Here is a 68191-nt window from a genome sequence, read left to right as displayed (position 1 = left end):
TTGTCTTTGCCAATGACTTGGCTGCTCCTCCCACTGGGAGGTCACATCTATTCCTCCTCCTCACTTCCCCACTCCCAATCTGGGCTTGGCCATGTGTCTTGCTTTGGTCAATACAGCATCAGCAAAAGCGATGCTGGCAGGGGCTTGAAAAGCACTTGCACATGCGGCTTGTTCCATCTCTCGCTCCTTGGTATTTACCCAAGAGAGTTGAAAATGTATGTCCACACAGACACCTGTACACAGATGCCGATACCAGCTTTGTTCATAATTGCCCAAACTTGGAAGCAACCGAGATGTCATTCAGTAGGTGAATGGATGAATATACTGTGGTCCATCCAGATAATGGAATACTATTTGGTGCTAAAAAATAATGATCTCTCAAGCCCGGAAAGTCATGCAGGAACCTTAAATCATATTACTAAGTGAAAGAAGCCCATCGGAAAAGGCTACATAGTCCATGATTTCAATTCTATGATGACATCCTGGAAGGGGCAAAACTATGGAAACAGTAAAAGGATCAACTTTTGCAGGGATGGGGGAAAGGAAGGATTAACAGGCTGAGCACAGAGGATTTTTAAGGCAGTGAAACTACTCTGTATGGTACTGTAATGGTGGATACATGTCTTTACATACAGTTGTCAAAACCCATAGAATGTACCCCAAGAGTGAACCAAATGAAAACTGTGGACTTTTTGAGTGATAATAATGTACCAGTATAGATTCACTGATTGCAACAAACGTACCCATCTAGGGGTGGATGTTGATAGTGGGGGAAGTTGAGGGACAGGGGGAAAGTGGGAACCCTCTGTACTTTCTGTTCAATTTCGCTGTGAACCTGAGACTGCTCTAACAAAGTCTCTTTTTTTTAAAAGTGCTCATACACTGGAGCTTGTTTCCTCTCTTGCTGCTCTGGGGAACCCTGTGACCTGGAGCATGTCAAAAAGCTCAGGTGGCCTCTGGATCCTGGTGGCCATGCCTACTGCCCCAGCTGATATGGAGCCAACTGCCAGATAAACGAGTGAGGGCCTCCCAGACAGACCGTCAGCCCAGCCAAGGTGCCAACTGAGTGCAGAGAGTAGCCAAACCAGCCCTGCCCAGCAGCCCTGCCCAGCCAACTCACAGGATCATGAAATAAAAATAAATGCTTCTCGTTTTCAGTCTCTAATGTTGGGGTAAGTGGCTACCACACAAAAAATAACTGAAACAGATTATTCAATTAAAGTGGCAGAGCAAACACACATTTGAGCTCTATCTGTTCTGAAACCCCACTAAAATGACAGTAAACATTATTTAACACCATAAACCCACAAGGACAAACTGGAAAGGAGATGACAGCACCACGATTTTGAAAGCCGGGGGTCAGCCTGATTAGTGGTCCCTAACTTAGCTGCCCGCAGTGGTGGATGCGGATAAGCAACACGATTTGCTTTAGGAGACTGCGCAGGCTGCTTCTGGAGAAGGCAGATCAAGTGGGCTGATTGTGGGCGCACAACAGGAGGACTACTGAACACTGTGTGGGACAAGGCCAGGTGCTCACACCCTGCTCATCAACCCAGTGCAGCTGGCACTCCTCGCCCACACACACAGGACCAAGGTGGGTTCTCAGAGAGGGCGAAACAGAGGGCGGCTGGACCATGAACTACGAGTGGATGGGAGGAGCACCATGCTGAAAATAAAAGGATTATGAAGACTTACAGGCTGAATATCAAGGCCATCCCCTGCCCCGGGGCTTCTTCCCTCTTACTCAGCTTCCAGAATGCCTGCTGCTAAGTGATTTTTCCTCTAGCAGGAGGCCGGGTGGAGGGGGTGTTCTCTGGAGAATCTGACCAAGGCAAGAGAAATTGACTTAAGGTGTCCTATTGACCTAAGAAATCGACATGGGTTGTCCCCCAACAAATAGCTCAGCCAGATCCCCCCTGCTATGAGTACAGAGCTTCTAACCTCTGCAGCGCCCCTCTCCAAGTATGAGCAGACAGCTAAGGATTGCCACACATGTGAGGAGAACCTAATCACTAGAGAACAAAACAACAGGAAAAAAAGCAACATGGAAGAAACAGATTGTGTAGGAAGAAGAAATTTACATCATAATTACTGGCATCTACAAGGAACAGGTTCTGTCCTGCTGGGGCCAAATCAGGGCTTAAAATAGCAGGAAATCCAGAAATCCAGGAAAAGCAAATGTAAGCTTCAGCAGAGGAGGCTGGAATTCTGGAAGGGAAGGGTCCTCCACCCCAGCCCCTCACACCCCACATGGGAAGATAACAAAAATTCCTCCAAACTTCCTTAGGGGTCACCTGACGTGACCTAACACTCCAGCCACATTGACCTTACTGTTCCCAAACCTCGGCCCTCCCTGCCTCAGGATCTTTGCATGTGCTGTTTACTCTGCTTTGCATGCCTTTGGCCTTGGCTGTGGCCATACTTGGTAGATCCTCCCCTTAGCTCTAAACCCAGGTAGTTTATCTGCTCCACCTAGAGCATCTTTCCTTCCCCCTTCACCACCAGCACGGTGCCACGTGGTTTTGCAAGGCTCTGTGGACCCGTCATCTTGTTTGCCACAAGTCTGTGAGCTCCATCAGGTTGGGGACAGGTCTTAACTACTTCTGTACACCCAGGGCTGGAACATGGCATGTTAACATGGGAATCAGCACAAATGAGCACATTTCTCAGTTAGCTATTGTCCGCTGAGCTAATCATCACTGGACACAGCCCTCAATTGTCCTCCCCATCGAGAGTGGAGGTCAAAGGCATCACTACGTGGGTTTCAATCCTGATCCCGACACTCAGATATACGAACCTGGGCAAGTTAGTTAAGCTCCCTCCCACGCTGTTTCATCATATACAAAATGCGGTGACAGTGGAGATGAAATGAGTTCATATATAATAGTAAGCACTCAGCATCTCGTCTGGTGCAAGGTAAACGCTATGAAGTGTTGGCTGTTGTCAGGACTCCTTCCCTTTTAATTCCACTCATGTCCAGTGAGCACAGAGGAGGAACCTCCCACCCTGCTGGGCATCCAGGGATCAATCAGTGGCTCAGTCAGAGGTTGTTGGAGGGTGGGTTCCAGCACTCAAAGCCAGGGGGCTCCCAAGGAGGTCCGTAGGGATTTAGGGAACCCCAAGGAAGTCAGTGGGCCCTGAGGGAGCTCCCCTGAAGGCAAGGGGAGGGCACAGAGCTTGACCCTGAAGAAGGAAGATGAGGAGGACATCACCTTTCCAGGATGACACAATCACAGGAAGGAGGGGGAGATACCTGGCGTGTGCAGGTGAGGTAGCGTCATGAGGAGACTATGATAGGAGAGGAAGCTGAGGCGTGAGTGGGGACAGAGCCCAGCTGGGTTGGATGGATGGGATGGGCGACTGGCTGGATTGGGATGTCGCTGTGGTGGTCGGCACCGTGCAGGCAGCCCTGGGCTCCTGCTTCAGCGCCTGCCCTGGTCACGGACAGCCTTGCAAAGGCCATCGAGCTCTCTGAGGACCGGAACAGGAAGTGGAGCCCAGCACCCTGACAAACACCAAAGAACAAGCGTGCATACCTTGGGAATTCTTGAACTTGGAATCCAGACTGGGAGTGGCAAATATTCATGGAATACTTGAGTCTTAGAATCCAACTTACAGGTACACAGAAACTGAGCGTTCTGGAAGCCTCTAGAAGACAGGCATGTTCAAGGCTGGCCCAATTCTCTCCCAGATTTGGCCTGTGTGGTAGGACCCTGGTCTGGTTTTCAGATTCTTCTGAAGAAAGTGGGAACCTGGGTAAGGCTGGGCTCTGAGGCCCTGCCCTCCCCACACACCTGGATGACAGTGGGTGGGCTCCTCCTGACATGCTGAGTGAATCTTCATCTGCTGGTGGGTCCTGAGCTCCATGTCGGGGGCACAGCACAAGGGCACTTCGGGACAGCCTGGATCATAGTGCACTATCGGAGTTCCGAGCAAAGGACAGGGGGGTGAAGGTTTGTTCAGACCCCCCCCCTGCCCCTGGCATGGCCATGAAGGCAACGATGTCTTGCCCATCTTGCTCCCCATGGGTGTTGGGATGTCTGGGGAAGCAGGAGGGGCTCAGGTGGCAGGAGTCATCCCTGGGGGGAGGGTGATGGGGGCTTAACACAAGGAAGGACACACATTCATCCACTGAGGAGGCTGGTGGGTGAATGTGTGTATGGGTATGGGAGGAAGGGAGTGAGCTCCCCGTCACTGTGGGCTATGCAAGCAGAGGCTGATAGCTCCTGCAGGATGGAGAAGAGGGGCTCCTGCAGCCCAGCACCCAGTGGGAAGCTGGTCTAGAGGAGGTACCTTGTGGCCTTCCCTTTAGTCCTCAGGCTGAGGGCGGGTGTGTGACATGGGTGTGGCTGGCTGCCCCTGAGAGGGGGCACAGCCAGGGTGAGCACCAGGAGAGAGGGAAAGGAGCATGGGAGAGTCATCAAGGGCTCCTGCAGGGGCTGGCGTGGGCTTGGAGGGGTTTCCACAGGCAGAGGGGCCGGTCTAGGGCTGATCATCCTGGCAAAGAGACTGGTATGATCAAAGGCAGTGGGAAGGTGGGCAGGGGTGAGGCACCCAGATCAGGAAGGCTGGGTGGCTGGTGGGTGCCGGACCAGTGGATAAGAGGCTGAAGGGTCTGAATAAATAGGGTCTGGCATGTCAGGACTCCTGACGCCTCTTCCTCGGGAAGGGGAGGGCCAGGAGCGAAGGAGGGTGACGTGCTTCTCTGTGGCCATGGTGGAGGGAGGGTCAGAGGCTTTCCCAGAGGGAACATGGCCGGGAAATCCTTACTTTGCAGATGCAGCTGCTCCTGCTGGAGAGGCTGGCCCAGCTGAGACCCGACGGGGGCCGAATGGCTACAGACAGTGGGAGTGCACATCAGTAATTCAGGGAGAAATCCACTTCGTGCCGTTGTTGGTAGCCTACCCACTAGGCTGAAAAGAAAACAATGAACTTCTCTTTGTAATGATAACTTCTGGATCTGAGAAAGATGGCCACTGTCCATTCTGCCGGCCAGTAATTTACCCGCCCCGCCTCTCACCCGGGGTTATAGTGCTCATTTTAGACCTCAAAAGGCATAACTGCTTGTATTTCCTTCAATACCACAAAGAAGAAAATCTTTTCTACTGTGGCAGCAAAGGCAGAAAGCTTCTGAAATCCATTAAGAGAGCCCACCATTTGGCTTTCAGACAGTCAAATGACCCCCTTGCTCCTGCATTGTGGTGCTGGGGGCCGGTGGGCTGGGGAGTAGAAAGGTGGGACGGAATCCCAAAGTGGTTGGGAGAAGGACACCGTGGATGGAACCCGCCCAGAGTCTATCCTTCCCAAGAGCTGGCAGGAAAGGGGAGTCCCAGTGAAGGCAGGCCCCTCAAAGGCCATGGAGACAACCACCCAATTCACAGATGGCAAAACTGAGACTCCAGGAGAGGGGAGCAGTCTGAGGGTACGAAGCTGGGTGGTAACCCTGTGCCTCGGAGTTTTAGCCAGGAGTTGGAAAGCCTGGATTCCAGGCGCAGCTGAACCTCTCATCAGCTGTGTGGCCTTGAGTGTCATGTGTCACCCCTCCCTGACATGAGGTAGTGGAAGGAAGGTGTTGCCCCGGGTCTCCTCCAAGGATCCGAGGCCTCTCCTCTCCAACTCATCTCCACAGTGCACCAGCCTAAAGGCAAGTGACCTGGTGGGGCACAGCGGTGTCCACTGCAGGGCAGCCAGGGAGGGCCTCAGTGACATTTGAAGCAGGAGGTGAGGGAGGGAGCCACACAGGTATCAGGACAAGTGCTTCCCAGGCAGAGGGAACAGCAGGTGTAAGGACCCTGAGAAGGGAGAGCGGCTGACAAGTTCCAGGTGCAGGCTATGCAGGTGTGTGCATGTGTATGTGTGTGTGTATGCAGGCCTCTGTGTGCATGTGTGCATGCGTGCGTGTGTATGCAGGCCTCTGTGTGTGTGTGTGCGTGCATGTGCGTGCGTATGCGTGTGTGTATGCAGGCCTGTGTGTGTGTGTGTGTGCGCGCGTGTGTGCATGCGTGTGTGTAGGCAGGCCTCTGTGTGCATGTGTGCATGCATGTGTGTGTATGCAGGCCTCTGTGTGTGTGCGTGCGTGTGCGTGTGTATGTGTGTGTGTATGCAGGCCTGTGTGTGTGTGTGTGTGTGTGTGTATGCAGGCCTCTGTGTGCGTGTTCTTCGTGCAAGGGTCTGTGTTTGTGCACACCGGGGACATGTGTCTGCAGATGTGTGCGTGAATGGTGTGCTGTTCATGCGGGCCTCTGTGCGTGTGTGTGTTCACGTACCTGTGTGTGTGGAGAGCCTTGAGGGCCACTGTAAAGCCCAGGCCCTTCCTCTGAGTGAGTTGAGAGCCATTCCAGACCCTTGAGCAGAGGAGTGACATGATCAGACTTAGGCTTCAAGGCCCGCTGAGGGGGCCGCGTCTCTGCCTGGGCGACTGGCTGTCGCCCTGGGGCCACTCCTTCCCAGGCCTAGGGCTGGGCTCAGTGGTGCCACCAAAGCTCTGTTCATCAAGGCAGGAAGCAGCGGGGTGCAAGGAGAGGGGAGAGGGGAGCAGCAGAAGTGGGGAGGCGACAGTGGGCTCAGTCTGGGCGAGTAATTGTGGAAGAAAAGTCCAGAAGGGAGATCAGACTCACCCTCTGCCAGGGCCTCAGCTCAGAGGGCTTTGTAAATAATGCCTCGAATAATTAAAAAGGGACTGTGCTCCCCTCCTCCTGCCTTGGGAGAGAGATTCACCTGCAAATAAATTAAAACCGAATCCAGCATGTGCATGACTCCAGCGCTCAGGCTGTGTGTGAACCGGCGGGTCCCCTGAAGACGCCTGAGCACCAGGCCGTTCTGCTTGTGCTGCTCCGGCTGCAGCCCTGGTGGGCGTCCTGGCTTCCGGCTGCAGAATCCCTCTGAAGCGGAGCAGGGCCCTATGGCCCTTGCCCCCGCCCCATGTCCTCCGCCTGCCTTTTGCCTGTGGAAAAACTTTAGCCAAAGAATAAGTTTAATCAGAGAAGTGAGAAAATGCAAAAACAAAGGAAAACCGTCCAACAAGACTAAATAATAATAATTCAGTCATTAAGCATAGTCAAGGACCTTCAGTTCCTTCTCGAGGGCTGTAGATAATATTCTGAGCCATCTCCTGTGAGCTGTCTTATAGATACTGAAACCTCCACCAGGTGGAAGAAGTTAACTACATGGTGACCAGGCTGTAGCCACGACATAAGCTGCCACAATTCCAAGAATTGGCCTCAGAGAAATGGGAACAAACCGACCCTGGAACCGAAGACTAACTGTACCTAAAACAGTCAAGATGACGCCGGTCAGACCACCGATGGCCAATTTCAAGATGCCTGTCAGAGCTGACTGCGCAGTTTCTGCATGTAGCCCCCTCCCTCCGTCTATAAAAGCTCTTGTCCCCTGATGGTCACGGGGGGAGTCAGCCTTTGGACAGGCGTCCGCCCTCCACCCACGCTCCCGACCCCGGTTGCCTGCATCCAAAATAAAGCAAATTTTCCTTTCTACCAACCTGGCCTCTTTATTGACTTTTGAGTGGCGAGCTGCGTTACCCCTCTGCCCTGCGCTCACGCTCTCTGGGCCCAGAGCACTGTCCACACCATGGGGTGAGGGCGGTATGGGGATAAGTAGGCCTCACCCACACTGAGTTGTTTTTCTATCGGGGTGGGGCTGTCTGTACGGACGGCTCAGTGTGGCCCAGGCTCCTCTGACCTGCTGAGAGGCCTCCGCTGACCATCTGGAGAGCGGGAAGAAGGCTTTGGCTGATACACTGCGTGAAGAGGTGCCGGCGTTGAATGGGTTGATGGGACAGAGCTTCAAAAAGAAGAGAAAAAGGGCTATGCAAATTCAAGGTAGAATTACGTTACGTAACCGAAAAATATCAACAGACGCCAGGCTGAGCCCTGCTTCTGCGTGGTTGAGAAACCATCTGGAGTCCTAAATTTATCCCCCCTCGGCAGCAATTTTCCTCAGGGAGAAGGGGCTCTTTCGGTGAGCATTAACTCGAGTCCTGGCACCAGGTGGGCCTGAGAGAGGCCATGGGGTCCGGGTCCCCACCGCAGAGCAGGACCCAATGGTCTGTGCCCCAGGCCTGCCAATGGCAGTGGCTCTGGCCCAGTTGCTGGCTACCCCATGGTCAAGAGACCTTGTAGGTGGAAGAAGCCAGGGGGACTCTTGGAACCTAGAAGGCCAAGTTCTGCCTACCAGGAGGATGTGTCCCACCTCACCTGCAGGCTCTCCACGTGATGGCCCACCTTGCTGAAACACCCCATGTTGTCCTGGCAGAGGCCCAGGGAGGAGAAGTGGGAACTCTCTCTCTGTCTCACTCTCTCTCTCTCTCTCTCTCACACACACACACACACACACACACACACACACAGGAAAGAGGACCCACGCCTCCCTCCCAGCTGAGGGCTCCAGCCACCTTGCTACGTGCATCCCGCCCGCAGAGCACTCCACCCGCCAGAATCTGTGACCTCCCCCATCCAGCAGCCAAAACCAATTACCGACACCCAATTAATCAACTCTTCCTAGAAACTGAACTCCCAGGCAGAGCGGCAGGGGCACGCTGAGGACTGCCTGAAATCATGAAAGGGAGTCAGTTAAAGTGTTCTGAGCTGGGGGGCTGCAGGGGCAGATTTATCCCCCTTTTCATCCTCTTAAAGCGACAGAACCCTCTAGAACTCTGTGCCCCTTTGTGGGAGCTGGAATCTGATCAGATGGAGTTGTTCCCCACTACCCGCCCAGGGAGGATTATTCGGGCAAACTTCGCTTTCAAGTCCTTGTTGTTTCCAGGCGATGATGGTGGTAGTAGTAACAGCTCAGTTAGGAAGCACCTACTATGCGCCAGGCACTGACTTTCCATTATCTGTGACTTTCTACTTGAGCTAGGTGCCATTGTTCTGGTTTTACAGTCAAGGCAACTAAAAGTTGGTGGATTGAAGTCAAGAAATTGGCGGAAACTCACACAGCTGGTGAGTGACGTGCCCACCTTAGAAGGCGACTCCCACCCCATCCTGTCCCATCCCTGGCACTCTACGCTCCCTCCCCTGCTTCATCTCACCCCATAGCACCTGCTCCATGTGACTCACTGCGCACGTGACTCAGTCATCTTGTTTATTGCCGGCCTCCCTCAAAAGAATCTCAGCTCCGCAGAGGCAGTGACTTTCATCTCGTCTGTTCCCCAGTGCTACAACTGTGCCTGGCACAGAATGGGCACTCGATAAATAGTTGAATGAATAAATGATATGTTATGAGGATGTTCCAGGCCTTGCTGCCTGTGTCCAGAATCCCAGTGATCCAAGCTGAAAGGAGAGAGATGTCCAAAGGACGGTAGGAACAGTTCCCGTGAGAACCTGAGCAAGGCATTGTGGAGGAGGTGACCTTTGCTGCAAGCCGTGGAGGGTGGAGAGGATACACTTAGGTAGAAACGGGGGAAGGGGATATTCCAGGCTGTGGGTTGACATCAGCTAAGGACCTGCACAGAAGAAGAAGGGTCTGGAAACCTAGAGCCAACCAGCCCCTGGGTAGGGCCGAGAAAGTGGTACAGGTGACGTGGGACCACAGACCAGGTTTTTGATAGACTGTAGGGGAAGGTGTGAGGTCAGAAGCAGCCCTGGGGTGTCTCATCCCAGCCAAGCAGCTGCACCCCAGGGAGATATAACAAGCCTTCTCATCAGAGCTGCCAGAAAGATGGATTGCCTTCACCGAGGGGCCTCCTAAGTGAGCATTACTGCCTGCCCCCTTCTGCACCTCGCCTCAGAAACTCTGCACTCCCAGCCCACGCTGCAGCTAGAGTGAGAAGGCAGAAAGCCCGCTGGGGTGACTGAAGCCCTTCACTCTAGATGAATCACACCTCTAAGTGGCCCCCTACCCACCCTGCATGGCAGGATGTCGCCCCTTCTGAGCGGGGACCAGAGGAGGCTGTCAGCTCCCGAGGTCTGAGCTTGACAGGGGCTTGGGGGGAGGCGGGGAGGGGGGCCGCGCTCAGGGACAGCCTGGAGTGAGCCTTGGCTCTGGATCAGATGGAGGCTCCAGGGCTAGGAACCCGACCCCGCCGCTCTCCGGCGTCAGGCAACACCTTTGGCGTCTCTGAGCCTCATTTTCCACATTTGGAAGAAAAGCTGCCCTGAGCTGGACCAGTCGGACTCTCTGGGGTTTGGAACTGGGATTCACAAAAACCTAGGGAAGTTGAGGACTTGGGGGCTGAGGGCACTATCCTGAGGCAGCGTCATAGAGCCCATGAACACAGAAAGCAGAGAAAACTGGTGTGCACAGGAGGCCTTGGTGCCCCCAGGGAGGTGAGGGGGATGCAGTCTGAGTTATTGATGGGTTTTCCCAAGCCAAAACTTCCCTCCGCTGCATTTCCTGGCCTGGGCTTCACTGAGACACTCCATATCCTTATAAATTCTCCTCTTTTTTCTCAATCTGTTTGAGAGGATTTTAATTGTATAGTAGATGGTGTTTCCAAAAGCTACAACAATCTCTCTCAACCCACATGCTCGTTTGCAATAGGCCCGTGCCACTCTTCCAGATTAGTGAAATCTATTTCCCCTCCCCTGGCCCTGAGACTGTGATTTAGCCAGTGGATGAGGCATCAATGACATTCCAGGGCTTCCAGATCCGAGCATTAAGAAGACCCGGCAGCTTTCACTCGTGCATCCTGAGGGGAGCCAATGACCAGGTTAAAATGTCACTTCCCTGAAATCACCATGCTGTCAGGAAGGCTCAGCAAGGCCACTTGGAAAGGCCATGCAGCACGATGCCCACCCAGGCCCCAACTGGTCCAGCCATCTTGGCCCAGGCTCCAGCTATGTGAATGAAGAAGCCTTCTTGAATGATCTAGACCCAGCAGACAACTCATGGAGCTGGCCATTGACAACTGGGCTGTCCCCATTGAGCCCTCCCCAAATTGCAGAAGCATGAGCAAACCAAGATTGCTGTTGTCTTAACCATTATGTTTGGGGTAGTTTGCAACACTGGATAACAAACGAATTGTAGCCAAAAGACTACAATCCTCCCTACCCACATCTGTTAGGTTCCTGAGTACAGACAGTGGCAGATCCTATAATGAGGGACACCAATTAGGGTGAGATCCCATGAGCTGAGGAGGCCTCGGGTTCAGGTCCCAGTCTGGTCTTTGACTGTGTGACTCTATTGTTCTAAGTGTCAGAAATGCCATCCTCACCCTGCACCCCAGCCAGGTCCTGTGAGCATCCCTCCTGGACCAGCCTGGTGACCTGGACTTCATGGAGCAATCTGCCCCAAGCTGCATTACTCTTCTCCTCCTTTCACAGTATCTTTATTCAGCACCTAATTCATTCAGTGAGTGTTTCCTCTACAAATGGCTAATAACCATAAGAAAATATGCTTAGCCTTGTGAGTAATCAGGGAAATGCAAATTAAAGCAAGAATGAGATTCACCTTCCTGTTTATCAGACTGGCAAAATGAAGATTGATAATAACTGCTCTAGACACGAATAGGACATATTGGGGGTCTCAGGTGCTGGGAATCCAGCAATTTGGAGGACAATTTAACAGCATCTATTAAAATACAAAATGTCTGTATCTTCCAATTCAGCAATCCCACGTCGGAGTTTGTATCCCAGGGAAATACTCGCACATGTTACACAAAGAGGCACATGCAAAAGTGTTCTCTGCAGTGTAGTCAATAACAGTGAAACTCTGGAAACGTAGCACACTTCCGTTAACAAGGGCACTGTACCCCCCTCTGGTACACAAGGCCCATTACCATGGATGGTATTTTATGCCATATTCATGCCGTAGCATAGATGATATACATAGACGACATACATAAATGACACATAGCACATAAGTGCTGACACTGAAAGATCTCTAAGACATATTGTTCAGTGCAAGTGCATCTGCACAGTATGACATTTGTGTAAACACCCACAGAAGAAATAGAAGTACAAAATTTCAAGCATAAATGAAAAATTTAAGGTGTGAAAAGGAACTCAGGAAACTGATAAAACGTGTTCTCTGGGGAGGCTGATGGAACTGAGAGGGCCAAGGGGGCTGTCTATCTCTCGTATTTTTATTTTTAATAATGATAATATATTTGGGTGTTTCTTATGTTATGAAACATAATTTTTAAAATTAGTGTTTATGAATACCCATGTGTGCAAGTGAGAAGAAACCAAGCTGAGGAGAGAGCCAGGGCAGGAGTTTGAGGCTCAGACTTAGGGGGAGCACAGGAGTGGGGAGATCACTGGGCCCAGGATGGTCAAGGAAAGCAGCCTGGAGGAGGGTGCCCCCAAAGGCTGTACAATAAAAATAGACTTCTAGAAAAAATGAAATAAACCATAAAGATACACAAAATATATGTTTTATTATTAGATTCAACAAGCATAAAACTACTCTGCTAATTGCCATAAAAGTTTCCACACGCTTACTCTCAATTTCTATATTCACTGCAGGCCAATAGCCAAAAGTTTACAAACTGACAGCATCCACGGATACCCCCCCACCACTTTGAGCAGCCCTAGGATGGACCCTCTAACTAACTCTCAGGGCCAGTCACAGCCAAAGATGACTAAGAGCCTAACTCTACCTTCCTCTGGAGAATCATCTCCCTCCCTCACTGTGCGTCTACAATTCTCAAATCTGGATGAGCATTAAATCCTCTTTCCTATGTCTACAGACTCCATCCTTAATAAGGGCCAGAGTTGGGGGATTTTCTGAAATACTTTTTAAAGCATTGCTACCGGGAAAACCAGTAAGGGGAGGCTTGCTGAGAAGCACTGTTTTCTTGCAGTCGGATTCCTGGCTGGGAGGTCAGCGATTCTGGGTTCTGCTTTTCAATCTATCACCAACTAGCTAAGAGACAAATAAGATTTCTCTGGGTGTCATTTTCCCTCCCTATGAACTGGACAGAAAGGCGTCTCTGGACCCTGCAATGTCATCACTGTGTTTCCAATGATCTAGAAAATGCATATTGCCCCATAGGTTCAGACATCAATGGCCAGGACAGAAATCATGGTGAGATCCTCTGGGAAAGAATTCCCTGGTTAACTAGTCACATGAGTTAATAGGTCTTATTAAACCGATGGCTGCTGCCCCTCCCTAGGTGAATCCTGGCACTACCACAGTGCCGAACTTGCTAACTTGCGTTTGCCTTTTCCCAAAGGCAATCTGTTGATTCTTTGACATTCAAACCTCTGATCAGTTCACAGTCATGGACAGACAAGTGAATCTGGAGAAGCAGTAGAGCCTCCCATCCAGAGGGACGTGAGTCCCATCTCTGCGAGTGCCCGAGCACACCCCTCCCCTCACTGGGCCTCAGTTTCCACATCTACAAGGAGGGAAATCAAACTACATGTTCAACTAGATGTTCTCTAAAGTCCCCTGCAAAGCTCTCTATTTCGTATATTAATTTGCCAATTATCACTAGACTTTCATCATAACGCAAACCTTTGTAAAAGATCAATGTCACTTCTGGTCTGGATCACCAGGGTGACCTCCTCCATCCTGACCACATTTTCCACTCACTGTCCCGTGAAAAGCCTGTCGCAGCAGCTAGACCCACTGAGAGTGTACCACAGTCCAGGCACTGAAGTCCCCTCTCTACCTAAATTAACCAATGTCATCTTCAAAGCCACCGGAGGAGGTAGGAACTATAACAGGTACTGTTCTGAGCTCCACTTTACAAAGGGAATTGTGACCCAGAGAATTGAAGTAACTCATCCACGGTCACACAAGTGGAATGCAGTAGGCAATCTGGCTTTAATCAATGTCCATTGAGCCCCTACTATGAGCATATAAGACCCTGCACAGAATCAATATTTGGGGCCACCTGTGATGGTATTTACGTTACGTTCAAAAACCAATTTCTCCTTCTTCCCAAGCAGCCAAGGGAAATGCAGGACAAGTTGAATTTCCTTTGTCAATATTCTATATACCAAAGAGAACATTAGCAGGTCGTGCCAGGAGATGCAGCTCTCAGCACAAATACCTCCTATTATCACCGAATCAATGGCTCCAGTGCTCAGTTTGAGAGTACTATCCTTAAGGAAGGAAAAAGCTTTCGAGTGAAATTCCAATTTCCCTTTACAAACAGCCTCCTGGTAAGACCAGCCAGGGGGCCAGATGGTTGATGCCCAGGTGGGCTCTGAAATGCAGTGGGAGGGCTGTGTACAGGGAGAGCTGAGGTTCTCACTTCACAGGAAACCCCGGGAAAACAGGAGAGGTATTTCTAAAAACCTGTAGACCTTAGGTGGCCCTTCCTGAAGAAAGACACCTTAGCATGGTGGCGAAGAGCATGGCCTCCTGACCCACATTGCCTGGGTTCGACTCCCGGGGCCACCACTTATTGGCTCTGTGACCACGGGCCCGTTAATGAATCTCTCTGTGCTTCAGTTTCTTCATCCCTAAAACACAGACAACAGTAAGGTTCTGTGAGGATTCTATAAGTCCATACTGTATATGCAAACGGATTAGAATCAATTTTTGGGACCACCTGTGATGGTATTTACGTTATGTTCAAAATACGTATGCATCAGCTGTTATTATTATAATTCTTGGTAACTCACAAAGCCCACTATTTGGAAATGCAGAAGTCAAGGGTTCAAGTGTGGGATTTCACTTCCTCATGAAATATGCTTCCTTATAAGAATAGTGTGATGACCTTCCCTGAACACAAAGCAACAGGAATGACTTTCTTTTCCTTCTTCCCTCCACCGTCTAAGTGTATCCATCCTCGGGTTCCCATCTCCTCTCCTTCCCAGACTGTTCCAGTGCCCATGGCCTCCACCCCTCCTCAACATGCTCGCAGCCTCCTCTACCCCAGCCTGGGCTGTTCCTTGAATGTGGAGGAGTCAGCCTACCGAGAATGGTGGCTGGATTTTTCCTCTGCTTCTCCTCCCACCCGCGACTCATCCCCCTGGATCAGCCTGGGTCACCTCTTCCCATCCTCCCTGAGGAAGGCTGACACAGGGCTGGGCCCACAGAAGGGATCGGGGAAGGACTAAGTCGTACCAAGTGACCACAGGGGTCAAGGTTGCTGAGAAGACAATCTGGGGTGAAATGCTGGTCACAGCTCACCTGCAAGCTGTCTACAGAGCATGGCCTCCAGCGGTCCTAGAGGGGCTGACCTCTTCTCTGACTCCTGCCAAGACTACAAATCCTGGCTGGGGTTTGATTTCTGCATTTTGTCCCCATCTGACCCAAAATCAGCTCTCTCAGTATCCCCTCGCTCACCACTCCCTAGGAGCTTCTATGTGGGGGGCAAGCAGGTACCCCAGACTCCAGGCCCTGAATTAACCCAGGGCCCTCACTCCCCCTGCAGCCTTCGGCCCCCAAGTCTTCAACTAGATCCGCAAACCATGAGCCTGTTCAGTGCAATGCGGGTAGGCTCTTGCCCAGGGGTCAGGATCCCTGTGGTCTCCTCCACAGCAGCCTTCCTTAAATGCCCAGACTCACCCACCCAACCTGCGGGGCTGAGGGAAACCCCTTCTCAACCCCCAGAACAAGCCATAAGTAATTCCTACATTTTAAAATGCATTTTTTCTTAATATTAAAAAGGAATATATACCCTTGTAAAGTTTTGGAAAATACCGAAAAGCACAAAGGAAAAAGTAAGAAATCGTTGACCCATGATTAACTGTGAGTTATCTGTGACCCAGAGTTATCTGTGTCTAACAAATGGTTCTGTCCTCTCATACAGACGTATTAGATGCCCAAGCTTCTGTGATACCCGCTAGAGGGAGTTGGGCACCCCTCCTTTTAGCCCAACTAGTAGCATTGGGTGTTTACGTGTGAACCAGGAGACTCCCAGAAAAATCTCAAAATCAAGCCCACACTTGGGGTTCAGACACCCAGGCCCACAAAATGGACAGGTGTAGGGCTGTGCCACGGTTAATGTTATGTGTCAGCTTGGCTAAGCTATGGTGCCCGGTTGCTTGCTCAAACACCCACTGAGATGTTGCTATGAAGGTGTCTTTTAGATTTTAAATCATTTAAACCAGTAGGCTTTGAGTAAAGCAGATTACCTTCCTAGTATGCGTGGTCCTCGTCCAATCAGGGGAAGCTGACGTTTCCCCAAAGATGAAGGAATTCGGCCTCAAGACTCCCACATGGAGACCCTGCCTGAATTTCCAGCCTGCCTGCCCTGCCCTGCAGATTTCAGACTCAAGACTGCAATACAAACTCTCACCTGAATTTCCAACCTGCCAGCTCACCTATGGACTTCAGCCTTGCTGCCCTCCCACAGCTGCGCGAGCCAATTCCTTAAAATGAATCTCTTTTTATGTATACATATCCTACTGGTTCCGTTTGTCTAGAAAACCGTGACGAACACAGGCAAAGCCAAATGGCAGAGCAGCTCTGAGACCCGTGAGGGCGGGTCACAGCAGGCCAGAGGCTGGAGGGAAAGAGTGGTCTGAATGCGCCACGCTGGCGATCATTTGAACGGTCTCGAACCCGCCTCTCTGGTGGCCTGTGGGCATACTCATCCACAACAGACGCTGTCCCACTACACACACCCAGAAGCACCCTGCTGTGGGGCCTCTAACGAGGACGGTTCTCCCTCCCGACTACCCAGCAGGCAATTCGCTGGGCCCTGCATAGCCTCTGTCCCCAGGCAGGGGCTAGTGGGGCCGGCGCCTGGCAGGCGTGAGGTTCAAGGTGGCAGACCCACGCGCAGCCAGCAGTAGCAGAAGGGTCTTGGCGCAGCAGGAGGAAGAAGGGTCTCACTGCCGAGCTTCCACGTAGCAGGGGTAGCCGCACCCTGCTCTGTGGTCAGGGGCTCAGGGGAAATGCATGTGTGGGTCTGTGCAAGCCAGACAGAAGAGACAAGGGCAGGACAAGAGGCCAGCAAAAGCTGGGACTCTGACCAGAGATGACCATGAGAACATGAGCTCCCTGGAATACATGACCGCCCGGAGAGGTCACTGAACCTCCCCCGGGATGCGGGATAATGTGCTTACAGCAACTTGAGCTAAATCTCAAAGGACAGCTGTTGTCACATGGAAAACGCTATGGGGGGGAGAGGCCGAGGGGAGAGCAGCCCTCCCACAGTTGGGACACAGGCATATTGGCAGGAAAGCAGGGCCCAGAGTGGCCGGTGTCCTGTTTCAGGACTTTCTTAGAGCTTGGATTAAATGTCTCCTTGTTTCTGGCTTACGTCTAGCCTTTGGCACTGCTGATGATTTTCTGTGTATCTTGGGAAGGTGAAAGGGGGTGAATTAGCAGGTGCAAGTCTTTAGCGGTCATAACCTCCAAGTCCCCTAATTTGTTGTTTTCAGGGACTTGTCTTGGTCCAGGCACAGCTGAGGACGGTGGCGAAAAGGAGATCAGGGTGGAAGGAAGTGGATTTTAGCCCACATCACTGATCGGCTGGCTCTGGCCGAGGGAGCAAAGCAGAACTGCCACCCCCCACTGGGCCAGGAAGTTATCAGAGTGTCTGCCCGGAAGGCCATCAACCCCCAGTGTGGAGAGTGGCCAAACAGAGACCAGGGACCCCGACAGGGAGACCAGCCCCCTGGGAATCTGAACTTCTCCAGACTCTTCCGTGACCTGGGGGTCATGTAAGGCACCCCAACCACAGAGACAGCCTTATCCTCACTTGGCAGATGAGAAGCCTGAGGCTCACAGGGTGAAGCTTTTGGCCAAGGGCAGACAGCCGGTAAGTCCCGCAGAAGGACTGGACCCTTCCTCCCAATGCAGGCTTGGGGCAAGTTCAGTCAGATACTCCCAAGCTGCCCAGCCACTGGGCCTGACTTTTGGCAGCAAAGGGCTGAATCCAGGCCCCATCAACCTCACAGACCACCCACCTTTTATTAAGCTATGCCTCGGGCTCCTGCCCTCTGGGGGACCGACCCACAAGCTACCCCGCAGCAGCAGAAGCAGCCTGGCCCAGGAGAAGAGGAAGGGACTTGTGATGTGGGCTCATCTCACTCTGCAGGCAGAGGTGGGGAGGGGACGGGCCGGTGGTACAGTCAAGGGGCAGCCTTCCTGCAGGGCCCTCACTGGGCCTGCTGTCACCTGTAAAGTGGGGATGGGAACGGAGTGACTGTTAAGGTTCCTTCCAGCTCCGATGTTCTCTGAGGAGCCGCGTCAGGACCAGAACTCAGGCCACCACCCCCTCCTATCCTTAGTGCCACCCGACTTGTCTCCCGCCTTCGGGGCATGTCCCAGCCAAGCCACCGTCCGCTCTGTTCTTTCTACGGTGCCGATGTGACCATGTCACCAGTTCCGCCAGTGCCTGCCTTACCCAGCCCACATGCCCCCTGGCCGGGGCTCTGGCCACTGCTCAGCCTCACCTCAGTGGCCCCACCGCCCATCCATGACTGACTCCACGCCGACAGCCTCCCGGCGGTCCCCGAGCCTGTCTCTTTCTCACTCACTCTGGGAGACCCTCCCTGCACCTTGACCGCCCCTCCACTGGCCTCCACACCTCCACCATCACACAGGTGAGCTCTGCTCATCCTCTGCCACCCCGGGGGCTGGGTGGTATTGGTGTGTCCACACTCATTGGCCCTCACAGCCCTTGTCTGATTACTGGTCTGTCCCTGCCACCATGCTGGGACAGCCACTGTGTCTTCTCTCCCTGCACCCTGCACTTGATAGGTGCTCAATAACGATTGAATTTGTACCGACTGTCCTCTGCCTTCCTGCCTAGTGCTCTTACAGGAGGCCAGGAAAGGCAGACTTGGGTGGAAACATTCAGAGTCTGCCTGTTGTGTCAGGGCGTTCTCAAATCCCTCTGTCCAGGCCTCTTACCCCAAGCCTCCCGTGGTCATCCCCATTCCTTTGTCCATTAGACAAACATTTGTTAGCAACCTACTCCGTGCTAGGCACCCACAGTCACGCCTTGCACAGGATCGTGCACATAATGAGTCCTCAATATTTGTTGACTTTGAATGGGAAGAAACAGAGTGACAATGATTAATATTCCCTCACATTTCCAGGAAGTGGTGTTCTCCTCCAGTCCTCACAATGACCCTCCATGGTAGGTGTTATTATTTCACTTGACAGGTACAGCAACTGAGGAGAGAAGGTAGAGAGAGATGTGTCATCCAGGAGGCACTGGAGCAGGACGGACACCATAGACCAGACCCCTTCCCAGGGGACAGCAGCGGCCCAGCCGGCACCACTCTCGGGATCCCCTCCGTGGGTTTCTGCCCAGCTCAGCCCGTGGCATCTGCCCCCGGGAGGAGCCTACACAGGAGACAGGGGGCAGCTGTGAAACCACAGACGCAACAACCAGGAGCCAGGCCCCAAGTGCCACTCAGCCCCGGAGCCCGAGCGGTTCCGGAAAATACAAGCCCCACAGCTGTTCTCCAGGCACAAAGTTCAAGGCTCCTTGATGAGCAGGTAAAAACTGCCAGAGCTGACTTAATCCCTATTAATCAAACATGATGACTTGTTTTTCTTTGGAGCCAAGTGACAACAGAGCTGATCATAACTCATACTTGGATCTGACCACCCTGAACTAGAATTTGGGAGGGAAAAAAAAAAAAAAGAGAGAGAGAGGAGAGAGAGAGAGAGAGATCAGAGTAATATCCCACAGAACCAACAGAAAAAATAAAAATTAAAAATGAGCAAAATCAATGCCTATTCTTTCAGCAATGCTATAAAATTGTGTTCTGAAATTGCATCGCAAAAACATACCTTGCAGTCTGGGGCTAAATGGGTGTGACCACAGCTAAAATAAGGAGATAGCATCATAAACCTGGGGGACAAGATGTCATCTGGCCGTAAAGGGGGCATTCCCCCTCATCTGCTGTGGCAATGGGTCTGAGCAGTCTCAGTCCCAAATGAGAGATGGGGTCCATGTGATGGCCCTGCCAGGCGGGACAGGGAGTCTGGCCAATGCCCCCTGCGTGGTGCAGCCCCTGCCTTTCCTTCAGACTCTGGACTGAGATGCCATCTTATCTCTTGCCCGGGCTGCTGCACCAGCCACTTTGCTTTCTCCTTAACTTCAGACTTGTGGCTCTAACGCAAGAACACCCTGCCGCCCAAGCAAGCATTCTAGATTGCAGATCCAACCCTGTCCCTCTTCCACTCAGAGACACATGCAACCTGTGTCCCTAAGAACCCCAGTCCTCCAAAGTCACCCTTTCCTTTCATAACCACACACAATGACCTGACTGTTCCAGCCCATTAGACTTACAGAAAGTCGGGCTCTCCCCAACAGTTCTGGTTCCCAGACATGGGGTGTCTTCCACTTTCCTGGTCACCTTTTACTCTAAATTCTACTCCTGTTCAATTCTTGATCCTTCTGTGTTGATCAGAATTCCTTGGGTGGTAAGCAACAGGAATACACGTCAAACTAGCTCAGGCATGGACCCTCTCCCCTCCTCTTTTCTCTGCTCCCCTTTCCTTCAGCTTGCCTTTCCCCAGACAACAGTCAACAGCCAAGTCAACGGCTGTGCTTTGCACCTGTCAGTTTCTCCAAAAGAGGAATAGTCTTTCCCTTTGATGCAAAGTTTAAAAATCCCAGGGAAGGGCTCTGATTGAGTCAGTTCAGATCAGCCATCCACTCCTGTACCAACCAACTGTGCTCAGTAGGGTGAGGCCCTCTCCTTTGTCCAGCCTGGTTGATTGCATAGGCCAATCCAATCACGTGGCTGAATTAGAACGTGCACTGGGGAGGGTGGGGGCAGGGAGGGAGGAGAATCTTGCCCCCAAGGAGGCAAAAAGTGGTACTTGGAAGGCAAAGCAATCTTAGATATTATAAGGGTTTATGGCCCTCCAAAGAACCACAGTACATAAATAGATATACAATACGTCTGTGGTATTAAAATTTCATAGGGGGGAGGGCAATTAGGAAAATAATATAAAAAGGGCTCCTTTTGGGTGGAGGGATGATTATAAAGAAAAAATGTTGAGAAACACTGGAGCAGAGGATGGAGCATTGCTCAGAAGGACAGGGCCATTCTGGACAAAACAATGTCCAGCACCCTTCCCTCCTGCAGCTGCTGACCCCTCTCCAGCTCTATCCACGCACAGGCACCTGTCCTCATTCCCCAAGCGCCACTGGCACAGGCTGTCATGTAGGATGGCCTATTTCTGAAGATGGGGGTTAGCAGAGAATAATTACAGCCCCATCACTAATGTTCACTGACTATTAACACCTCTGGGAAGCCCCTCCAGCCTATCCCTCCTCAGACCCAGCAGTCTTTGTCCCCCCTTTTCTCTCCAAGTCCCTGGGACAACCCTCAGCCCAGATCCCAGCCCTTCTACCCCTTCACTGACTTAGATGCCAAACTAGGCTAAATTCAGCATTTCCACTGCTTTATTTTACAAAGCAAACCACCCATCTCCCTTTCTAGACCATCCTCAGTTTGCCTTTCATAACCAAAAAGGGCCATAAAGGCATTTTCATAAATAAAAAGGCTCCTCTGCTCCAGTCTGCCCTTAGGAAGAGAGAGCTTATAAATGACAATTTCTATTAGCCTTGTCCAGATCATAGCTGCTGGCAGGGTTTCTTCTGCCACCAGCAGTCTCTGAAAGCAGAGAAAAGCTGTCCAGAGGACAGTTTAGGGGCTCAAAAGTTTTTGTATGTTTCTTATTGTTGTTACTGTTTGTTTTTAACCCATTACATTTAGGAGGGCCAAGTCCAGACTCTCCTAAACTTCTAGGCTCCCTTAGACTCCCAGAGGTGAGATGAGAATTCCCACACGGCACTCATAAGGGAGGTGCTCCCAGGAGGGACTGGTAAGAGAGGGGGCAAAGCAGGACAGAAACGGGAAAGAAAACCCGCAGCAGTGAGACGCCTGGGAGCCCCAAGGTAATTTACATCTGGAGTTGGTTCACCTCCAGGAAAAGGAACACTAGCCAGTCAATGGCAAAGCATACCCTTGGGGGTTGGAAGATGTAAACACCTGGGTTCCTGGGGATCAATCCCTACCTTGGTGCAAAATGCAGCTCTAGTTGTCCAAGAGATGCCCTCCTATGAACTTTCCAGGTTGGAGGAGGGCACTGTTTGGAAACACAAGGAAAGCCAGGGAAGCACACACAGAATGTCCTACCAGGGAGGCATCAGGACCGAGCACCCACGTGCCTGCTCTGTAGACCCTCCTAGAACTAGAGCAGATCTAGCTTCCTTACAGCCTGTCCTTCACTGCCTGACCCTACACTGTCCCCACCCCAGCTAGACACCCAGCCCAGCCAGCTGTGCTTGCCCAGCTCCTTGCTCCTGTTCTCCCCAACTCCTCCATCTGGAGGAAAGATCTCTCCCTTCTCCATCTGTTTAAATCATTCAAGGAGCTCCTGTAGTGCCTTTCCCCCAGAGAACCCCCCACCCCCACCCCATTCCCTGAGCTGTCCCGCACCTTGTACTATCGGACAGCTCCCATCACAGTTATTCAGGCCCAGATCTCACACGGTCCACACACCTTCCCTCTGCTGGCACTCTCTTCACAGGCAATGAGGCTGGCCTCAAGGTCAGAGCCTCTGCTCTCTGCTTAACAGCACCCATTGTGATGGAGATGTTCCAGTATCACGTGCTGAAAAGAACTGTTGAACCTCATGATGACCCATCAGCTCTGAGGCTACCCACCCTTCAATCAAAGTCTGACTGAGTGGTTATCTCCTACCAGGAGCCCTCTCTGATCAAGCCCATCTGACTGGGTCCAGTAAAGCCATATCCTGTCTCAGCGGTTTCTACCCTGTCACCTTCAGATGAATGGGGAGATCTGGTCAACTCTTCCTTTGATCTCCCTATAAAAATGCCCCTGCACCATTGGAGCTAGGCTCTGTGCAACAGAGGAGGAAGGGAGGAACAAATAAAAAGAAGTGCCTCCCCTGCCTCCCAACCAAGCTGCATGGAGGCCAGCCTCATCCAAGGGGCCATAAGAGAACAGTCCACATCAAGGAGAATCAGGGGCTCAGATTTAGGCCCTGAGATTTCAGGGCAGGCCAATGTGGGAGCTGGTACAGTCAGGAAGGGCTGCCTGGAGGAAGCAGGTGGAGGAGAAGAACTGAGGGACAGAAAAGTATCCCAGGCAGAGACCAGAGTAAACAGAGTGTCTAAGTTTCTTGAACTTGGGCTGTACCCACCTCGTCTGCACCCTCCAGGAAAAGCTCAGTGCCTCACTGATCACATTCCTCAAATGCTTTCCCCTCAGGTCCTAATAACATTGGAATTGCTGCTTAAGCTTTTAAACGCTGTGCACCAGGCCCACCTGTTAGAACAGTTCCACAGCCTTCTTCAGTGGTTCCCAGAATCCTCACCTCCTGAGCCCTGACCCAGCCCTAGGCTGGACCTGTCCCCATCTGAGACCAGCACTGCTCAGCCCTGCCTGATATCAGGATCCCTGTGAAATTTACTAAAACATATCAATGCCTGGGCCCTGCCCCAGCCTGTATCATCAGAAGCTCTGGGTGGGGTCTGGCATTGCTGCATTTGTTGTCGTTGTTCCTTTGTTGTTGTTGTTGTTGAATATATTTTTTTAGCATTTTATTTAAAATTTATAGAAAAGTTGGAAGAATGATCCAAAGTATACCCACATACTCTTTGCCCACATTTACCAATTATTTACATTTTACCTCATTTGTTTTATTGTTCTCTTTCTCTCTGTATGTGTATTTGTGTATGTGTGTGTGTATTTCTGAACCCTTTGAAAATAAGTTAGAGATATGGTATCCCTTTAGCCCTAAATATTACTCCCTAAGAACAAGAATTTTCTCTTACCTGTGGATAGGGCACTTATCAAAATCGAGAAGTTGAACACTGACACAGAACTATTATTTAATCTGGCCTCCACGTTCAAATTTCGATTGTCCCAGTGGGCAGTGGTGTGTGGTAAAAGCTCCCCAGACAATCAGAAGATGCCAGCAGGGCTGGGAAGCCTGGTGGGGATGAGATCCGCCCAGCCCACTCTGTGCTCTGCCAAAACCACAAAGACCCCCGCCTCCCTTTCTCAATTCCTCTCTCCCCAGCGTGGGCAGCTACAGCCCTGGCAAAGGTGGCAGGCTGGTGAAAGGCATTAACCCCTTCTCTGCAGACTGGAAGAAGAGTCTGGTCTCTCCGGCTGCCTGGGCAGAAGTTGCTGCCCAGCACCGCTATAAATAACCTGGAGGGGGCGGGCCGTGGGGCGGTGTCACTGCGGAGCGTGGAGGGGGGAGAATACCCCCTCTTCCCGTGCCCGGGGCCATACCTTGGCCGCCTGGTGCGTTGGGGAGGGAGGGGCCCACACAGCTCTAGCCTGGGGCGGGGGAGGGCGGGGGAGGGCGGGACCGCTGTGCTCTGAGGTGCGCTCGGGTCCGCAGCCGCTGAGGGCATGGGGGGTCCCGCGGGGCCCCGGCGCCTTCTCCACGCCCCGCACCCGCTCCTCTGCCTGCTCTGCCTCCTGCCGCCGCTGCTCAGAGTAAGTGCGGGGAGTGGTGGCGGGCGGGGAGGCGCGGGGTGGGGGGGATCTGTTCGCAGGGTCGAGGCGCCGGGAGCTGGAGCTCCGTGCTCTCCTGACTGCGAGGCGGTAGGGGGTCTCACTGCTCAGTTACTGGGCTCGGTTTCACTTAGCCCTGTTAGGAGTTGGATGGACTCCATCCAGGGGGTCTTAGGGCTTGGTGGCCGGGATGGGGTTGGGGATCCCTGTGTCCGGTGATGGGATGGAGATGTCCTGCCTGGATGAGGGGGCAAGTGGAGGGGAGATGAAACTCTTCACACCAGCTAGGATGGGACCTGGAAGCCCTTGTGGATGAGCAGAGCATTCTGGGGGACGCCCTAGTGTCTAGGACATGCCCTTCCTCGGGTCCAGAAATTTCCTGTCCCCTGTCCACTCTGTCACCTCCCCCATAGATCCTGCTCTGTCTCCCCTGCAGGAGCCTCAAGTCCCTTCCTCACCCCATGCCAGTTCTGGCCCTTCCCCACAAGGGACCCCCAGAAAACTGTCCCCCATCTCCTGCAGCCCGGTCCTCACACTTGTCTCAGTGACTGAAACCAGGCAGCCCTCAGTATCAAATGAGCAATGGGGCAGAGGGGGCACTTGGGGGAACCAGCCTTGCCAGGGGTTTCTCAAAGCTGTGGCTGTGCCCACTGGCCAGAGTCAGGGTCTGCAGGTAGGAGCCAAGGGTGACAGGATGGAGAGGAGCTGTACAGAAAGAGCTGAAGAAGTGGGGGTGAGGCTAAGAGGGGGTGATTTCCAGAAACAGATGTGGGAGGAATCTACCTCTTACCCTCTCCCCATTTTACAGATGGGGAAACTGAGGCTCGGGGAGGGAGGGTGACCTGTCCTAGGCCACACTTTTCATGAAGAACCACGACACTAAAAGGCTTCAGAGGCCATGCAGTGCAAGGGACAGAGCCAGGCTGGAGGTCAGGAGGCCTGGCCCCATCCCCATATGTACACAGAGGACTCCTTCGTTCAACACTCATTCAACAGATAGGTAGTGAGCGTCCACTATCTGTGGCAAAGTGGCTTTGCAGACAGACCTGATCAAATCCCTGCTTTGCTGCTTAGTGTGTGACCTTGGACAGGCTATTCAAATTTCCTCAGCCTCAGTTTCCTTCTGGGTAAAATGAGGATGATTTTGGTGCTTACTGAATAGGGTTGTCATGAGGAATAGTTGAGATAGTACAGGTAAAGCTCTGAGCACCGTGCCTGGCACAGAGTAAGCAGAGATGAAGGCACTAGGGGCCCTGCCCTCCCAGGGGGTCTGGTCAGGTGGAGGAGAGGAGTGGGCACCATGCTGAGGTGTGGTCAGTGCCCCGATGGGCAGATGGCCCCTAGACCTGCCAGGTCCTTTTAACGACATTGCAGGGACGGGTGGAGGCTGTGGAGTGGGTTCACTACCACCCCCCCTCCCCACCTCCCACTCCCAAGGTCTTGGGCTCTGAGCTCTTTTTGCCCCCTGGCACTTGTTCCGGGGTTAGGTGCCTTCAAGACAGTTGGTGTTAGGGCCAGGGTGGCCCCTCAGCCGTCCCCCTCTGGGGGCCATGATGCCAGCCGCCCAAGCTGGTTAGACGGAGAGGGTTTCTGGTTGCTGCCGCAGAGCCCGGCCAGGTTGAGGGGTCTGTGGGAGGGTACCCTGGGTCCCGGGGACGTCAGAACTGGCAACCTCCGAGGCAACAGTCTGCTCTCCCCTTAGAGTCAGCCCAGGCCCTGCCCCTAGCTCCCCGGATGGCCCAAGACTAGACTAGTTACTCACCCAAAGTTACTCAGCACGTAACCAGCTACAGAGGACCATGGTCTCTCAAGCCCCAAAGCACAGGCTTCCTTGCTTTGGGTCTTCGTGGTAATGGGATTTATTTCTGGGTCCTCGTCCAACTATTCTGAGATTTCTGCTCTCTATGAAAAGAGAGTAAGTGACCTGGAGCGGGTGGTGGGAAAGGAGGGCGATCCAGGAGGGTCTGGCCTCCAGCCCTCTCATTTGTTCAATAATACTTGATTCAACCAGTATTTAAGGAGGATCATGCATGGTAAAGACATAAGGGTGAAAACACCAGCCCATGGCCCCTGCCCTATGAAGTTGATAGCCTAAAGAAGCCGCTGGCCGAAGAAAACAACGGCTAAGAATTAAGTGTGTATGTACAAACTCTGGTCATGGGAACTGAGAACAGGTGTGTGCAGGTATAAGAGCCTCTGCCAGGATTGGGAGGAAGTCTGGCGGGAGGTGGGCAGGATGGCAGGGATGGAGATGGGGTGGTCCTAGAGGGGGGCTGAGGGAAGAGCAAGCTGGGAGGAAGGCTCCAGAGTCCCAACCCTGAGAAGAGATGGTGTGAGGCTCCAGGGGGCATGGTGGGTCCTGGTGGGATCGGATTTCTATCCCAAGGGCACAGGGAGCTCAGCGCTCACTAAGCTGGGGAGGGGCCTGATCTAAAGTGCAATTGTGAAAATTCCAGCTGGTGGTTGAGTGGGGAGGACAGCCTGGGTCAGCCCACACTGCAAGAGCCTGGAGGAGCCAAGCCTTGACCCTGCTGCTACCAGTTGCCCCCCGAGGCCTTTGAGAAGCTACTTTGGGAAGCAGTGCTGAAATCATGCAGGCTTCTTGGGCACCGGGTGCCATGCTAAGCCCTTTACTAAAACACTGGGAAGGTTGGGACAGTTATTTACAGACGGAAATGCAGGTTGAGTAAGGCTAAGAAATATGGCTGCTGGATTCCAAACCCCTTGATTCTAACCTCGCCTCCCCCTCTGTGAAGACCCCAAGAAGTCTTGTCTGGGTCCAACCTGTCGGACCTTTGAGCAACAAGGTGCTTCCCGCCAGGGCCTTAGGACAGCACTTCTGTGGTCTCTTGCCCCAGGTTCATGCTTCTGGTGGGGCTGTCTGTCCTGAGAAGGCTCAACAAAGAGGGAAGGACCAAATTCCAGAAGCCTGGACCCTCCCTAACCTGTACAGCTCTCCCCAAGACCAAGGCCAGGGCCCTGCACACACACCCGGGGTCTGTGGAGGGTTGGGGGCAGGGGACTCAAGGGCCATTTACCAGAAGCTAATTCATCTAATAACTCTTCCCCCAAGTTCAACTACTCTCTGAGTGTTTTCTAACCTAATCAGCTAATTTAGTCTCTCTGTTTTTGCCATTTTGTTGATGTTTTAGTATTTTTTTAAAAAACCGGTTTGTCTGCCTATTTAATTTCGTATTCCTAGTAAGTCTCAGATTTGCAGCACTTTATGAATTACGGGACTATTCTGTATTCTCTTAGCTGTCATTTTCTACTTTATTTAATTTTAAGCATTTTTAGGCCTCCTCAGTCAGTCGTAAGTCACTTTACTCAAAATTCTAATTTTTTAAGATATCATTTCAAATCTGCCAGAGGGAGGGATATATTATCCAATAAGCTTATTTTGTTTATTCTGTTTAGTATCTACACAGGACTTACCACATGCTTGGTACTGTTCTAAGCTCTGACACACATTACCTGTTTTAAGCTTCACAACCACCCTAGGGCATAAGACCATCAATATCCCCATTTGACAGATGAAGAAGCTAAGGCAAGGTCATGTGCCCAAGGTCACTCATCTGGTAGTAGCAGGGCCAGGATTCAAACCAGGCAGCCTGACTCCATATTCCCTTACCTTCACGAAAGTGTAAGACACTCAGATGCCAAAACGAATCAGAAAGAGGTGACTTTTAGGCAAACTGGATATTAGATGAGTTGATCATTAAGGAGATAATTTTAGGCCTAGTGACCTGTTACAGGACTTCTTGCAGGCCAGCTCCTGCCTTCCCTCCCCCCTTGCTCCCTCAGACAACTGTATGCAGGACCCAGGGCTTGGCACAGGTCAGAGAAGAGGGACAGAGGCTAGAGGGAGCCACAGGCTTTCAGAGATGAGAGAGAACACATGCCGAGGAAACACCTGGAGGTTTCTCCAGGCAAGTTGGTGGCTGGATTCAGACTAGATGGGAGAGTGGGACATCTTAGAAAGAGGGACCTGCTGGAACACTCAGGGTACGGAGAGCCCTATGGAAAGCTGCTGGGGGCTCTTGGGGCCCTCAGTCAAGGTCCCGGCAGCTAATAAGTTAGAACTGAGCATCTAAAAAGTCTCCCCTTCCAGGAAGCCTGCTCGGATACTCCAGAAAACAATTACCTACTTCCTTCATCTGACTGCCAGTCCCTCACCCTCTGCCTCAGCCAGCCGCAGCTCCAGTACTGTCTCCCCTGTGTCTGCTCAGGGACCAGACTCTGCCTCCTCATGCCCCGTCCCCCCACCTTTCCTCCCTCTCTTCTGCCCCTCCTCCCCCCTCTACTCCTCCTCCTCCTCTCCTTTCTCCATCCTGCCGTCTCTTCCCTTTCTCCTCCCCCTCCTTCCCTCCTCCCCATACCCTGTCTTCAGTGTCCCCATCTCTTCCTCCTTCCCCGGGGTAGGGCATGAGTTTCTCTTTCCTCTGTTCCTGGCTCAGGCTCAGTGAGACCAGTGAATGAAAGAAAACACTGGGGAGGAACCCTCCCCCTCCAGAGGAGTCCTCTCTGACCTTGGGCGGAGAGGGAGAAGGCAGGGAGGGAGCTCACCCCGTTCCTGTCCAGTTACTGGCAGCCTGGCCGCAGGACCTGTGGTCCCAACTCTCCCAGGCTTAGACCAGCAGCTAAATTTAGAGGAAGCTTTGTCGCCAAGCCAGGAGGGAGCACGAGGCTGGGCCAGACCCCCGGCTCCAGGGAGCTGGCACCTTTGAGGCCCGCCTGGCGCCTGGGCCCCAGGTTCTGCCTGGACCGGGCCCGAGGTGGAGGAAGAGCAGCTGGCTCTCTTGTCTTGGCTCCCCTGCCAGGGCCTCTCCCTTGTCCTGTATAAGGGAGGGCTTCCAACTCCAGGCACACAGCGGCTGGACCCGGGCCATCCTCAAAGGGAAAATTCAGAAAGAAGGCTACCTGACAAGCAGGAAGAGCCCAGAACTGAGTTCCCAGAATTGGGGGTAGGGGTGCAGCTCTCCCTGGCTGAGGGGGCCATGGTCTCATCCAAACAAACATTTACTGAGCACCTGCTACATGCCAGGCTCTGGACTGGGAACTGGGGACCCAGATGTGAAGCAGACAGATGTGGGCCCTGAGCTCCAGCAGCCTGTAGCCTCATGGGGCGGGGCTGAGTGGGGGGGGGGGCAGCTCTCTGCCCCTATGACAGCCAAGAGCTGATCAGTACAGAAGTCCAAGGTGTCCCCCACAAAAGAGAGATAATGGGGTCTTCAGGTGGCTCAGAGTCAATTCTAGAAGCCAGACTTCTTGTCTCCCTTGAGCAAGGCCCTGCCGGGCTGGCTGGGTCTCCCTCCCCTCCTCCCATGACCTAGCTCTCTGCCCACAGGCCCCCACTCCACTGGTGAGAGCTGCTTCTGACTCACCCTTTTCTGGAGCTGGGGTCCTCCCAGCATTTGCGGACCACAGGCTTTCACCCCCTCACACGGGACCAGCTCTTCAGTGTGCATCTGACCAACTTGTGACCTACCAGACTGTCTGAACGGTTCTGCCTTAGCCCCTTACCCGCTGTGTGGCCTTGGGAGGTGACTTCGCTTCTCTGGGCCTCAGTTTCCTGACCTGTAAAATGGGGTCATTCACAGCCACCTCAGAGGCTGTTGTGAGGATTAAATGGGCTGCCCTGAAGCATTTAGAGCTGTGTCTAGCACACAGTAAATGCTGACTTCACATCCAGGAAGCCTCTTTCCCACCCTCTGTCCTCTTAATAGCATCCCCAAACCAGAGGCTTGCTGCTTCCTGAGCAGGCCCTGTGCTTCCCTGCCTCCGAGCCTTTGCTCGTTCAGCTTCTGCCCCTGGAATTTCTTTCTGCTCTTATTACCCTTCATCCTACCTTGGACCAAGTCCTTCTGTCCTCTTGGACTCAGCTTCCACGTGCAGTTTTCTCACCCAGCATCCACTGAGCACTGCTGAGCAGTGAGCCCGGTGAGGGAGGTGCAGGTGCGTCTTCAGGGGCCACTGTACACGGGAGGGGTGCTGAGGGCTGAGAGGGGGAGCCACGCTGGCTGCAGAGCTTGGAAGGCAGAACATGGGGTTTCTAAGAGGCTTTTCTAGAGGAGAAGGGCTTGAACTGGGCTGCGGGACTCCCCCAAATGCGGTTTGAAGCCCCCATTGCTGAGCTCCCTAACTGTACCCCTCCTAAAGTCCTTGTCAAGAGCCACCATGTAACACGTGTCTTCTGTGTACCAGCTCTTGACAGTCAGTAATTTGTTTAACGCACACCAAAGCCCCATGGGGTTTGTATTATCCGCATTTTAAAGACGGAGGCCAAGGCTCAAAAAAGTGAAGTAACTTGGCCAAGGCCACAGAGCTGAGAAGCAACATCCCCAGAGCTCTGAACGTGGATGGGCATGTCTGCAGTCTGCTGCCTCTGAGAGCTCATCACCCAGGCCTTGGGGATAATTATTCATGGCTGTGTCTCTGCTTTCCCTGGCCCGCCGTGGGCTTGCTGGGGGCACCGGCCTCTCCTTCCTCCTCCCTGCCCGCCCCTCCCCCACCCACCCACCACCATTAGCAGCAGCGGCTCTGTCCAAAATGGGCACCTCCAGGGTATGTTGCAGGTTTGAACTGAGTCAGATCCACCCAACCAGCCCCCTTGAAGAGAATGAACATCTTTGGCTTTGCCAGCTTATTCGACCAGTGGAGAAGGAGTTGGAGACGGAGCCCAGACTTGGGAATTATTCCAAAACCACTTCCGATCTGCTCGCCCATTTTGCCCAGGCTTGAACAGCACACATCAATACTGAGCACGGCAGCCAGTGCCCCCTGCTTTGCTCAGCAAGGAGACTCAGCCACGGCCTCAGATGGCAGCGACTGATACAAGGACAGCCCCACAGTGCCTGAGTCCTGGCGGAGGATGCCCGCCCGCCCCTGTCCATGAGCTCAGAGCCAGGTGTTCAGACCCTCCCAAAGTTGAACATGAGATGCCTGAGTGATGGGGCCACAGTGTGGCCACTGGGGGCTTTGAGAAGAGGAGCTTGCATCTAAGATGCAGAATCTGGTTGGTCAGAGCCCACCATCAACACCACATGCCTCTGCACTGAGCATTGCCTCTCCCGTGACTTCCAGAGGCTGGTGGCTCACTGGGAACTCAGCCCTCTCCCCTGCCCCCAGAGAGAGCGTACTAGCTGCTTCTCAAACGAAGAGAAGGGGGATGGGAACGGGAGATGGCTTAGGCTTAGGGCCCACACTCTCCCCTGACCCAGCTGAGGGTGGGGCATCAGAACACTCCCAGGACCCAGAGTGTCCCCTCCCCAGCCCACCTCACCCCTGGCAGGTGGCTCCCTGGACAGCCAGGCCTTCATGATGCCCGAGAAGCTGATGCTGGGGAGCTCCTGGCAGCCCTGGGGTATGTGAGCAGCAAGACCATGGCCCCCAGTGTCTGTCCTGCAGGCCAAGCGGCCAGAGCTCCCGGCTGAGGGCTCAGGAAGCCCCTCACAGCAGCCAGACGCACACACACTACACGCACTATACACATACTACTCACACACACAACCACACACCCCACACAGACATATACACACCCCGCACACATACCCCTTGCACACACACTAATCTCACACACAGCACCTCTGCTTCCCAGCGCTTCCTCCTGCCTCCAGCCCTGTGGCGACAGTTGGCAGAACCCAGGTGCAGTGAGTGCCTGTAAGTGGTGGCTGTGCCGTCCTCGGCTCTCCCACCTGACCGAGCGGGGTCTTAATTAGGAGCTCCAGGCTGGCGTGGTGAGGCAGAGCATGCAGGCTCCAGCCCCAGCACAGGAAATGGACTGAGCCCGACGTGGGGAACGTGATGTTTGAGGGCTGTTGGGCTCTGGTCCTGGGGACATCCTGGGGCAAACATTGACCCAGCTGCCAGGATGGAAATATCTGACAGGCAGGAGAAAGGGGAGGGGCTGCCCACTAGTGGGGCAGTGCCTTCCAGAATCCCAGGATCAGGAATATCAGTGTTGGGGGGACATGCAAAAGTCATCTTGCATACACATGCACAAGTGCACGTGCGCGCACACACTGGCCACAAGGTAAGAGAAGTGGTGGTCCTGGAAAGAATGGGAGACGAGGGTTAGAATTTTAGAGGGCATTGCTTTTGTTCAGTTTCACACCATGCACTTTCCAGCCTCTCTGCCTTTGCACGTGTTTTGCTCTCTATCTAGGATGCCTTTCCTGGCCCCACCCTTATCAGCTGGGCAAACTCCTACTCAACCTTCAAAGCCCACATCAGCATGACCTCCTCTGTGATGCTACCTTATTCCTTCTCAGCAAGTTGTAGACACTGTAACAAGTTGATTACCCATCCATCTTTCCCTCCAGAAGATGGTCCCCTGAAGGGCAGAGATAACCACATCTACTTTGTCCCTCTACATCCAGCACTCCCTCATGATTTTTTCAGGAGATGGGATCCTAGATGGTTTCTGTCTTTTGGATGGAATTGCCATTGTTGCAACAATCACGTTCGTTCCCTGGCAAGTGCTCACATTGGCACAGTGGTTCCTTCCTTTTCCCCTACTCATCCATCTGGTTGCCCCCAAAGTGCCACCTCTTCCAGGAAGCCTCCCCTGTCTTCCCAGGCCCAAGTTAGGCGTCCCATGTGTTAACATTTGTAACTGCCTGTTTACATGTGTGACAGGGAAACAAAGTCAAATCATCCACTCTTCTCCCCTCTTTTCTGCACCTTCCAAGCCTAGGGGCTCCCTACCTGGCCTGGGACTACCCTGAGGACACCGTGTCCCCCAGCCAGGGCCTGACACACAGTAGGCACAGTACAAATGTTTGCTGGGTAAACGAAGGGCTGGCGGACACCCCCACCCCAGCTTTGGTGACAGAAGGACACAGGGCACATCCCATCCGGAAGAAGAGACCTTTGGGGGCCAAGGGATGGACAGAGCATTACTCTTCCCTTGGGAGCCAAGATGCACTAGACCACTTCTAAGGCCTTTTCAGGGTTCCAGGTCTGGCCAGGCTGCTGTTTTGCTGTGTGGCCTTGGGCATCTCCCTCCTCTGTTTTCTCCTCTGTACAATAGAGGGTATGGGATGAGTGACAGGACGAGGCGGGGTGGGGTGGGGGACAGGCAGACATGTGCTGTCACTGTATGGCCAGGGCCTGACCCTCATTTCTCCTGTCCTCTAGGCGGCCGGGCCCAGCCAGGCACCCAGAGACCAGCCCGTCCGGATGCTACTGGAACAGTACTGCCACGCAATCACGACCCTCACCAACCTCTCAGGTATGCCAGCCCCCTGCCACCACCGGTGGTAGAGCCCGGAAGCTGAGGGCGGGCCCAGGGCCTGGGGGAGAAGCGGGCTCTCCCAGGCCAGCCCCAGCTCAGCAGGTGGTGATGGGTGACTGGCTTCCAGGCCCGGGCCTTGTGTCTGTCCTTGGGCAGCCCCTTCCCCAATGGGGCTCAGGTCCTTCACCGATGATGAAGAACTTGGCCGGGAGTCCTTCTCCAGCTCCCGGCTCCCTGCGTCTACGCCCAAGGAAGCTGGCTGGCCTGGCATTCAGGTGCCCGAGGAGGGGGCACCTTGCTGCTCTCAAACTCCAGCAAGAAGGTGTAAAACACATTCTCCCTTTGCCGTGGCTACAGGTGTTAACTCCTGGTAAGAACCTGTGAAGTAGCAGCTGGGACCCTGAGTTCTGACCCCTTAGAGTTTCCTGGCGGCTGATTCAGAGTCAGGGTTAGCCACTGCAGAGCTAACTCAGAAGAGCCCCGGGCCTTAACGGGCTCTGGAAAGATGTCCCCAAGGCCCCGCCCAGTGTCCTGGCCTTCTCAGGGCTGCATCCACAGAAGCAGCAAGGAAGGAGGAGGGCTATGGGTGCCCTTGGGATCTGGAGCTACTGCCGGAACACAAGGAGACTAGGGTGCTGGCCAGAACTGGGACCCAGCACCAAACGCAGCCCAAGTCATGCATAAAGAGGAAAACCTTGTTTTCTGCCCTCCTTAACAGTGGAGTGGTCGAGAGTTCAGGTGTTAGGGTTAGACAGACCCAAGTCTGGATCCTAGCTCTTCCACCTAACAACTTTGTGACCCTGGACGAGTCAGCCAACCCATCTGTATTAATTTGCTTGGGCTGCTGTAAAATACCACAGACTGGGTAGCTTAAACAACAGAAACTTATTTTCTCATGATTCTGGACCTTAAAAGTCCAAGACCAAGGTGTCAACAGAGTTGGTTCCTTCTGAGGCTTCTCTCCTTGGCTGGTAGATGGCCGTCTTCTCCCTTTGTCTTCACATGGTCTTCCCCCTGCGTGCGTCTGTGTCCTAATCTCCTTTTTTTACAAGGACCCTCGTCACATTGGATTAGGGCCCACCCTAATGACCTCATTTTAAAGCAATGACCTCTTTAAAGAACCTATCTCCAAATACAGTCAAATTCTGATGTATTAAGGATTGGGGCTTCAACATATGGATTTGGGGGACACTATTCAGCCTATAACATCTGAGCCTCAGTTTCCTCATCTGTTAACAATTGGTCAAAGTCGACCTCACAGGCTTACTGTGAAGGTTGAAAGAGAGCCCATGGCTACACCAGCGTGTCAAGCAGCCATCGGGCAAAAAATGGAGGCCCCCCCCCATTTCAGGAGAGCTCCCACCCTCCCCTCGCCAGAACTCTTTGCTCTCAGAGGCAACACTTGTTCATCAGCAAATCCACCACCTTCTCCCTGCCCTCCCTCTTTGCCCAGTGCGTGGCATGGACCCTCGCCTTCCCCGTGACCCCTGGCAGGTGATACGCATCCTCCCCACCTCTGAGCCTAGTGGAGAGTCCCAGCCTCTCCAAACACGAGCTCTGCCCTGCTTGACTTGTAATATCATCCATCTGTTTATAAATGGAATACATATTACATATATTTAATTTGGAAAAAAATATTTTTAAAAACCGAAGAAGACGATAAGTACTCATTATCCCACAACCCAGGAATTTTTTATAATGTTTACATCCGCCAGAAGTTTATCAAACCATAGAGCCTCATGTGTTTTCTTTTTTTCTTTTCTCCACAAAACTGGAATGATCCTGTGTCCACAGTTTTGTAACCTGCTTTTTCCTCTCGTAATTCGGAGTGAACATTTCCCTGTGTCATTAATTATTCATCCACCACGTTGCTGTGGTGCTGCCTAGCAGCCACGGTGGGGACGCATCAGCCTTCATTAACCATGCCCCTGCGGTGGGACATGCAGGCTGTTAGGATGCCCTCTGACTTCAGGGATAGTTTCTCAGGTCCCCACATGGTAGGGATCTCCTTTTAGGTGTCCACTGATTGAGATAATGCATATTGACTAACAAAGTTCAGAAACAAGTAGAAACAAACAACCTATTGTTTAGACGTACATTCATGCGATAAAACTGAAAAAACTAAGAGCAAAGGAATGATAAACACAACATTCAAAAGAATGTTCCCTCTGAGGGAGGAGTATATAGATAAATTCGTAAGTGATTGGTAATGATCTAGTTTTGGATTGGGCAATAGATTCCTTATATGTGCTACTACATACAAACTTCCATAAAAGAAAAGACTAAAATAAAGTTGGGCCATATATGGGCTAATGATGACAAGAGGTCATGAATCAAAGACTCTGATCAATTAAAATGCATGCCCCTGAGGTCCAAATAAAGGAAAAACACGCATAATCACAAGAGACTTAAGGCAGGCTTTAAGTGGATTATTTCTGTTTTATTCATCACAGAGGAATCTAATAGAGCATATACTGTAAGTTGTAAGGCATATTATTTTTTCAGTCCATAGGCAATATAAGGATCCAGATGGAATCAAGGATTCCTTGAAATAACTCCCTAATCCAATACACACACACACACACACACACACACACACACACACACACACACACACACACACACACACACACACACACACACCCCAGGGCTGGTCAAATGGGAAGAGAACCTTGGTCTGGGAGACAGGGCTGCTGCCAGGGCATTTGTTCTTTCAGTGGTGACTCACTGAGCACAGGCCTGGAGCATTCTGATGGGTGCTGGGGACTGCTTAGTGAATATGACCAGCCCTGCCCTCTGAGAGTCACAGTAGAAAAACCATCAACCTTGATGTGACGTCGACCAGCACCCAGCAGACGGAGGCACGGAGAAGGGCCACCCACCCCAGACAAGACAAAGGAGGTGAGAGCTAAGCTGAACATTAGAAGGGTGAATGGGAGTCGGCTAGGCTAACTGGAGCACAGCGGTAAGGGCATTCCCGGCAGAGGGAACGGCACATGCGAAGGTACAGAGGTAGAGAATGTTGCCAGGGAATGGCGAGTTGTTCCAAAGTGCATCTCAAGTTGAGCAGGAGCGAGAGGATGGGGAATAGACAATCATGAAGAATGTTGTTTGCAGTGCTAAAGAGCTGGGCTCTGTCCCGAGGGCAATGGGGAGCCGCTCTTGTGAGAAGAAGTCACACGGTCTTAGAGAAATCACTTCCTCCCCCAGTGAAGGAGACAAGGAGCCCAGTCTGCTGTGGAGATGAGGAAGGCCTGGGAGCTGTTGGAGAGGAAGTTCCTTTTCCTCCTCTGGGCCTCCCTTTGGCCATCTGTAAATGACAGTGTGGGGTTGGACGGTTGCCAGGGGCCTGAAGCCTGATCCCAAGGCTCAACCTGAAGACACCAGGCCATCTCCCCCGTGCCAACGTGGAGTGGGGTAGGATGGGGAAGGAGTATCTGGCCTGGCCGGGGGCACTGTCCCCAGTGCTGCAGGGCAAGAGAGGGGCACCTTCTAGCCTCTCCCAGGCCTCCATGTCCTCAGCAGTCCCACTGTAACTCCAGTGAACCCCACAACCTGTCCCAGCCCTGCATACTCCCTGTCTCTTCAGCCTGACAGAGCACAGCCCCATCAGACATGCAAAGGCAGACTCTGTCCCCTCAAATCCTGTTTTCTAGCTGACGTTTGATGGGTGGTGGGATGAGTGAGAGAACGTGTGTGTGCTGTGCAGACACACGACTGTGCGAGACACCGTGTGTCTTTCCATTGTGCTGTGCACGCCTGTCCGGTGTTAGCTGTGCACTGGAGGACCATCCACTGCCACTGCAGCTGACATCAGAGGTGGGCCAGAGGCACCTGGCCCACCCCCGCTCTGCTCATGACACCCAGGTATCTTCCCCAGCACCTGTCACACTTCCCAGAACTTATTTGCAACCTGTCCCACCAGCCTGGGGGCACACAGACTGTCCCAAATACCGCTGCCCCAATGCCTGGCCTGGGAGCTCACCTCCATCCCAGGGACCTCCCACCCACCTCTGCTTCCTTAGCTAGCCAAAAGTCCCAGACTTTATTAATTGTAGTTGAATTTAATCTAAGTGAGGAAAGTTTTTGCTCTTTACAATATCTTCCTCGTTTACCTATTTGCGGACACTAGACTGAGCTGTAAAATCAATTTGTTCCAAAGCCGCTCCTTTTTTCATTTTCCTCTCTGTCACATCTAGAATAACAGACAGTCATACCTATGATAATAAACTCCATGACGAAATGGCCCTGCATCCTGGAAACCAGGGAACCCCAGGTCTGTGGGCCTGTGCTCAGGCCCTGACTGTCCCGTCAAGACGCAGAATGAACTTTGCCTCTGCCCCTGAAATGGTCACTTCCCAGAGGAACCTATATCCCATGTGCTGTCCCAGTTAAGAGCAGTCCAGGTCACCCAGGCCAACCTTCCATTCTTCATGTGAGATGATAAGTCCTTGGCCTATGGTCACGGGGTACTCATCACCCCATGAGATAGCTGCTTTTCCTGTGCTGTGGCTCTGGTGATGAACAGGTTAACAACTTAGCTTGATCTCTCCTTTTCCCCCTGTGCTGGGATCAGTGTGTGGAGAGCCCTCCTTTGTGCATGAATGAGACTAATTCCCAGTGAAGAAATGGGCTGATCCTGCCGGCCACACTCTAGCCTATGCGGGACCCTGTGGGGCAGGGCTCAGTCTGGGACCAGGGCCGAATCTCAGCCTGGGACTGGCAACAGGACTCTGCCTAGGGTTGGAGTTGGGACTCAACTGATCCTCACCTGCTCCTGGCACTGGTTATTAGGGACACTAAGGGACCTCTGCCTCTGCAGCTGCCCGAGCTGAGCCAAGGACTCTGTCCATTCAAAAGGCAGAAGACAGACCTGGCTGGCTGGTCTGTACCTTGTACCTGCCAATCAGCTGGCCCTGGAGAGATTCCTGTGCTCAGCCCTGGTCTCAGTGCTCTCTGACTCTGCCTGGGCAGTGACAGCAGCATTAATATGGAGGCTGGTGAGACTGGAGCACACAAAGGCAGCCCAGCCTGCCTCTTCTCCTCTCCCTGCTCAGGGTATAATGCTGGCTCAGGGTGGTCTCAGCCTTCTCTGGCAGCTTTGTTCCCAGTGGAGGATGGCAAGAAGGGATAGGTCTAGCTCCCCTGGGGCTTCCAGCCCAGCTGGGACTGGGTCCCAGCTCTCCCTGCCCTCTGAAGACAGAAACACATACACTCACACACACGTTCACACACATGTACATCTTCCTTTGTACGTCTGCCTTTGCATCTCATAACTCAGAACCAGAGATTGTCAGGGCTGGGAGGGGCCTCTAAGAACATGTCATTGATGGAGAAACTGCCCCAGAAGAGAGGGTGAGAATTGGGGTAAAATGCATAGAGAGTAGAGACGGAGACAGGGGGAGTAGAGATTGAGTTGGGGTGAACAACACCCCAGGCCCTGTCTCTTGAGCCCAGATCCCCCCACTCAGCAGGCATGAGCAGTGGGCCTGCCCTAGGCACTCGGAGTGGAACCACAGGGAATTATGGAGCAGGCAGTCCTGAGGGGCCCAGGCAAATTCCAAATAAAGGTTTTTAGCTCCTCCACACTTGCTATGGGGTCTGATCTCTCCTACACACACACACACACACACACACACACCCAGGTGTGGAACCAGCTTCAGGCAGCCCTGCCCAAGCCAAGAGGAAAAGAGGGTCTCACTTCTCACTTTATTCCCTCTGAAACCCAGGGCAGTAAGACCCGGGTGTTTGAAATCCTCCAGATAATTTCAGCCAGATTCTCCCCTGGACTTCTCCATGTCATTAAATGGCAACACCACCCCCGCCCCCAGTCACCCAAGCGGCAGACCTAGCATTACCCCTGCCTCCTGGCTCGTGTTGGAAGCCACCCACCCACTCCTCTCTCCAGTTCCTCCTCACCAGGGCTGGCACTCCCCGAAGTCCCTCTCCATCCCGGCCCCCACGGCTTGGTCCGGGTCTGCACCCATTCAGGCCATTTGATCTCACTAGACTCTTCAGTGGCTCCCTTGCTTCCCTCGAAGCCCCTCCAATCCACTTCCTTCCCAGAGGCCAATGGGACTTTTCTAGAGCGCACATCTGCACGTGGACTCGCCACTCCCTCTGTCGCCCCCTCCAGTGTCCTCCCTCAAGGAGGAGAAAGTCAGGCGGCGAGCCACCTAATTCTGGCTCCTCGGGCGGGCGGGCACGCTTTGCTGCGCCACGCAACCCCTGGGCCTCGATCCTCGGACGGGTCATTCCGCCCACCAGGCCCACACTCTCCACTCCCGCCACCCTCCCCCGGACCTTGCCCGGGCCTGAGAAGGCGGACCCAGGGCAGGGCTGGTGGGCCGGGGGCGGGAGCCTGGGCCAGGGCGAGAGGAGCCGCCTGGCCCCGCCCCCTGGTGCCGCCATTGGCCGCGACCTAGCGGGTGGACCGGCAGCTCCGTGCGCTCTGCAGCTCCTCTCCGCCAAGGTCCCGACTTGGCAGCTCCGGGCGATCCGGCGCAGCGTCCGGAGGCTGTCCGAAAGGTCGGGCTGGGCGAGCAGGGCCAGGACCGTGCGCTCTCTCGGCCGCTCACTCTCGAACCCAGCCCCTGGCAGCCACGCCGGACGCGCACTCACACTCCCTCTCGGCGCGCGGCTCCGGGGCGCGATGGACGCGGCACTGCTCCGCAGCCTGCTGGAGGCCAACTGCAGCCTGGAGCTGGCAGAAGAGCTGCTCTTGGACGGCTGGGGGCTGCCCCTGGACCCCGAGGGTAGGCGGGAGGCGAGCGGACCGGGTCGGCGCGAGCTCCTTCCCTGGCGCGCTGGGTGCCCCCGGGGCCCCGTGCTCCGAGCGCCTCGCGCCCTACGTCCTGCGGTGCTCCGCGCCCCCAGCAACCCCTCTGAGCCCCGCTCTGCTCTCTCCCGTCGCCAGGTCCCTACTCCTACTGCAACACGACCTTGGACCAGATCGGGACGTGCTGGCCCCGGAGCGCGGCCGGAGCTCTGGTGGAGAGGCAGTGCCCCGAGTACTTCAACGGCGTCAAGTACAACACGACCCGTGAGTGTCCCCCGGACCCTCCGCCGCGGGTTCAGCACCTGCCTCCCAGGAGGGCGGTTTAAGGGTTAGCGAGGGCTCCGGACCCAGCGTCGAAGACCTAAGGGCGGTGGCACCGTCCTACGGACGGCGTTAAAGACATAATACTGTGGGCGCTCCCTCTGCCCCTACCTCACTGTTAGCTTCAGACCTCAGTAAGGCAGTGATTTGCCCACGATTCCCGTGCTCCAATGCGCTGAGAGCCCAGAAAGGAGAGAAGGAAGTACTTCCTTCCTTTTGAGGACAAACCTCTCTCCCACATTATATACTCTTGGTGCCTGAAGTTTCTCCATTAGGGCGTCTCTTTGTTTAGCCAATTTCCGCCCCCCATCTCCCCGGGGAGGTGGGAAGGGGTGGGGCGCATAGGCTAAGTTCCCAACCCCCAGGGTGAGTGCCACGATCAGACTCTACTGTGGGAGAGGAGGAGAGCAGGAGGCAGGAAAAATGGGGTGAGGCTTGTGTTGGGGGACATGCAAAGCGTAGCCGTTTCTGGGCCGGAGTGTGGGGTGTAGCCTCTTCCCTACCCAAATGTCCCCGGACCGGCCCTCTGGGCTGTGAGTCCGGGGCGGTGGTCAGCACTACTGCTGCTACCCAGGTAACGCATGGTGTCTGAATCAGGACCGCCCACCCCCACTCCCTGGGAGAACAGCCTGTGCTCTCCTTCCTCCTGGCCAATCACCGGCTGGCTTGACACTCTGGGGAGGACGGCAGCAGAGGCTACAGGAGTCACACGGCATCCAGGTGGGGTTGTTCCGGATGGGCTCTGGGAGGGGAGGGGGTGCCTGAGTCTATGCCCTGTGGAAGGTCTGATGGGAGCCAAGTGGGAGTGTCTTGTGAGGCTGTGGAATGCAGCATCACTAGCCCACCCTGAACAGCCACTCGCACCTCCAGCCCCGCCCCACCAGCAAAGAGCCTTCTGAGACGCTGGGCAAGAGTGGAGGGCATCTGTTTGTCTGAAGCCCCTCATCCTGGAAACATCATAGCAACCTGTCTCTGAATGTGTGTCTGAATAGTGGCACAGCTCCCCTGTCACCTCACTCGTGCGCACACACACACACACACATGCCTGTCCAAACTCAGGCCTTCACCCCGAGAGATGGTTAGAGGGCTAGATGGTAGCATCTGCATCTGAGGCTGAGCGGCATTCCCCTGTCTGCACCAGCGGAGGGCTCTCGTGTCCCAGAGAACAGCTGTGCTTGGAGTCCAATGGCAGTGGTGCTCCTAATGGAAGGGAGTGAGAGAGGTAGTGGGGCTGCTGAGGAAGATTTCTGCGTCATCTGACCACACTTCCTATCCATGATTAAAACACACCTCCCTGGGAGGAGGTGAGGTCCCTGACCCAGGAGATGTGCAAGCAGAAGGAATGGCTTCCACGCTCCTTCCCAGTCCTGAGATTATAAAACTGTATTTTTAGGATCTTGTGAGCCGTGTGGGGTGGGGCAGTGGAGATCAGGGGCCCTGACTCAGTCTGAGCCCGGAGACCAAGCGCTAAGTGAGGTGATACGGCCCCTCCACCCCACGGCCTGTGGACCTGAGGCAGCTCTGCTCTGGTTCCTACAGCCTGAGCTGTCCCCTCTCTCCCCAACCAGCCTGGAGCCCCCAAGGACAGGGCCTGGATCTCTTCTCCATGGCCAAGCTGAGCACAGTATTCAAACAGTTTATTAAACAGCTACTATGTGCTAGCCACTGCACTGGCATTGAGGCCCCCACTCACAATTGCAACAGACAAAAGGGATGCAGAGTGATAAATGCCCTGACTGGGGAGTGCAAGGGGGCTATGGGATGAGGAGGAAGAGGGGAGGGGAGGCAAGAAGACTTCCCAAAGGAGGTGCCGCAGCACGTACCAGACCACTCACATCACGTCAAATGAGAAGCTGAAAAAAGGTCAGGGTGCCACGGAGGTTGGCAAACGTAGTGCCAATTAGCCCGTGGTACTAATGAACAGTTTTCTTCATTTGGACCAAAGTGCTGCCCGCACTCTGACTGCTGGCGAATGGGAGAAGCATGTGGGACAGAAGCAGCATTGCCGTTAACCAGTGTGGCGGCTGAGGTGGGAAGAGCCGAGGTAGCTAATGGCAATGGCAATGGGGTGATTGATTTCTCTCCTCCCCTGCCTCCTAGCCACCGCATCCTCCGACTCTCTTTGCCTTTTCAGTGGGAACTTTCCTGGAGAAAGAAGGACACGGGGAGGGAAAAAGCTCCTATGAGAAGCCTGGGGGAAGAGGAGGAAGGGTCCCGGCTCCTCTTCCTGCCCAATTTTGTTATGCTACAGCCAGACCCCCGCTGAAGCCTCATGTTTTAGAGGGCGGCCATTGCCCGCATGGGACAGAAGCTTAGGCAACAGTCCTCGTGTACTTTCGTCCACTCAGCTGAGCACAGAGAATCGGCCACAAAGCTACCAAGTGTGGATCATGGTCCAGGTGCCAGCTACCGCTGAGAGCTTTGCATACATAATCCCATCATCCCCACCTCCCTAAGGCCCCCTGAGATATGTACTGCTCTTATGCCCATATTGCAGATGAGAAAACTGAGGCTCAGAGACATGAAGTCACTTTTTCAAGGTTATAATCAGCTCCTTCAGCCATCACTCTTAACCACCGGGCAGCACCACATCCATGAGAGACAGTTTGCGAGAAGAGCTTAGAGGTACAGGAAAAGACTCATGCCTTTACCCTGGAGGATCAGGGAGGGTTTAGCCTCTGAGCTGGACTTCTAGGGACAGATGGGATTTTAGTAGGTGAAAGTATAGTAAGTCTAGGGGAAGAGATGAGGACTGTGCTTTGTGCCTCGGGACTGGCCAGTGTCATATGGAGCACAGGTAGTAGGAGAAAGAAGCAGATGAAACCAGATGGATGGATGCTGGTCAGATGACGCACGGTATTGCAGAGGACTTCACCTTTGGTGCAGGAGGGAGCCTAGGGGAGCTTGTGAGCAGAGGAGCTCAGCTTTGGGGCACAGAGTCTCTGGTGGCAAAAGGAGGGGTTAGGAGGCTACTGTGACTGACCCAGGTCAAGTGGAGGCTGCGAGAGCAGAAGAGGGCATGGATGCATTTGTAACTGACAAGACTGGGATGAGACAGGGAAGCGGGAGGATTCAGGGACCACACTAGGAAAATGCTGAGCACAGTAGAGGATATGTGGACTCTGAGGAGCTGGAGGGACATCTGAGTGAAGATGTGGAGAACGCAATTGGCTGGATGAGGAAGCCCAGGCTAGTGCCTTGGTCTGGAGACAAGGTATTCAGGAGTTCTTGTGTGGTTAGCTAACAGCTACAGGTAGCAAGTGTGGGAGACTTGGTCAGAGCCTTGTTATTCTTATCCAGAGACTGTTTCCAGATGCAGCAATGGCCAAGGGAAGGGAAGAGACTTGTTCAAGGCCACACATGCTCGTCCATGGCAGAACCCAGTTAAGTGTACACGTGTCCGAGTCCCCTCCAGTGTTTTCCCCCACCTGGCGCAGGTTCTGTGTGTCTGTACTGTCATTTGACCTGTCTTAACTCATTAATCTTTACACACACCAAATGACAGAGACATAGTATTATCCTCATATTACACATGGGGAAACTGAGGCACAGGGAAGTTAAGTGACTTTCCCAAAGTCACACAGCTTATAACAAGGATTCTAACTAAGGCTCTGCTGCCTCTGAGAAAGCAAATCTGATGGGTTAAACAGAGAAGGAATTTGTTGAAAGGCTATTGGGGAGTTTACAGAATTACTGGATGGAACGGAGAACCAGAACCAGAAATGGGGTCCCCAGCCAAGAACTCAGGGCAGAGCTGGCCCAGTGAGGGAACTCCTACTCTCCCTGAGTGGGCCCTGACAACGCCACGAGCCCTGGCCACCAGATGGGCCATGGCCCTCCTGTCATCACTGCCTTGGGTTCTTAAGCTTCCTGCAGTGGTCCCCAGGAAACCTTCTGCCCATCTCCATTTTGTGGGCCCCCAGCTCACTGATTTCCTCGGGGCCAGTGCATCTGTTGAGGTGGGGGGAGTGTGGAGCTTTGGGTCCCACACTCCAGCTCTGGCTACAAGGGAGCCTAGAAGGTGAGGGCCTGGCATTTCAGCCCTATGGCAGGAGGTGTTCTCTGCCTCTCCCAGGTTTCCCTGAGCCCATATGGGAATCAGGTTCAAGTTCTGGGCCACCCAAAACTATCATAATATCCATACACAGTAGAACCTGGGGCAAGTCCCACCCCCTTCCTGGGCCTCAGTCTCCCTGTCTGTAGGGAGAAGGGAAGTGGATTAGCCCAGCAGTGGTCTGGCCAGAGGTGGGCACTGTATTCCATTTTCCTCCCACCTCTCACCTGTATTCCACTCCTGTGCCCATCTCTATGTGCGTGTCTCTCTCTGTGTTGCTCTCTTTGTCTCCATGGCTCTATCTCTGTTTCTATTTCTAGGTGTGGTTCTATCTCTGTCTCTGGGTGCATTTTCTCTCTGTCTCTTTCTGTGTGTATGTCTCTGTGTATTTCTCAGTCTCTATCTTGTTTTCTATATATGTGATTCTCTTTCCCTCCCTCCCTCCCTCCATCTTCCCTCTCCAGCTCCCTTCCTTCCTCTCTCTCTCTCCCTCCCCCTCCCCCTCTCTCCATCCCCCCTCCCTCCCTCCCTTCTCCCCAAATCCTCTATCTCTCCCTCCTCCCATCCCTCATTCTATCTGCCCTACTCAGGCACCTCCTCTTGCCTGTCCCTGTGGTCCTCGTGGCTGCAAAGAGGGTCCCGCAGCCTCGTGGACAAGGTCATTTTCCTCCTGTGGAATCACCAAGCCCAGCCCAGCTCAGCCTCGGCTCCTTGACCTCAGGCTCACAGGACCATGTCCTGCTGAGAATGGCAGGCCCATCAATACTGAGGCATCTGCCAGGACAGGGGAAGAGATGCCTCATCTAACCCAACCCTTTGGGGAGGACTTGGGGGTCTCCACTTCCCAGAACCCCAGTCTAGAGACATTCTGAAGCCCTAGTTGTGTTAAAATGGAAACACATAAACTAGGTGGTCTCCAGCCACAGGGGTCTTCCCACTGGGTCTGCCTGCTTGTGCTCAGGAGCCAAGGGTGATGAGAAAGGCTGAGCCCTGTCCTCAGAGAGCCCCAGGCTGCTTAAAGACCAAGCTCACACAAATCAGCCATCAGGGATTGGAAAGATGGGTTTGGTGGGCACTGGAGCATTCCTGGAAGGCTTCCTGGAGGGGGTGGGAGTGGTTCTTGAAGGTCTTGAAGCAGTGGGGACATTACATTTGTTGAGGACAGGCCTGGTGCTGGGGTGGAGCCTCAGGGAGGGTCCCAGGTAGATGGACCCCTGGGTTGAGGAATAGAAGCTGTGACTCCAGGAACTCAGGTCTGCATTCCCAGTCCCCAGTGAGACCCAACCACACCCTGACCCCTGAAGCCCAAGGGTCAGCATTACCCTGTGTGTGAGAACTGTCCCCTGCTGGGAGAGAGGGAAAGTGGGACAGGCATGACCATCACTGAGGGTCTGGCTGAGGGAAGGAGGAGGAAAGAGAGACAGAGCAGAAAGGACGCCCCTCTGGCCATCCAGACACCTGAGAACTTCCCAGCGGTGAGGCCTTCTGTGCTGAGTTCAGCCCTCCCCGCCCCTGCTGCTTAAGGCTGGGAAATGACTGGCCCAGAGAGGAAAAGACACTTGCCCAGGGTCCCACAGAAAGCCAGGGCCCTGAATAGCCTCAGCAGGCTCTGGGAGCTCTCAGCCCACGCTCTAGCATTTTTCCACCTCTGCATGCATGGGGCCCAGACAGCTGAGAAGTGTAACAGTGGGGTCTCAGCTGTCCCTCTGCTTAAGGACCCTTCATCTCAGGGAAGACCAAAGATGCAGCCACCCACTGCTTTCCCTCGCCCCTTCCCCAGGAATCCTCCATTTAATGTCCCGTTCCCTGTCCAGGTTCACCTTTTATTGGGTTTGTGGGTATGTTGCTTTTTCTCCACTAGAAACAAGCTCTTCAATGAGGCATAAGACCTGACCCAGCCTTCCAGGGGCTCCTGTCTTAGAGAGAGATTCTTAAAGAGAACTTTTTGCTATTTGCTCTTAAGTGAAATAGCACAGCCAAGGCTGTAGGAGTACATGGGAGGAGGTTGATTCCAAAAAAGAGGGAGAAGCAAGTTGGGAAGACTTCATGGAGGAAGTGCTGTGGAGCAGGGCCTTGAAAAATTGGGCCAGTGATGTGTCGGGTGGAAGGGAGGGTGGGAACAGAGGTGGAGAGGGAATAGGGCCGGATCATGGAGGCCTTGGATGCCAGGGCGTGGGCCTCGGTTCTGCTAGCATTAGAGCCCCAGCTGCTTGTCCGTAGCGTCATGACGTAGGACTGGAGCACTCTGGAAGGATGCCGCTTGGTGTTCAGGATGTACCATCTAAATCTGAATCCGGATTGGCTGGGAACTTTGACTTTGTCCTTCCCCTCCCCTCCCTCCTGCTATTGAGTCAGACGCTGCAGCATCCTTCCCTGCCCACTCCCCCCACACCCTGGCAACCCCAGAAGGGTCTGGAACCCCCAGGGCAAATCGCCACCCCCAGTGACTCTCAGGAACCACCCCAAAGGACCGCAAATGCAGTTCACCCACCTCAAACCAGGTGCCCCAGAGTCTGGCCAGAATTTCCTTTCACAGCTCCTGCACGGGTGAGGCTGGAGGCGAGGAATAGCAGGAAGAACCCAGACCCAGCTTCAGGAGAGCTCACCTAAGTCCTGGCTGTGCCGCGATTGACTCACTGAGTGCCGGGCAGCTCCACCCCATCTAAGTCTCCATTTCCTTATCTGTGTGAAGGACACAGAAAACATCCTAACCTCATGGGGCCCCGTCACGACTAGGGGACGGCGCTGCCTAGGGCTCCCCGTGCCCAGCTAGGCTATTGTCAGCAAGGGGAGGAGAGTGAGGCCTAGGGTCTGGAAGGAGGAGCAGTCGTGTCTCCGGGATCAGGTCCTTGAGGGTCCCACTCCCGCCGAGGATGGTTGTCCTTCTGAGGTCGTGTGGCCTTCTGTTGTCCCCGAGAGACACCAAACTGTGTGGTCTCTGGGTGGTGTCTTGGGAGGGGGCGGTCTGTCTACACGAAGAGGGTCTGATCCCCAAAGGCCTCTGGAGAGAAGCAGCCCCTTGGCCCCCAGAGACCCCTGTGTTAACAGGAGGACTTAGGACTCTGCCAGCCAGAGATGTCTTCACCGCCCGTCCCACTCGCCCACCCCCGTCACTTCACAGAAACGATGGTTGGGAGCCAGTTCTAACCCTGCTTGTCTCACCTTTGGGCAGGGTTTTCTCCTCTTTGGGCCCCCGTTTCTCTGTACAGGGTGGGCGGTGAGCTGGGTGGGTTGTCGTGGCCCCTTCCCCTGGCATCCTGCACCCCACGGCAGCGTCTGCCGCCGGGTTCCTTCCCTCCGCCTCCCTCCGCTGGCTGGCGTCATGGCGACGAGCTGGTTGAGCGTTGCTAGGCATGGCTGGAAGGAGGGAGCCGTGCGCAGTAGGGGCTGGAGCAGGGGTAGGCACCTCCTCCCACTTGCCCCTTCCCTGGGGAGGCCAGGGATCTCACACAGTGAGCTGCATTCCACTCACACCTCTTCCCTTTTCCGTGGGCCCGCTGTGGTCTCCATGAATCTGCTTTGTGCCTCCCTGACTCAGTTTCCCCACCGTCTGCTGTAAGTGTGGACATTTACCCCTGCCATACCTACTCAAGGACAGAGGGGCATCATGGGTGAAAAGCCCTTCAGAAATAGAGAGCTGAGGGTTTGGGGAGGTGCAGAATGGACAAGGGGGTCTGGAGAGCAGTGTCCACACGATACTGAAGACATGGGAAAGAAGTTCCCTTCTCTCATCCCAGATGTCACGAGCAGATGGCCCCGAGGAGGCCCTTCCCAGCCTGATGACTGGGTTGGTGATAGCAGATTCCCGATCTCTCAACCCAGCAGGTTGGTCCTGAGCTTGGCTGAGCATCACCAGCTGCCCCCGCCAATGTGCGGTGATTAGATCAAGACGGGAAACGTTCAAGCTTAACTCAGGGAGACGCACACTGTTTGGGAAGCTCAGGGAGACTGCTGTTGGCACCATGACTGTGCCGTGTTTCCCCAAATGGTCTTTTAACTGGAGGTGAAAAGCAATTAGTCATGCCCACAGTATCACTGCCTAGTCCAGGCAGTAGAGATTTTTCCCACAAAAGAAAAGTGACCTAAGGTGTAGGTCCCAAGCCAGACAGGAAGGAGATAGCTAGGTCTGCAGTAGTCCAACTGCAGGGAAAAGCAGTAAGGGGACTGAGGGTGGCATATCTGGCCCTTTAGGCGTTTTCTGCTCTGGGGGTCCAGGCACTAAGTGGCTAGGACACTGCAGAGGTGGCACAACTGACTACATCTTCTGGAACACAGGGTAGCAGGGAGAGCCTCTCCCTTCCAGAAACACTGACTCCAGGATCTCCCATGAGAAAGTGTGTCCTGGGGGAGAGAGATCTATTTCTGCCTCTTCATTGCTGGTGACCCTGGACATGTCTCCCTCTTTGGGCCTCTTTAGACCAAAGGAAGGAGAAGTTGCCTCGCCCTCTTAAATTCCCAAGGAGATGCCTGCTGACTCAGTTCCCAGTTTACTTTCTTGCCTGGAATCTGGAGGGTGCTGACCACAGGTTTGCTGTTTCAGATGGACACCCCTACCCAACAAGGGTTGGACTTACAGTGTCAGCAGTTCTGGCAGCGGGGCTCAGCCTGCCCGTGGCATGAGTGTGAGACTCAAGATGCTCCTGCACGTGGGACAGTTTTGCATTTGCCATGCAGCTTGGCAGAGCCTGGGCATCCAAGGGTGGATCCAAACTATCCTCTTGGCCCATCCTGAGCCTCTCATTCTCATTTGGAGTTCCCCGGTAACCTAGACAACAGCACCACCTCGGTCCATCCTGAGCCCCTGTGTGCGCAGCTCTGTGTAGCCTTTGAGAAAGGGCCAGAGGTGACCTAGGCCTTGCCACCCCTACTCCTCAGCTAGCTGGGAAGGCATGACCCCTTTACAGAAATCAATGAGAGAACAATACTGACCCAGCATGAGCTGAGAGAAGTGAGCAGCTGACCCTCCAGGGGCTGGAGCAGTTATGGAAGCACCTGGAGGTACTAGGATTGAAGCTGGGCATTGAAGAGGGTCATGGATTATCTTGACCTTCTTGGCCTGGGCCCAGAGCTATGGGCTGAATGGGCAGAGCGGGGAGGTCCAAGTCTTAGGCGCTCTCCAAGGTCCCCCACCTGCGTTCATGGTGTGAAGCGGGCAGCAGTAGCATTTTGCTGTCCGTGGTGCTGAAAGTTTCAGTCCTGCACATGACCTCATCCCTTCAGTAAATATTGCTTCTGGCCCTTCCCATCACCCTGTCAGCACCCTCCCACCCTCACTTCTTGTCATCTTCTTTCCCGACAGCCAGTGACCACATTGCTGCTCCTCCACCACATTGCCACTCATCCCCATGCCCAACCTGTCTCTGGCACTCTCCCCCTCATAACCACCACCAAAAAATGGTCCCTCATGGTCCCCATCTCCCATATATTGCCAGTTCGACTATCAGAGATAGAAGTGCCAACCTCGGGAGCGCTTAAAAGTGATGTATGGATGTCTGGGGTTGTCACAATGGCTTGAGGGTACTACTGGCAGTTTAGCAGATTGAAAAGTCCCACACAACAAATACTTGACCCACCTGAGATGCCAATAGCATCACTGAGAAGCAGTTTACGTTACTTTTTCTGAGTGGGGAAAATGAGGCCGAGAGGGACGGGACTTAGCCAAGGTCGCTTAATCAGCCAGAGACAAAAACTACAGCTAGAATTTAGGCTTCCATCTTCTCCCAGCCAGGCTCCTGGACCTCTCAGGTGACTGCCCAAATCAGAAGCTCTTGTCAAAGTGTCAGCATCTGAAAGGGACAGAGCAGATTGTAATGAGGGCTTTCAACAGGCCAGGGCCACTCTGGGGGCAGAGTCCTGGCATGCTGCAGGGGATAGAGTCCAGGCTTCCCAGACCACAGAGCTCTGGAAGAGAAGACCTTGCCTGCATCATCCAGACCCTAATGACCCTGGCAGACTACACTGCACACCATTGACATCGATCTTCGGCGGAGGCACCTGTGTTGCTGTGGTAACAGGCACCCACCTCACTACATCCATCCCCACAATTCTGGCCTGACCATCTGCCCTCAGACTCTCCGTGCCCATCTTCCTGTGGTTCCCAGGGGGGACTCTTCCTGTCTTACTTTCTCCTGTCCAAGGCTGTGCCTGAGGGCTCAGTGTCCTCATTAGCTAGCTCCCCCGAAGTGCTGGGAACATCTCTCTTCCAGTCACCTGGTACCCAGTGTCTATAGCCAGAGCCTCATTCCCAGGCATGGCTGGGCCCCCAGAGGGAAGCCCCCTCCCACCACTACATCCCACATCTCAGACCCTGCTTTCCAAGGCTTCAACAGACCTGAGTCACTTTGATTCAGCCCACGTATACTCAGTGGCTCACTCCTGAGGAGGGATCTGTTGACTCCAATATGGTTTCTTCCTACTTGTCTGTCCCCAGGGAGCTCAAGTTCAGTAACAGAGAAAAGAAGGATCAATTCTAAAGAGATGAGACTCATAGTGAGTTACGGCAAATGCTCTAAAAGAGATTTTTCTTTTTCAAACTATGTTGTACGATAGTGGGTTGTGAAGTAAATTTAGTGGGTTGTGACTAGTATTTGTATATAGAATAAATATAATTCATTAGAAAGTAATAGAAAAATATAGCTGTGGTCAAGATAAATTTCACTTTGTGAAACTGGATTCAGTCATGTGAGCGGTGTGTGTGTGTGTGTGTGTACTGGACTGTGAGATGAAATGGATATGTGGCTGTAGTTCAAGGGCAATAGAGTGTGAAGACCTATGTTTCAAGAGATGGGAAGACATAGAGGAGGTGCTTAGAGGGAAAAAGAAGAGATTACTTAATACCTTGGGTGCTGGGGAAGCCTCCAGGAGGAGGTGGCATTAGAGCTGGGGGTTAAAAGATAAGTAGGAGTTTGTAGGACTATGTCCATGAGTAGAGGGTGTCTCAAGGAGTGGTTCAGTATGGAGCTCGGTGTGTGCCAGGCCTGCTGGTGTAAATGTCAACTGCCATGTGGAGTGGTAGAGGTGGGTCAGGAAAGTTCGGCTGGGGCCCGGGTGCCAAGGGCCTTGAATAGCACACCAAGAAAGTTGGACTTTATTCCCAAGAGCAATAAAAAGCTGCTGATGGCTTTTATTCAGAAATCGGCATGATCACTCTGGCAGTGGGGGTAAAGGATAGAGAGTCGAGGGGGGCAAGAGATGAAGCCAGGAGGCAAGATAGGAGGGTGTTGTGCCAGTGCAAGGTGACTAGAGAGTGGGTGGAAGGGTGGGCAGGAGAGGAATGGACTCCGGAAAAAGAAAGAGGAGACAGAATCCACAGAGCTTGGTACCCCAAGGGCATTGATATGAGGGACCAGAAAGGTCTCAGATCTGCAACATCGCTATCCTGACCCCCTCCTTTCTGCAAGCCCGCCCCATGGTCAGTACCACCACAAGATATCATACTTGGGAGATGAGTATTCTGAGGTCTTGTCCTCAGGGAGCCCCACACTGATCTGAGACACCAGACTCACCCACCTGTACAACTGAGGCCAGGTCATGAGCAAGGGCTGGAATGTGGGGCTCAGGCTGTCAGGACTGAGAGGGTTGGGGGCGTTGGGAGGCTCAGGAGAAAGAGACTCGTGAGATGCAAGCAATCAAAGAGGCCTTCCTGGAGGAAGGAACTTAGCATTGACTTCAGAAAAGCTAGATAACATCCAGGAACACATTCACAGAAGATAAATTTTTCTGCCCTTTGAACCATAGCCAGGATCAGGGTCTGTCTCACCTCACACAGGCCTGTTGAGAGGGACTCTAAATCCCCATCAGGGAGGGACTGTTCATTTTACAAAATCACCCACCCTCCCAAAATGCCTTTACATTGGTCCCATTGGCTTCACCCCATACTCTGTCCTTAAGTTCAGTAACATCACTGACCCTATGCATCAAATTGTCTTAACACACAACATTTCTTTCTTTCTCTTAACATACAACCTGTAGTAAAACAATCCTGTAGAGGGAGAAAACCCAAGTGGGGAATTGGGTGCCATGGTCTGGGGCTAGGAGCTAGTGTCCTCACATTGGGGTCAGAGTCGGTGTCAGACCAGCATTGGCCTGACTGACTCACACTTGGGCCAGGGACCTGCCAGAGGCAGGCCTCGCTGATAGGTGACAGGCCCAGGAGGCATGAATAGGCCAGTAAAAATCCCGAATTTGAAAAATCTATAAGCTCAGAGCACCAAATTAAAAAACAATTAGGCTAATAGAATCTCCCCCATTGTTTCTGCTCTTCTGCAAGTGCTCCTTCATAACTCCATTGCTTTTAACTCACTGTTACCTCAGCGGAAGTGGATTTTTAAAGTAACTTAATTATTTTAGAACTCATTGCTTCCAAAAACAATCTAAAGTTCCCCCTTCAGCTCTGTGACTCTGTGCTCTGTGAGCTATTTTTTTAAAATTAGCTTTATATTGTGATTCTAATGTAAACCCAAAAGAAAAATCCACAAACAACTGCCCATTAGCCAGAGAGCAGAACGCTGGTACAAATTATCCCCAAACAATAGATCGTTTAGAATTTTTAAGTAAGCGGGGGAGGTAGGGTACATAAGACAGCGAAATGCAGAGCAGAGGCTGGCAGAGGGCTTTGGAGTTATCAGGTGTTAGGCATTCCTCTGGCTGGAAGTGATGGTGGGCTACCTGGAGAGCATGGCTTAGGAGCTAGATCTTGACAGTCAAGCTAGGATTTAAAGAAAATATGCGCCTTCCTTGAACTTCGTACATCCCCCTTCAGTAAAACCCTCACTTCAGTACCTCAGACACTGATGCTCTGAAATGTCTTTTCCCACATCACATTCCAACTTTAACACAGAGCCAGGTTCTCAAACATTTAGAGATCACATGGTGGTCTCCCAGGCAGCCGCAGCTCAAGGTCAGCAGCACAGTCCTGTCTTCCTATATTGCTCTCATTCCTGTACCGCTACTCAGTAGCCTAGGGGTTAGGAACATAAACCCTGAAGCCAGACCTTCTGGGTTTGAATCTTCTCATCTTTGTATCCTTGGCAAGCTGCTTGATCTCCCTGTGCCTCAGTTTTCTCATCTGTAAAATGGGTTAATCTCAGTACCTACTCCATGGGGTTGCCTGAGGGTTGAATGGACGAGTGTAAACAAAGTAGTTAGAAGAGGACCTGGTACAGGGCAAACACCTGCTGTATAAATAGTGACTGTGATGAAAGTGGAAGTGCCGATACTGGTGGGAAAAGTATGGATCTCATGAGCATAAAATGATTGGGATTAGGATGGAAACTCTTTGGCATGCTGAAAGCAGTGAATCTTCAGCCACATCCCAGGGCTCACAGTGGGGTTCAGTTTCAAACAAAATTAAAAGAAGTGTACAAAATGCTAGTCAAAAATTGTATCAAAAATGGGTTTTATCATGCCTTTTAGCTACCATGAGTGGTAAGGCTTTTGTGCACTTTTCACATGAATGACTTTCACGTGAACGTTCAGACGTGTTTCCTGGCCTAGAGAGGCTGAGACATAGGGACCTTATCCTGTGGGCACCAGGGAGCCAGGGAGTGTTCTTGAGGAGGGGAGTGACCCGCCTCTTGGTGCATCTTCTGTAGGGAATGCCTACCGAGAGTGCTTGGAGAATGGGACCTGGGCCTCACGGATCAACTACTCACAGTGTGAGCCCATTTTGGATGATAAGGTGAGTGGCTTCCACCTGCCTCACCCCTGGTCCTGTACAGGTAGTAGGACTCAGATTGAGCACAGAGGATGCCAAGGGTGGCAGAACCAGTCCTATGTCACCCACTCACCCCTTTCTTGCACCTCTTGCCCTCACCCTATGTCCTGCCCTGTGCTCAGTGACATTGTGGTGGGGTAGAGAAGGGGACGTGGAGGCCCACCTTCAGGAGAGCTCAGCTGGCAGAGGACACCAGCAAGGTGGCACATGACACAAGAAGGGGATGACCCTGTAACCACTGCCCCAACATCTAAGAGGCAGTGTGACTTCCTTCCTCCTCTGGGCCTCAGTTTCCCCATCTGGCATTCTGATTCTATGACTCCACATGGAAACAAGTGCAGCCCCCAGAAGGGCAGTCCCCACGGGAAGCTGGGTCCCACTCAGACCTCACCAGCCCCCCTTGCTCTGGTGCTGGATTCCGTGTTATCTGCGGTGCCAGCCTCCTTCCTCTTGAATCTTCGCCTCATTCCTGACCCCAAATGATACATCCCACCCCCATCCCTCTCCTCTTTTGCCCATTACAGCCCCCAGTGGGGCTGAAACTTTTCCCCAAAAGAAGTCCAAGTTCAGAGGAAAAACATTTGTCTGCCCTGAGAAAGTGATTCTACAAAATGTGAGCCAAAGGGGGTCTGCAGTGAGGGCCACAGGAGTGACAAGTGGGATGGGTCATAAAAGAGAGAAAGAGGTCCCCTCCTGCCCTCTGCCCTCACCTCTTCATCTCACAGCCCCTCTGAGCAGTGGCAAACCAAAGTGGGTATGGGGTGGCGGGATAGTCTGCCCTGGCAGGAAGGAGTATTTTATCATTGCCTCTGTTAAGAATTGCCAGCATGTGGTGATAATAAAAAGCGGACTGATTTTATTTGGTCTTAATATTGCTCTTAAAATCTCTACAGATAAGGTACCCCCTCACTGCTGCACCCGGGGCTGACTGATCCCAAGGCACCCCCAGACCTGCCATAGGTCGCTGCTTCTGAGACAGGAGGACGGGTTGGCTCCATTGTACAGATATCCAAACAGAGTCCCAGAGATATAAATCAATGCACCCTCAGTTGCTCAGCCCATTAGGGTGTGAGCTGAGATGAAACACAGGTGTAGCAACTCCCACTCCAGAATTAAAAAGAAAATAGAATCTACATACCCACAGCTCTGGCATAACTCAGAATACATTGTGCTCAAATCTGCCCTCCAATTGCACAGGAGACACCTGACCACAGCCATTTATACCAAGAGCCACGCAGGGCCGACAGGAGAGAGCTCTGGGTGCCGGGTTGGTGGTGACCCTTGGAGCCTCTTCTGCCTCCAGGGTCAGGACGCACAGGGTGGCCATTGCTAGAGTGCCTGGGCTACCCTCCACATGCCCCAGGCCTCTGTCTGCCCGTTGTCTGTCTGTCTGTCCAGCAGAGGAAGTATGACCTGCACTACCACGTCGCGCTCATTGTCAACTACCTGGGCCACTGCGTGTCTGTGGCAGCCCTCGTGGCTGCCTTCCTGCTTTTCCTGGCCCTGCGGTGAGTCCACCCCGCCCCTGCTTTTTCTCTGCCCTCCTCCCACGGCACCCCCCTTCACCTCTCCCATTCTCAGCTCCTCTCCGGGATCCCTGGAGCCAACAGAAAAAGGGGGCTTGGGGAGGTGCCTGGGCACTGACCGCTGGCAGGCATGCAGGAGGCAGAAAGGGAGCCAGCTCTGGGAGACCCAACCGTGGTCACCACGAATGGGAATTTGGCTCCTGGTGCAGCCCTGCCTTCACTCCAGGCTGAGCCTCTCCCTCGCCTGAGGAGGGGGTGGCAGGGGGCGCAGGCCCAGCTGACCCATGACCCCAGCTGACCCCTGACCCCTGCCCCAACTGAGCTCTGAGCCCAGGTGCAGCCTGTCCCGGCTGACCCCTGACCTGGTCCTCCCACAGGAGCATCCGCTGTCTGCGGAACGTGATTCACTGGAACCTCATCACCACGTTTATCCTGCGAAATGTCATGTGGTTCCTGCTGCAGCTCATCGACCATGAAGTGCATGAGAGCAATGAGGTCTCTGGGGAGAGGTTTGGGGCCGGACCTGGGGGGCTCTGGGCTCTGGGGGCCCCCATCTCTCTTGCCCAGTCCTCGCGTGCAGACCCGAACCTGAGCTCATCTGCGCCCAATCGTTGTCCTTCCAGAGCCAGGGGTGGGGGAATGGGGCTCCAGGCCAGGGTCTGGGGAGCGGCACAAACCTGACAGCAGACTTTGGTTTATCCTGTTCCACTCCCCATCTTGTGACTTCAGCACCTCCCAAAGATTCCTTAGAGAAAAGGAGGCTGAAATTAACCTCTATGGAGCTTTAGATCAATTCCTTCCAGTGAGAGACCTGTAGGAATTTCGCCCCCATTATACAGACATGGAAACTGAGGCTCAGGGAGGTTAGATGACACTGTAATGATGCCTCTACATCTGGGCCACCAGGATCTTGAGCAGGCCAGCCCGTTAGCTGCCCACGGTGGATTTGTGTCAACCACTGTTGTACTGTGTCCAAGTCATAAAACCAGAGCCCAGAGTGGAGCCATGCACAGAGCTCTTTGGCCCACCGTTAGAGACTGCTCAATACATCGTCTTTGGATGGCTAGACCTGAGCACACACCCAGCCTGGTTTGACGCTTCACTTGGCCCCATGTTGAGCCCTGCCTCAGCACCAACGGAATTCAGTCAGTTAGGGGTGCCCTGCAGCCCAATGTTGGCTTGTACTGACAAGGCATCGTTAACTTGGAGAAAAAACAAGATTGGGAGGAGGGGATCTTTCGCATTCCACCTCAGCAGGACTTTCTCAGAACAGAGGAGACAGATGGCCGCATGGGGCCCAAGATCAGGGCTGGGACCATGGAGGAAAGTCACGGAGGCTGTGATCAGCTCAGCTGATTGATTATCTGACAGCCCGGCTGTTAGAGCCGGACAGAGAGGCGCTGAGCTGTCCAAGGGGACAGTCAGCTCCCCATCACAGGGCTCCTCTAACCACCAATCCCCACATCCTCAGCTCTGAGGGTGCCCTGGGAAAGATGGCCAGGTAGGGTCAGCTGAGAAGAGCTCTGACCTGAGGCCAGACCTGGCCGTGGCCCACGGTGGCTCTGGGCAGGCTTGTCCCCTGAGGGAGGGGTAGTAGCCCTGCTCAGAGGGACGGGGACAAATCCCCCTCAGCTGAGAAGGCAAATGGCACCAACATTCATTTCTTGGCACCTGCCTTTGCCACCTCCATCTTCTTGAACCAACCTGCAAGATGGGATTATTCTTTTCTCTGCAGCACAATGAGGTTCAGAGAGGTATGGCCAGTTGCCAGAGGTCCCGGTGTAAGGAAGTCTCCCTCCAGAGACGGCAGTGATCACACTAAGCCCAGAATCTCCTAAACCCAGAGATTTGGGAGGATCACCTCCACCGCTGCAGCTCACCTTCACAGACCCCATACTAGTTCAATAACAATTGTCTTTTAATTGACTCACTAATTTTTTTCTACATGAAATTTCATAGTCCATCCCGAAATGGAAACCAGTCTGACTCGCTGTGAATTGAAGGTGACCCTCAAAAAAAAGTGACGGTGAAACACGACAGTGCTGTTCGATTCTAGCCTCTCCCTGCAGAAAACTCAGAGCCAGACTCCCTCTTTCTTTTATGAAAAAGGAGATTAGAAAACACTGGGGAGAAGTCAGACCCCCTGGTACCAGGGGAGCCTGGCACTTTCTGAAAAAGTGAAAGAGAAAGGATGAAGCGTCCCAGAATGAGATTCGAGGGCGTTTAATGCCATGTCCATGACCCAGCTCAAACGACCTCCCCTCCATCAGCGCCCAAGCTGTGCACTTGGGCCTTGGCCCCAGGCAGCCACTGACTGCTGCCTGCCCCGTGCAGGTCTGGTGCCGCTGCATCACCACCAGCTTCAACTACTTCGTGGTGACTAACTTCTTCTGGATGTTCGTGGAGGGCTGCTACCTGCACACGGCCATCGTCATGACCTACTCCACCGATCGCCTGCGCAAGCGGCTCTTCCTCTTCATTGGATGGTGTGAGGGTCCTGGGGGGACCTGCAGGGTCTAGTGGGGAGAGGGTACTGCTGACAGGGTCACCTCCCTTCATCTTGGGTCCAAGGATGGGACCACATTCCTGTCTACCATCCCCAGGACAGTCCGAGGATGCAGCCACTCCCCTCCATGCTGGAGAGGAAGAAGCAAATAGTCCCTCTGAAAGGACAGTCCACAAATAGCCTTCCTCTTCTTGCCTGGAATGGCCAATCCAAAGACCTTTGTCTCTGGTTTCAAAAGAAAAGCTGGCCAGTTCCACTTCTCTATCAAAAAAACTCTCAGAAAGTCACGCTGTCCCCTCATCTCTCTGACCTGCTTGGAGGGGATGGCTGAGAGTCAGGGAGGGATGGGGGCAGGGGTCTAGGGACAGGGCCCCTCAAGGTCATGGATGGCCTGCCATTAGATGATTGGAAACAAGATCCTAGCCCTTTGTGGTCCCCCCCACACTGTGTTCTATAAGAGGGGCTCCTGACCATCTGTCTGTCCACTGCAGCTGTGTCTGTCCTTCTTTCAGGCGTCCCCTGCCCCATCATCATTGCCTGGGCCATTGGCAAACTCTACTATGAGAATGAACAGTAAGTAAGGACAGGCCAGCCATGGGGCTCAGAGGGATGTTAGGACAGGTCAGCCACGGGGCAAGAATTGCAGCCACGCCAGGACAGTTCACTTTTCCATTGTCCTTAAATTGAGAGAATTTCCTTGGCACCCAGAGGTACTCATGCGATAGGTGTCAAGTCAACTTTGTAGAACTGAGTTAGGAATCGTGGTTCCTTTAAGCACCCAATGCACGACCCTCTTAGCCTTTGGTAAGGCCTCCTCCTGGAGTTGGATGCGGCAAGTCTGGCTCCAGGCTTTCAGCTCAGAGCACCTCCAACTGTGGCACTGAGCCTCTCACAGATGCCCGGGCCAGACCAGTGGAAGCTTGCTTTATTCTGGCATCCCAGTCTCTTCCTGGGGTGCAGTGTTTCACGCTGGGACCCTCTCTGCACCAGAGACTTTGAAATACTCAGCCTCAGCCCAGACGATGGCAATTCTGGCTGCAGGTCAGCCAGGGAACGGCGGGGAAGTTGGGTGCCACCAGCTGAGAAAAGAGGGGACAGAGGAACGTCAGTCTCTGTATACAAATATTCAAGGGGTCTCTGAGGATGGAGAGAGCAGATGGGATTTGGGAGCAGGGGGCAGGAATGGCGTGGGTTCTAAGAGCCCAACATTAGGAAGAGCTCCTAACGATAAACGCTGCCCAAGAGTGAGAGGGCTGCTTTGAGAGGTAGTGAGCTTTCCATCAAAGGGGGTGTTCAAGCAAAGAAAAAAAAAAAAAACAGTGCTGGGAGGCTGCAGGGGAGAATCCTACCTGAGGCAATGTGTACTGGCTGACCTCTGAAGTTCCAGAAGACACAGAATTTCCTAAAGTCTCTGGGGCCCTTTCTGAGGTCCAGTAGGAGTTGCTGGCAGAGCCAGACTGGGTCCTGGGCCAGCCCTTCCCCCAGACCCTGAAGCTTCTTCACCCACAGCATCCCCAAAGAATAACCAAGCCTCTAATAGCAGCAAGCTTCCTTCCCTGGGTGAATGAGGCCAGGGATCGGGCTAGGAGAAGGCTCCCGCCTCCACATCTGCTGCTTTGTGCGTCTGAGTGCCTGGCACAAGGAGAGGCGGGTTCCAAGCAATGCGGGAACAGGTGGTACAGGCGGTTGGGCCCTGGCCAGCGAGGGGGAGCCCAGCTCTCCATTCATGAGCCTCCTGCATGTCCAGCCCTGGGCCCAGCATCCTGGGATGGGATGAGTGAGCAAGGAGGAGGAGGAGGAGACCCAGGGCCTGCCTCAGTCTGCCTGGGGAGACCAGACCCTCCACGTAGGGCAAAAGGCAGCCCAGGTATGAGCCAGGGTGGTCAGCTGTCCACCCAGGCTTCGGGGGAAGGAGCAGCCATGGAGATTGGATCTCAGAAAGAGTCAAGCCAGAGGACCTTGGCCCCGAGGCTGCAGTGGTCCCCGGGCTGTGGTTCAGCAGGCCACTTACAGCCACTCCATCTTTGCAGGTGCTGGTTTGGCAAGGAGCCCGGCGACCTGGTGGACTACATCTACCAGGGCCCCATCATCCTCGTGCTCTTGGTAGGTCCTCAGTGGGAAGTGGGACAGGGCTGGGCACCAGGAGGACAGCAGAGGACCCACCCAGCAGAGATGCTGGGGAGGGACAGGGTCTGGATCGGGCCCCCCGGCACACAGTCTGTATGCAGTACCCCGCTGCCTGGCATCCCGCTCCCGGCTCTCCCTTCCTCACGCTCCATGCCCTGATGCGGCCCCCTCCCCTCTCTGGCCCTCAGGTTCTTTCTCTGGGCGGAGAAAATCTGACTGGCAGATTTCTAGTGCCTCCGACATCTGACATCCCCTTGCCAGGTACAAGCCAGGCAAGGGGGCAGCTGGTGGCAAGAGAAGGGTCTGCGGGATTCTGTTCAGCCCAGACCTACATCTCCTTCTACCTGCAGCGACCCCCTCCAGGGCCCAGCCCACCGCCCCCAGCCTGGAGCAGTGGGACGAATGAAGTGTAATGAGCAATTATTCCTTATCCAGCTCCCCGCCCTTTGCCAAATGTATTAACATCTAAGGTATAATTGCCGCCCTGTCTCTAAACCAGAACGAGCTTTAATTAGGGTAGAGTTTAAGTAGAGGCTGCATTCTGCAAGAAAAACGAACCCATTATATATCATATTAAAAAAAAAAAAAAAAAAAAAGACACACAAAAAAGCACCATAAGAAATTGGCACTTACGTAAGACTTATTTCAGGCTTGTTAATTTCAGGCTCCTGTATGTACCACCTTCCTTAAAGGGCCACCTGCTCCCTGTGGGAAGCTTGAGAGGGAGCACGACCCGACCCCGCTCTTGGCACACAGCAGGTGCCTAATGGGGGTTTCTTTGGTCTACCTTGGAGACAATGACTCTTTATCTCTTTTTATTTCCTTACTCTCCTCCCTTTTGTAACTTCCTCAGGGATTCATTTGACCCCCCATCTTTGGAGTGTCCTTGATGTATATACGAACCGGAGATGACTAGGAAGGCTTTTTTACCCACTGCCTGAAATTCCACCATCAGGGCTCCATTCATTTCAGAGCTAGAAGCCAGTCCTTGTCAGCAGTCAGAGGGGGGGGAATCATTGTCCTTGGGGTCCTAGCTGCAATGTGTCACTGATTCCCCCCTCCACCAGTGTGAACGGAAACCCCATGAGACCCATCCCCTCCCTGCCAGCTGCTGAGAGCCCATCCTGGAGGGAGAGGGCTTCTGATGAGCCTGGGACTCAGCCAGGGAAGGCTGGCTTGGGTGGGAAGCGAGCCCCCTCTGCAAAGATGTTGGACAGCAGTGAGGAAATGAACAGAGAAGGGGGACAGGCTTGGAAGGCCCAGTGACAATACCCAACTCCCGCCTCCTCTGCATGCCCCCTTCTCCGGTTCCACCCTCACCAAGAGCCCCGTGCTTGTCTTTCCCTTTGGACCCGGCCCACGCCCAGCTATATGCATGGACAGGGCTTCCAGGTTCCAAGCTCAGCCCTTCCAGAAGCTCTGTCTTTATTACTTCCAATCCTCACATCCTCGATGCCTGGAAGTAGGGATGGTGCTCCCCGTTTCACAGATTAAGAACCTGGGAGATGAAACAGCTGCCCAAGGTCATCACTAATAGCTAGCTGAGCTGACACTGGATCCCGCCATCCTTTCCTTTGGATACCCTGCCAGCCCTGGCCTCCCCCAGCGGTCCACAGCTGTCTGAGAGACCCGTGCTCATTTCTGGGTTCTGGGAAGGGAGTTGGCTGGCTGGGTTTGCAGGAGGCTGTTGTCACTGTTGTTGGCGTGGGAAAGGCATGAGCTCAGTGCTTTCCATGAGTATTTGAACCTGTGTCAGCCTTCCCAGACAGGCTCCGTGGCTATCCCCACTGGACGGACAAGGAAGCAGAGCTCAGAAAGGTGAATTAAGTAATTTGCCCAAGGCCACGCAGATGCCAATTGGAATAGCTGGAATTAGAGCCATGCGACAAGGACTTGGCGCCAGATGTTCATGTGGGATGTGGTCCCCGGAAACACAACGAGGGGTGGGAGTAGAAGACAAGGAAGGGAGGAAACCAATAAAGGTTAAGCGATGAGCAGGCTTCCCTGGGGCAACACGTACAAGAGTCTCAGAACTGACCCCTGGTCAGGAAGCTGGGTTACTTACCCATACGCTTCACGCCCCATCAGTGGAGGTTGTCCTGGGGACCTTGAATCCCCACATTTCCAGCTCCCCTCTCCCCGTCTTCAGGCTGAGCTAGCTCCCCTGGCACCAGAGAAAGCCCCAAGCTGAGAACTGTCCCCTGCAGCTACAGGTGAATGATGTGTGGCACATGAGGTCTGTCCGGTGAAAGCCTTGGCTCTTTGTTCCACGGGTGGTGTCTTCCCCAGCAATATCCCGGCTGCCCCTGTTCCAAATGCAGCTCCCAGGGCCTCCACCTGCCACTGGGAATCTCGGGGGTGTGTCCAAGAGCTGCATTTGGAACAAGCGCCTTTGATGTGCATACTCTAGTGGGAGAACCCTGGTGTCCAGGGGCCTTGTGAGCAGGGATGTGACTTGTCTGGGCTTTCTCTGCGGCCCAGCCAGGGCCCTGAATGCAGTAGGACTCAGGACTTGGGCCTTTGAGACTCACCAGGCTCCACAGATCCAGGTGGGCAAGCAGGCTAGCTATGTTGCTGGACTTGGTGAATGTGCGCTACAGGAAGCTGAGGCTGGGAGAGGTGGGGAGAGGGAGCTGAGATGTGATGGCAGCACCCCAATACCCAGAGCTGGAGGGGAGCGGAGGACACCCCCAAGGGCTGGGTCTACCTCTCCCAGCCTGGGTTTAAAGGGCAGGAGGAACCGTGTCTGAAGCCAAGGAGGAAGAGATGTCAGTCCTCCTGCCTCCCTCCCTGCCCGCCTCTGCACATGCGCAGACAGGGAGGGTTTGGAAACCAGGTGGGAGGGCGGTGTCAGCGGCTCCCTGGGGAAGGGAGGAAGGTGCCTGCAGTGAAGTGAGGTGGAGAAGATGTTGTAGAGGGGGAGGCTGGGAACCAAGCTCATAAGGAAAGAGTGACTTTGGGGCTGCACAGACCAGCCTGAGGTGGGGTGAGAGCAGCATGACCAACTCCTGCCTAGGGTGAGCAGAGGGGATAAGGCCTTGTCTCCCAGACCCTCCACACCAGCCCCTGTCCCTGCTCTTGCCTCAGCACATGGAACAGCGCCCTGTAGCCCAGAGGTGCTCAGCAATTGCTTGTTGACTAGATGGATGGGTGGTTGGATGGTTAGTGGATGTATGTACGTTACCTGTTGAGTGAGTGGGTGAGTGGGTGGGTGGGTAGATAAACTGATGAATGGAATGTTGAGTAGATGTTTAGATGGATGGATGGATGTTACACGTTAAATAAGTGGGTGGGTGGGTAGATAAAATAATGAATGGATGGTTGAGTAATATTCGGATGGATGGATGGATTAATGGGTGGATGGATAGATGGATAAGAGTGGGTGGATAGCTGAGTGAATTGGTTAGTGGGTTTATGGACGATTAGTGAGTAAGATTTAATGCAGGGAAATGTGGAAGAAATGAGAATATATTTTGACTCCAACAACCTCTATTCTCACAGAAGTCATGAAGAATCGGAAAAGGTCAAGTATTTTGTATCACTTGTATGAGAAAATAAGGATCGGCCTATGTGTTAAAGTGACCTCATGATCCAAGGGAATAGACCAGAAACCCAGGAGCTGGAAATTAGATAGGCCTTAAGAGGAAGCAAGGCGCCGCAGGCCGTGGGCAGCCCTGGCTGAACGCTTCCACCACCCCTCACCCTGGGTTCACCAGGCTGTGCCGCTGTGGTCACTGGAGCAGCAGGCCGTGGCTGAGGAGGGAGCCCCCCAGGGCCCCAGAGCATCCTCAAGCTTAGGGGCGATCCAGAGGCCACAGGGATGTGTGTCCCGTGATATCTGCCTGTGTCCCCAGGCCTCAGAACTTAGGAGGCTCCAGAAATGACGGAGTCTCAGGACCAGTACTTGGGAGGGGTGTGTGTGTGTGTGTGTGCATAAACACATGCACATACTCAGACATGTGCACACACGTGAGCCAGCAGACACCCCTGGGCTAATATGTATCTCCTTCTGACCCATGGGTACTCTCCTGTGAGAGATCCCCAGGGTGTTAGGCATACAACACTCACTTTCCTGTCTACTCGCACTTGGAGATGGATGAAGAGAGACACAGGTGTGTCCGTGTCCCCAGGTCCACACTCACACAGGAACACACCAAGGCAAACACACAAGCACAGAGCACAGACCCACGGGGAGCATTGAGAGGGCAGCACACAGGCACACAGACAAGCCGACACGGGTTAACAGGACACTTGCACACCCACAGAGACCCCATGCAGCACAGGGCTGCCCCGGGAGGCCACATGGGCAGTTCCTGGGGAGAGGCTGGGAGCGGCAGGCTCCGATGGTGAGAGGAGGCCCAGAATGAAGATAAATGAGGCCCTTCCAGGAGCCAGCTGCTGGAGTCAGCCCAGCAGCCTGTTCATCTCCATTGCCTCAGGCGTGTCTGCGAAGAATCTAGAGATTTCCTGGGTGCAGGGGATGAATGGTGAGAGATTAATCACTGTTCCCAGCAACTGAGTTATTAATCACTCCATCTGGCCGGGTCTGCTCCACCAGGGCAGGGCTGTCCTCTGTCCAAAGGGCCTGAGGGAGACCCTCAGTTGACAAGTGGGGTCCCTGCAGCAGCAGCGGGGGCGGGCCGGGCAGAGCTCTGGGCGCCTCAGGAAGGAGTGACCTTGTGCCCTTGTGCACTGCCTCCAAGGCTGCTTTTCCTCCCTCGGGTCAGGGTGTAGAGAAGCAGGCTCTGGAGCCCTCAGGTGACAGGGGACCCGGCAAGCGGGGTACCTGCCTGCCCCGGTGAGGGAGGAGCAGAGGCCTTGGGACCCCAGGCAGGTGCTGGGGTGAGTGGGGTGGGACGTGGATTCTCAGTGGGTTACAGGGGAGGCGGCTGCCTCTCCGCTCATCCCCACCTCGTGGTCCTTCCTTTTTCCCTCTCTGCCCCCTGTCCCTCCAGATCAATTTTGTATTTCTGTTCAACATCGTCAGGATCCTAATGACAAAGTTACGAGCATCCACCACATCGGAGACGATCCAGTACAGGTGAGTGATGGGTGCCTTGACCCTCAGCAGGGGAGGAATGAGGAGGCCATCTGGGCCATTCCCCTGCCTCTGGGCAGGGCCCTCTGAGTCCTCACCCAGGGCCCTCGCTCAGGCTCCCAGAAGAAATGCCAGCGAGTGAGGCCCCACCTGCCTCCGGGGCTCAGATGGGTCTTGTCACCCTTCCCCCCCTCCCCAGGAAGGCGGTGAAGGCCACCCTGGTTCTCTTGCCCCTTCTGGGCATCACCTACATGCTCTTCTTCGTCAACCCTGGGGAGGACGAGCTGTCACAGATCGTGTTCATCTATTTCAACTCCTTCCTGCAGTCGTTCCAGGTGGGGCACGTAGTGGGATGCGGCCACAGTGAGCGCCCCTGACCTGGCGTGCTCAGGCACCCGTGCCCTCGCTGGCATGGTTCAGTTCGTATGCACTGAAATACAAGCGTGTGCACACCCTGAACCCAGGCCCTGGCCCCGTCACTCCCACGCCAGGGCCCAGGTGGGCCCACCCCCGACTGGGTCAGGGCCACCCTAGCCTGCACCTCCTGCAGGCCCAGCCCCTGCTCTGAGGACTCATGGCAGCCTGTCACTTGTGGAGGACCCCGGTACACCTGCTCCACGATGGGGGCGCCTACCCAGCTCTGAGCCTCCGGGGTCCTGAGTCAGAGTGTTCCCCCAGTCATCCTGTCCCCGCTCCACCCGCCGACCCCCCAGGCAGAGTGGCTCCCTGAGCAGGTCACTGACCTCTCCCTCTTCCTTCCCAGGGTTTCTTTGTGTCTGTCTTCTACTGCTTCTTCAATGGAGAGGTATGACACCAGGCCCAGGAGGCCTGTCCTCAGACCCCACTCCAGGGAAGTTCGAGGGGAGCCCCGCAGCCTTTTGGGCGTCCCTGGCTCTGCTCAACTCTGCTCTGGAGAAGGGAGGGGAAGTCTGGAGAAACCACCCAGCTTTGGGGAGCCAGGAATCCTGCCTGAGGGACTCCAGCCAGTTTAGAAGGTTGACTCTGCAGGTCAGAAACGATATACCGACTCTCCCCGTTGCACTCGGAGAGCTGGGTGGGCAGGAGCCCAGGCCACAGGGGCTCACAGAAGGAAGCCAGAACACAGGTGATGACAGGAGAGCGCTTTCCAGGAGCAAGTGTGTGAGCCGTGCATCCAGGCCTTTATGGACCCAGGGAGCAGAATGACACCAGCGCATCCCTTCCTGTCCCCTACTGCCGCAGAGAAGTCCACACGCCTTTGGGTGGGCTCCAGGGAGCCAGGCTCTGGTGAAGCTTGGTTAGCTTACAAGGCCCAGAATCCCAGCACGGCGGACTTGGGGGAGATGTTCACTCAGGCCTGTGGTGGGTGAGGACACACAGTGGGTGCTGGGGCAAAGAGCAGACACCCTCCCAGGGCCCGAGAGCTTCCAAACACCCCAGACGAATGCCAGTGCCATCCTGAGGCCTCTTCACCTGCCCGTGCACAGGGCAATGGTGGGGTCTGCATGCCTGGGTCTCTGTCAATTAAAGCAGACCCCAGATAGGAAAGTCCAACAGTGGAGACCGGCATGTGCTGGAGGGCAGGGAGAGAAGGAGCCACTAAAGCAAGCAAACAATGAATGCTTATGGAACAGTTATTCTGTTCAACCATGTGCCAGGCTAGCATGTGGGGCACATGATCCAGTTTGCAGAAGAAATTCTTCCATTGCAATACAAATGAGAATAGAACAGCACCAGTGACGGTCAGGTCTTAAAGTGACTAGCTCTCCATCTCAGCTGCGTGCTGTGGTAAGCAATGCAGGTCTTTCAGGAGGTAGAGGAGGTCAGGGCTGCAGAGGAGGTGAGAAGGACCCTGCTTTTGGAAACAGCCGGTCCCTGGATGTGAGGGTGGCAGTCAGGGGGGCCACCCCAGCCTCCCTTGATGGCCCTGCAAGGGGCAGGGAGCAGGGGAGAGGACTGGCCGGGACCCAGGATTGGCCTCCACAGGCCCAGCTGAGCTCCTCCTCCCCCGCAGGTGCGCTCGGCTGTGAGGAAGAAGTGGCACCGCTGGCAGGACCATCACTCCCTCCAAGTCCCCATGGCCCGGGCCGTGTCCATCCCCACGTCCCCCACGCGGATCAGCTTCCACAGCATCAAGCAGACGGCTGTTGTATGAGCCCTCAGTACCCTCACCTCGCCCATCACTCCACCGTTGGGGCGGCCTCCCCATCCTCCTCCAGCACCTTTCTCTGGGTTCTCCTGGCTGCGCAGGCTCTGATGGGGGCAGAGGGAGGGGGGAGACCAGCTCTCCAGGCCGTCAGGAGGGAGGCTATGCAGCAGCACGAGGGGCTCCCGGGAACCAGGGCCGGCTGGAACCCAAGTCTCCGTGCGAGAGGGAGCTGAGCCGAGAAGTCACGGGAACCCCCGGAGGAGAGCAGGTCACAGGTCTTCAGGCATTGCCCGCACCAGCCTCTCTGGCTGGATCCTCACTGTCGCCCTGTTCACAGATGAGGAAACTGAGGCCCAGAGCCAGGGAGGGGCTCCCCAAGCCACACAGCTAGTTCATGACAGACCTGGGGCTCCTTTGCCCCACTC

The 68191-nt window shown here is 53.9% G+C and overlaps 1 protein-coding gene across 4 annotated transcripts; it reads left to right on the top strand.

Moving 5' to 3' along the window:
* Positions 1 to 24233: 24233 nt before the first annotated feature.
* CRHR2 (corticotropin releasing hormone receptor 2) lies at positions 24234 to 67772 on the top strand. 4 transcript variants are annotated; one of them, XM_068550019.1, is made up of 13 exons: positions 24234 to 24320; positions 33477 to 33570; positions 40490 to 40615; positions 54320 to 54405; positions 55840 to 55949; positions 56345 to 56462; positions 58302 to 58455; positions 58986 to 59046; positions 60504 to 60576; positions 65556 to 65641; positions 65838 to 65973; positions 66402 to 66443; positions 67632 to 67772. In XM_068550019.1, the coding sequence occupies exons 1-13, from the start codon at positions 24234 to 24236 to the stop codon at positions 67770 to 67772; spliced, it is 1314 nt and encodes a 437-aa protein (XP_068406120.1). The 4 variants fall into 4 exon arrangements, with proteins under 4 accessions (XP_068406120.1, XP_068406119.1, XP_068406122.1 ...); XM_068550018.1 differs by having other exon boundaries at positions 24234 to 24326; positions 55843 to 55949; XM_068550021.1 differs by lacking the exons at positions 24234 to 24320; positions 33477 to 33570 and adding an exon at positions 40226 to 40328 and having other exon boundaries at positions 55843 to 55949.
* The last annotated feature ends 419 nt before the right edge of the window (positions 67773 to 68191 follow it).

Source organism: Eschrichtius robustus, chromosome 8, assembly GCF_028021215.1.
Source record: "Eschrichtius robustus isolate mEscRob2 chromosome 8, mEscRob2.pri, whole genome shotgun sequence".
Taxonomy (NCBI): domain Eukaryota; kingdom Metazoa; phylum Chordata; class Mammalia; order Artiodactyla; family Eschrichtiidae; genus Eschrichtius; species Eschrichtius robustus.
The sequence above is the reverse complement of the archived record's forward strand: the minus strand, read 5'-3'. Positions and strand labels throughout refer to the sequence as shown.

Excerpts from the sequence above, each read along its gene's own strand:
- CRHR2 (XM_068550018.1), top strand. The coding sequence starts at position 24,234 with ATGGGGGGTCCCGCGGGGCCCCGGCGCCTTCTCCACGCCCCGCACCCG. Across the intron at positions 59,047-60,503 it reads CTCTACTATGAGAATGAACA|GTGCTGGTTTGGCAAGGAGC; the intron begins GTAAGTAAGGAC and ends CCATCTTTGCAG. Across the intron at positions 60,577-65,555 it reads CCATCATCCTCGTGCTCTTG|ATCAATTTTGTATTTCTGTT; the intron begins GTAGGTCCTCAG and ends CTGTCCCTCCAG.